The sequence below is a fragment of the Scomber scombrus genome, chromosome 12 (genome assembly GCF_963691925.1).
Source record: "Scomber scombrus chromosome 12, fScoSco1.1, whole genome shotgun sequence".
Taxonomy (NCBI): domain Eukaryota; kingdom Metazoa; phylum Chordata; class Actinopteri; order Scombriformes; family Scombridae; genus Scomber; species Scomber scombrus.
In genome coordinates, this window is record NC_084981.1 from 633,957 (window position 1) to 706,045 (window position 72,089).

General features: G+C 39.2%; 1 protein-coding gene across 1 annotated transcript; it reads left to right on the forward strand.

Moving 5' to 3' along the window:
• Positions 1-12,035: 12,035 nt before the first annotated feature.
• On the forward strand, positions 12,036-48,395 carry slc2a15a (solute carrier family 2 member 15a). The gene is made up of 12 exons (XM_062430249.1): positions 12,036-12,080; positions 14,688-14,786; positions 18,823-18,983; positions 21,063-21,187; positions 21,985-22,130; positions 23,773-23,905; positions 24,323-24,510; positions 40,849-40,959; positions 41,133-41,234; positions 42,396-42,471; positions 45,458-45,585; positions 47,052-48,395. Exons 1-12 carry the CDS (start codon positions 12,036-12,038, stop codon positions 47,304-47,306), a joined length of 1,569 nt encoding a protein of 522 aa, XP_062286233.1. The 3' UTR covers positions 47,307-48,395.
• Positions 48,396-72,089: the final 23,694 nt, after the last annotated feature.

Below are 72,089 nucleotides of genomic sequence, written 5' to 3' on the forward strand. Positions count from 1 at the left end.
GTGTCTACCACCATCAGTATAATATCACTTATTCATCACTGCATCATCATATCCACTCTATCAGTGGCGCGCCAGATCTGACTGCAAAAGCTTGCATATGCTACAGAGAACAAATTTAAGGATAATCCAACATAAAGTGTATTAGTATGGTTTTAGGCCATCATGTGCCACCAGAAACGTGGCATTGATTCTACAAGTCTCTGGAACTCTACTGAAGGGATCAACACTATCCTTCCTAAATATATTCCTTCCTTTGGTGTGAAGGAAAAACTTGACGATGCTGGCAAAGAGTGCTGTCTTGCACATCGGTCCAAAATCTCCCATAGGTGTTCAATTGGGTTGAATGGTATTCACTGTCACCTGGTGACAGTGAATACCATAGTATATGATTCACAATTTTCATACTCAGACACCCCTCGTGCCCTGTGAATGGAGCTATTGTCATCCTGGAAGAGACCACTCCTATCAGGATAGATATGTTTCATTAAAAGATAAAGGTGATCATTCAGAGCAACTTTGTATAGATTTGCAACCCTTCTTTTTAAAAGGACAAGCAGACCCAAATCCGGCCAGCAAAATGCCACCCACAGCATAACAGAGCCACAGCATTCCCTCACTGTAGGGGTCAAGCATTCAGGCCTGTACTGTTCTCTTACCCTCACCTACTGGAGGATAAGGTGAAGGGTGACTCATCTGGTGACCACATCTCTATAGACCAGTGCCTGTGTTTTTTTTTTTTACCAGTGAACTCTTAAATGTACATTCATCTTTGTAATGAGGGGTTGATGCACTGCAACTCTATTATAATATCCCTCTTTATGTAACTGTTGACAGACTGTTGTTGCTGACACATTCTGATCACGTCCTGCACTGACATTCTCGTTCCCCTAATGAAGAGTTGATCCACTGTTTTTCCTTACATATAGCCCTAATGCACAAGCATCGCAGTCATCAAATGTGCCTTGCTGAATACAATTTCTGACCCTATTTACTGATGTCTTTCCCATAGATCTAAATGCAGATCACTTCAGTCACTGTTACTATTGATACACCAGCTAGTTGAGTCTGTGTGACTGAAGTTCCAGTCATCCATGCCCCAACCATCAACCCTCTTTCAAAGTCACTTAGCATTTTGTTCTTCATCTTCATACAGAATCAACTGTGCCTGCTCAGCATTTTTATAAATGATTTCATGTTAATTGCTTGACTGTACCATGCAGTGCACCTGTGTGGAGGCATCTACAGTTGTTGTTTCTCCACACATTTATGAAAGAAGAAACTATTTCAGCAACCTAACAAAAACTAGGCAGACTGATGAAATACATGTGTCAGCATTTGTCAAGTGTCCTGTGTTCTGTGTGAAGAATCCTCACACACGTCTTTTTGTAAAGCTTCTACAAACTCTGTCCTGCAGGAGTAATGAGATGCTATATCACTGCACTGAGAGGGCTGATTAAGCTGTGTGTGCTGCACATACACACACACAGGCTGTCTCCCAGCATAACTAATGGCAATGTTTCACGGTGGTGATAGCAAGCAGCGTGTGTGTCTGCCTGTGCATTATGGCTGATAATAATGAGAACAAATGAGTGACATCCATTTCCTGCCTGCCTGCTGATTGGCCCTGATGGCCAATATGGCACTGGGTAATCCATCTTTGTGGCCCTCCCCCTAATGATCATCCTCATAATGGGGGGGGGCATTGAAATGGCAGTACTGAGGCTGAGGATGGGGAAAGTTTGGGATGATGGCACAATATGATGAGTGTGCCTAGACACAACACTGACATGAGCTTATCATAATACAAACTACTACAACTACTACTAATGTTACTACCGTTCCTACTGTTACAACAACAACAACAACAACAACAGTATCTACTACTCATAATACAACTTGTTCAGGTATTGTACTCTTATCATTACTACTATCACTACTACTCAGCTACAACTTGTACAATTACTCCTGCTCCTACTACTGTTACTACCACAACTATGTGTTATGCTACTATTGATACAACTACTACCATTTTTACTTCAGCTACTACACATCTATAACTACTGCTACAATTGCTGCTACTACTATTGCTAGTTCTACCACCATTAACATTACTGCCACTACAGCCTGTTTTACTCCTTCTGAGGGGGAAGAGTGTTGGGCTACAGAACAAAGAGCCAGACCTGCATGTTCACACAAAAGCCTGACCCCCAGGCCTTTATGGTATTGTCACTGACTAAGACCGATGAAAAGAGTGCCAAAATCTGGCTTGCTTGAACTCTGGTCTCTGATTAGACTGGACCGGCGGTTCCCAACCTTTTTCTTTTTACCATTGTAAACTTTGGTGACTGGATGCAGAAATCAAAACATATATTGGATATACTGCCTATTTTTAAATCCCATTTTATGTGGTTTATAAATACATTTTAGTTGAGTAGGCTAAATATTATATTATATATCTGTGACAGAATTAAACATAAAAGGAACAGCATTATAAGAGAGTGACAGCCATTTGATAGTTACTGAACTTAGCAGTTTTCTCAGTTACTGGTGCTTGTGTTTCAACAGCAGCTCTGGAGATCAGTGGCCATTCTCATTTTTCTGATATATCGTACATTTTGTTGTTGCACAATCACACTCTTTACCGCAATAATTTTTGTCACTATGAGTTTGCCCATATTTTGCGCAGATTGCACTGATATATTAATAAATGACTCTTCTTTGCTTTTTACTCACAAAGCTATTATTACAGCAACGTAACGAGTTTACTTTACTTTGTCTGTCTCTGCTGTGCTGCACACACAAGGAGGACTGCTCACACACAAGGAGTGTTCTCCCTGACACTTCCCATTTCTCCATCAGCTCCCTGTTTACGTTATTAGCTAACCTCATATACTGCAGGAGGGATGTTCACGTTACACACGCCCTTATCCTCGCGATATATTTAACACATTAAAATTATTACACCCCTTAAAATGAAGAGGGCTTCGTGTGGATCTTTGACGACCCCCTCAGTTGGGAATCACTGGACTAGACCCACCAGTAAACTGCAAAGGGTCACATAACATCACCAAGGATAAAAAGTTGGGAGCTGAGCAGAAATGAATGCTTTCGATGTGGCTTGCATTCAGAGACAAAGCATGCACATATTGTTATTCTTGTCAAGGTCTAGTCTTTCCACACTGGTCGAGCTTGAGATTACTTTGTGTTCATCAACATAATTCCCAGATCTGAAGAAAGACCATTGTGCAACCTAGAAATCTTATCCTTCCTGCAGAAGAAATATGAAAGATAAAACCCTGTGCCCGCTCGGCTTCAAGTGAGTCAACTTGCTGTTTTCGCCACTCACCCACTGAGAGGACCAGCTACCGCAACCCTCCAACAACGCAAGGTCACCGACCTACATCCAGCATCCAGTAAAAGAACTTAGTTTGAACCTATCGGATTACACACTCACCTATTCATTACCCTAAATGTTCCAAGTAAGAGGTTACTTTGGGGGCAGTAATAGGCTATTAATAGTGTTATTTTAAGCTTGATTGCTTATTGTTAATGGTACCATGGATCATGCATCTGACAGTACTTCTGTGAATGTTTTCAGAAGTATTATTGCTGCTCCTAAATGAGTCCCTACAAGAGTGAGACAAAACGAGTAGAGGAAGAAGAGAGGAGAGTGGCATGCTACTCTTTAGTTCAAATTGTGATGGACAATGAATGATAACCCATATTTTGGTTTAGTTTTTATCTATTTGTAAACCTTGCAAGTGCATGGCTGGCAACACGAGACAAGAGATGAGGTGCTGCAGTATGGCGAGTGGAGAGGCTGCAGAAAGCAAGTTATGCTCTGCTCATCAGGTAAGGCCTGGTGCTTGAACTGTGTCCTCTTGCACAAGTCTTATTTAGCACTGCGATTGATGTGTGGATAGTCTCTGCAGCCCTGTCTGTCTTCAGCCATCACAGCTGTCTTAATAAAGGTCTTCCATTTCACAGAGGACACAGCCTCCCACAGGACAATAACATGGCCACCAGAGGGCCTCCATGATTCAACGGTAGCTTTCTTGTCATACTGCAAGCGTGTGTGTGTGAGAAGCGAGGGGAGATTACTGTATGACAGAGGGTTATTCTACATATCTATGATAAAACCATACAGGCACTCCATAACACTCATCGGGATAAGTACGATGAGATAAGATACAATAGAAGCAGTTTAAATTAGCAGTATGAAACAGATCAAAAGCAGCAGTTCAAATATATAGGGAAAAAAGAAAAGAATCAATGAAATAACTGCACCATTCCAGAATTGGAGGACAATTTAGGCATCATTATTAGTGAAAAATGGACCATTTATTTTAGTATTTTCTGTTGTCTTCATGATTCATGAAAAACAGGTTGTAAACCATCAAATAATTTGATTCGTCCAGCTCAGACATCAAAGGGGCACTTTTTATTAGATGTTTTATTTGTTGTGTGCTGTGTTTGGCGCAACCCTGTTACGGATACTCAGGCACCTGAAAAACATATATTTTAAAATATTGTTTAATAAATACTTTGCCATTACATAAAGAAAGTTACATCCAGATTGAATACTAATTTAATTTCAGGTAAGACTTGATTTATATTAATTTAAGGAACTTTGGAAATCTATCTTGCCCCTTTTTTATCAATTGTCAAACTTTTTTTTTTTTAAATTACATTATTTATTTTTATGTATTTGCTCAAATACATCATTCATATAACTATTTAAACTATTAAAATGACAATAGATTAAACCATTGTGAGCAGATAAAATCATTTAAGATTATTTTGATGAAAATTAGGCCTACATGGTAACAGCGTTGAAGTATAGAGTAACAGGGTTGAAGGGACACGTTGCTTTTGACTGTAGATAATGACATGAATGTGGCTGTGTGAATAAATGAATAAATACTTAAAATTACAGAGAAGAAAAAGGCTTTATATATTCTGACAAAATGTTAGTACATTTAAAACATGATTATGCTACATTGTACATTCAAATTTAATTTTATTATAGAGAATATAATGTCTTTTCTGAAAGAGATACAACCCTGTTACTCTAATTACAGTAACAGGGTTGCAAATTAATGCTAATGTTCAATCTGTTTCTCAAGAGTAGGTGCAGCTGTGCCAGCTGCTATGGTAGCTGCTAAGGACAAACTTAGCTATATAAATAAAAGAGAAAATGTTTGAAATCTATGTGTCTTATTCTGATAATATGAGTAACAGGGTTGCAATGGTTAGAGTGACACACTCAATTAAGGCTGAGAATATCAAAAAAATATGAAAAATAGAAGATAGGACTCAACTTTTTTTATACCCATGGTGTTAGCACATGGCTTGATGATGTCATTTCTTATGAGTCACAAAGCTCACAGTTTTTGCTCTTCTTTTGGAAGGCTAAAAAAGCTTTGGTAAAAGGGTTGCGCGCATCTTGAGGGACACAACTTCAGAGCATAATTACTATTATTTAAAATATGTTTATGATTAAATAAACAGTTTGAACATTTACAAGATACATACATCAACAAAATCATACCACAAAAAGTAGATTTAAAATGTGTTTGAACTGTTATATTTGATATGTAAGTTGGTCATTAAGAGGGACAAGAGAAAAAAATCCATCTTAGGGGGTGCTCGAGAGCTATTAGGTATTTTAAATAATATTTTGAAACAACTTTTACCTCAGCTATATTTACATTTTGTCTCAAGACAACTATAATTTACATCACAAGTGCATGTTATAGTATTTTGTGCATGGATTATTTGAAATTTCATGGGGGGGACAGCAAATGTCCTCCAATACTGGAATGACCCTTGTACTTGAAGGATATTTTTTTGTACTTGAAGAAATATGTTATTTGTTTCTGAAGCATGGTGTATTTGTTTGATAGGTACGTTTCTTATTTGCAAAACAAAATGCATTAGTTTGTGAATGATGTTTTGTATTTGCAAACCACACTGAGTTTGTTTGTGAATCGTTGGGCGTGAGTAAAACATGTTTTGTGTGTTTGTGGAGTTTTGGCAGTAGTTTAACTCCATACAAATCGACCATTTTGACATAAAGAAGACATTTTGCCACCATTTTTCCCCCATTTCCCCACCTCGTACTTTAACTTACTCTTCCTAGAGATTTGACTCCACAGACTTCAAATTTAGTCATTATCATGCTAAGACCTTGAAGATAAAAAGTTGTATAAATCTTTCGCCCGCTTTATACACAGCATATAAATAGTTGTATAAAAACCGAAAAGTTCATTATACTAAAACTGGTTAAAATATGTACCGGAAAAATGCATAAATATCATATGTACAGTTTTAAAAGTTGTGCTATTTATAGTTTAAAAAGTTAAATAAATAGTTGTAAAAAGACGTGTGTTCTCTTTAAAAATCTGTTATTCCGGAGAAAAAGGAGTTTGTTTGATCTGAAGCCTTTGTAATCAGCCCTGCAACCTAACCTGTTACCAGTTTAATGTCAGTCAATCTGTTTCTGTATTGTCATTTGGGTTTTAACAAACTAACAGCCAATCCAAGCCATTCCCTTGGTAAGGGGCGGGACAAGTGGCGCAGGTCAGGGTAGCGTTGGGTTTTCGCTAGGAGAAAAAGAGACGTACTGTTGTCCGGAGAAAAGAGACACGAGGCAGCGTGTTGCTGAGAGTTTTTCAAGTTTATCTGTAAGGTCGACTACTCGTGATCCTGATAATAATTTGTTTATAATCCGAAAAAAGGTAAATAAGTGTGTGCCATCTTTTCTGTGCTGTAACTAACTGTTGTAGTGATAAGACATGATGTGTGATGTTAGTTAGCGACTTGCTAGTTAGCTTAGCATACCATGAAAATGTGCCTTGGTATCATACTGTTACTGTAGCATTGTAATGATTCCCAGTTAAAACAGACTTCACGTTAATTCTTTATGAAATAAGGTATTGGTTTGGTATTGTAGCTCAACTGAGTTAATATGCTTAAAGGAGATGTGGAGAGAGAGAGAGAGAGAGAGAGGTCGGAGCGGTTTTCCCGGTCTTCCCAGTAGATGGACTCTGCTGTTTTCTTCCTGTGATTCTTCTATCCTGTGTACTAACTGCTCAACTGTGACTGCCATTGCCCCTGTGCCCGCTATCCCCACTAACCACTCGTTTGGGATTCGTGAGTACTAATTGAACTAACTGAACTGGTATGCACATGATTTTTTGTTTCTGCTCATGTCAGAGTGAAGCAGCCATTAAAGTTTTTAGGCCTCACCCCAGCTTCAAATCAGTCCTGCACAGGGTTAAATCTCATGATTAAAGTGAATGTGTGTGTGTGGGCCCACAGGTATACATTGAGTGATTTTGGATTATTTGTATGTGATATTGAAACTGTTTTGTTAAAAGGTATTTATTTTGTATAAAAGCTATTTAAAAGGTACTTATTATACTTAAAAGAAAGTTAAAAGGTATTTTGGTTTGAACTTGAAGGTACAAAAGGGTATTCTTTACTGAACATAAAGGTATAAAAGTATTTTGAAACTAAAAGGAAAAGGTTTAAAAACTAAGGAAACCTGATATTTCATTTTGTATACTTTTATTAACAAGTTTTTTTATATTTTATTACAAGAATAGAGATACCAGATTTTATCTTATTTTGTAAATAAATATCTGTAAAAGGATTATTGCATTTAAAGTATAGTTGTGTGGTGTCCTTATTAATTTGGTTGATGAAGTTTGAAATCAAAATTGTGGTAACAATCAAGAGGTAAATTAAAGGGTAATATAACACATAACAGTTCAATAACGAACTCAGGCCCTGTCCCATTGTACTACACACTCAAGACAAATATAACATTAGCTACATGGGACCTGGGTTACAACAATACCCAGGAATTCATTTTGTCAAATTTTTGTCAAAAGGTCTGACTCCAACACTGTTAACCCACTTCTAAAGTGCTTACACGACCTTAAAGCATGGATGTCTTTAAATTTTCTGAATTTTAATGAAAAAAAGACAGAAGTCATGGTCTTTGGTGGCATTTCTGTGACCCCCCTAGTTGATCTGGGTTCTTTGGCACAGTATCGCAAGCCAATTGTGAACAATCTGGGGGTAAAAGTGGACACAGACCTTAAATTTGACAGCCAGATTAAAGCTGTGGTGAAGTCTAGCTTCTTCCAGTTAAGGCAGCTGGCAAAAACCAAACCAGTCCTTCAGAGACAGCACTTTGAGACAGTAATCCATGCCTTTGTGACCACTCTGCTGGATTACTGCAATGCACTTCATATGGGGGTTAGTGGGTCCTCCATTGCTCGTCTTCAACTGGTACAAAATGCTGCTGCACGTCTTTTTAACTGGCACAAGCAAGTATGAGCACATTTAGCCTATTTTAGCTTCACTCCACTGGCTGCCTGTCCATTTTAGGATTCATTTTTAAATTATTTTATTTGCTTTTAAAGTCTTGAATGGCCTTGCCCCATCTTACCTCTCTGAGCTGCTGCACCCCTACACTCCTAGCCAATCTCTCAGGTCAGCTGACCAGCTGCTCCTGACAGTGCACAAAGCTAGGCTTAAACTGAGCATTGAGCATTTGCCATCGCAGCTCCAAAACTTTGGAACGAATTGTCGCTGCACATTAGACAGGCCTCCTCACTGTCTCATTTTAAAACTCTTCTTAAAACCCACCTCTTTTCTTTGGCTTTTGACACCATGTAGAGTGTTGATTATATGTGTATACATGCATATTTTTATTTTGTGTGGGTAGTGCATTTTATTTATTTTATTGTATTTTATTGCTTTTATCTTTCTATTGTGTACTTAATCTTTTATTGTGCTTCTATTGTGTTATCTATTTATTGTGTTTTATCTTGTTGTGCAGCACTTTGGAAACCTTGTGTTTGTTAAATTCGTGCTATATAAATAAAGTGGATTGGATTGTCCATTTTCATCTTTTACGATACCATGTGGGAAGTTAACAGACTCACCAAATGTGGCACGTAGGTTCAAACTAAGGAGTACTTTAATTTGATACCACACTTTTCCCTGGGTGTGGCGCAACAGCTCAGCAGCGCCCCCTAATGCCTTTTCCCATTTTGTATGTACTGTCGATCTCCTACAAACGCCAAATTTCGCACAGTCATGAAGAGTCACGAATATCGACTTCTGATATGGGTCTGGGCCTTTTAAGTGACAAGATGGCTCCACAGCTCCCCCTGGAAGATTTCAAGGTTGAAGCCCTGCCTTCCACATTGACATAGAGAAATGAAATCAATAAGGCCTATTAATCCTGTCCAGACGCACAAAAAAGCCTCTTGGAGACATACCCTAACTCCAACAGGAAGTTGACAATCTAGGAAAAAATGCTCAATTTTGATGTTATTTTGGCCATTTCCAGACCTCATATTTTAAGACGGCCGTCTCCAAATTAAGTCAGTGTCATCTCAAGACCTTTGTGATGATAAGTTATTACAATCTAAATTCTGCATCAAATGCCCTTACGGAACCCATGCCATACTGATGATTCGCCATGAATCAGGAAGCTCATTTGCTGAGCTGCAATCATTATAGTTCTGTGTGTGCGTAGATGCATCAAAGTAAGTTTGTTTGTAACCCTGAAGAAATATATGACGTACATTTGTGTTTCCAAATTTGACTATGTTTACTTCTATACCTATTTCTGTGTCATCTGGATAAATAGTTTGCTATAACATGTAACAGTTTTAAAGGATTGCATTAGATTATTAAGTAAAGCAGTCATCCAGATTCATTTGCAGTCTTAGTGTGCCATCTAGTGGAGAAAACATGTATAGATTCAGGATACCTCATAAGGAAAAGGTGCCTCAAGCCCAATTTCCACCGGGTCCGTCAGCGGTGTGTTACGGCTGCGCCACGGTCACCGGAGCTGATAGGTGCCACGTTAATCAATGAGAGTGTTTCCACCAGGAGCGTGTCAGCAACGTCCCTGCAGCGGCTCTCTGCGCTGCTGGGACGCAGCGCTATCAATCCGCAGCATTTCTATTTTTGACGGAGCCGTTTCTAACTCGCGTCCCACCGTCCCAAGCATCAATAGCCTCATCCCCAGCCCAGACTTTTCCATGCAGTACGCCACAATCGACCACGCAATTTCATTGATCTGGCTCGCAGGTCAAGGTGCGTGGCTGTCCAAAGCAGACATTACTAGAGCATTCAAAGTCCTCCCCATCCACCCCGACTACTGGCATCTCTTTGGTGTTTCCTGGAAGGGTGCTTATTATTTTGCAGTCCGCCTGACTTTCGGGTGTAAAAGCAGCCCAAAAATGTTCGACTCCTTGTCCGAGGCTCTGTGCTGGATCCTGATTAATAATTGCAAACTCCCGTACGTCGTTCATCTACTTGACGACTTCCTCACCGTCACACCTCCGTTATCTCCCCCCGCCCAAGGCCTCACTACCCTGACTGCAGCATTCTGCGACCTCGGGGTCCCTCTCTGAATGTCATAGACAGTGGTGGTTGGTGAAAAGATTGTAAATAAAAGGACCTTGAACATAATTGCAATGAATGAACACAAAGTCAGATGGAGGTTAACAGTTAATGAATGGTCAGGCTTTACAACTCAGCTGATATAATCAACTGTTCTGTTGCTACAGTTAACACCACTCATCTACATTGCTTTCTTTAACATTACCTGCAACATTACAGTAAAAACAACATTTAGGTCAGAGCACTTGTTCAATGTTAAGGAAATGTTTTACATTTAGGTAAATACATGTTTTTGCTTTCTTGCAGAGAGTTTGATGAGAAGACTGATACCAATATCATGTCTGTACATTAAATAGGAAGCTACAGCCAGCATCTGGTTAGCTTAGCTTCCAAAAAGACTGTAAACGAGGGAAAAGTTAGCCTTGCTATGTCCAAATGTAAGAAAATCCACCTACAAACACTCCTTACTGATTAACATGGTTTATTATCTGGACCAGTTGGAAAAAACAAACAAACAGAAAAAAACAGAATCTAATGACCTGACAATGTTTGTGACAAACAGCATTGCAGGTCTCAGACCAGCTGGTGGAATTCACTCGTTTTATAATTTATTTCTTGTTTTATAATAAAAACTGAGGGTAATGTTATTTTTCAAACAAAACAGCCTTTCATGCAGCAGCAGAGGTAAAGTCATAGGATTAAGAAATGTGTAATGCGAAGCGGCTGATTGTTACCCAATGAGCAGTAACAGAAAACACTGCCCTGCTTCTTTTAAATGCAACAAAATTATTAGCACATGATAGTTATGTGATTTCTGGAGGAGTGTTTGATTCTGGGAGTCTGTGTGCACTGCTGCATTTGACAATTAAAAATCAGTATAGTGATCCTTCAGTAAAACATGTAAAGAAGTCCTGCATTCAAAAGTTTACTGACAGGACCTATAGTTTTGAATGTTCCATCCCATATACTACACATCACATATACTTTACATCACAGATAACTGCTGTTGTGTATAACATGATTTATTCTTCTTGACATCCATTTCTTTTTGTTTATCTGTACATAATACAAACTCTTTACTCCCCTTGTTCTCTACATAATTCCACTCTAATCTCCTTCACTCTCCTCCTTTCCTTTTTATTCTTCTTTTTCCCCTCTGTTCTTCCTATTTATTTATTTCTGGTTACTTTGCCTCTCTTCTCCTTTCCTCTCCTGTGGTGTCCCCCTCACCTCACCTCATCTCCTCTCTTTTCAGTTTCCTTTTCTCTTTCCTCTTCGTCCTCCTTCTCTTTCTTTGTATCTCCTCTACTCTCCTCCGTCTCTTTGTAAATTAACTTAGACATAATTGCTTCCAGCAGGCTTCTCAGTCCGTCACGCTGCTCTCCGTCATGTGATGACACTGTGTGGGCTTGTTAACAGGGGCCTGTGTATGGCTGCTGGGTGGAAGAGAGGCTTGACCTAGTGCTCATGAACCAGCCTGGTCACTTTAACCTGCTGCTGCCTAAACCTGTGACCACGCCTGCAACTACAGACATGACATCTCCTGCAGTTTAGAAAGAAACCCTTCTGCTGTTGCTGTTTGGAACTGACAGATTTCTTAAATGGCTGAGGAGGTTTTAATTCCATCATCGGGGAAAACCACATCGGTAAGTTCAGACTCACTGCATAAATTGGGTGCCAGAACCGTCAGGTGACTGATCCCCTATTGTTTTAGACACTACTAAAACTTTCTGCAGCTAATAGCTTTTACTACCAACTTTCAAACTTGTAGATCAGTGGCTCACCATTAATACGATTTTATGAGTTATTGGATGTAGGTAATCAAACTTTAATATGATATGAAAAACTAGTCTAAATTGATTATTCATATTCACTTCGATAATCATTATTTACTTTGATAATCAAAACCAGGATAATTAAAGATGGACTTTTTCTAGCTCAGGTTTCTTATGCTGTTATGAGTGTTACAACCAGCACATTCAGTATTATGTTTTGCAGTCATGTAACAGTCTCATTGCTTTAGATTTCTTCAGGTCCATTGCTTTTTCACATCGAAATCATCCTACTGCCCTGATCCTTCCAATAGTACCCCTTTCAAATCTGTGTTTTTACTTTTTTACTTCTTCAGCCACAGAAGTAAAATCTACTTTATAATCACCTGTCCAATAGCAAAGTCTCTTATCAGATAACACGTTAAAGCTGACAGCCTTAGTAAATATATTTAATTAAAAAAATGTAACTACTTCAACAGAAAATCTCCTCTCCTACTTTAATGTTAAGTACATTTCCAAATGTGTGTACTGAAGGCTTGAAGTTTACACATCACACTTGTGTAAATTGTCACAAATGTTGCTAAAAGGTTCCAAATAATTTTTAAAAGTAACTAAACTTGTTGATAGGTGCTTTTTTTTAAAAGTTGTCAGGGTATTCTGAAAAGTTGCTAAACCTAGTATCAGTAGGCATCAGTGACAACAGACATAGATGCGAAGCATCATGTAGGTGGGTTGGAACTGGGTTTTCTACACAGACTCCATCTCCATCACTGCATGCTTATTGAGCTTTACCATGTGATAGCGCAGTTGGTTATGCAGGGTTTGGAGGTGTAATTAACTATATTGTTTTAATTACAGCATCATGGATACACATTGATTTGATTTATTTATTGTAATGTGCGATGAAAAAAAAACTCCCACAAGGTTGTACTGCTGCCTGCTTCTGGTAAAATTAAGTATTTTTGTACTCATATTTTACACAGTCCCAAGTAATTGTTACCTGTTGGAGAGTCACAAAGCAATGTGTTGAGCAAAAATAGAGATAGCTATGTGATTGTAAGTCTGTCTTGTCTGGTTCAGTGTAAAAAAGCCTGCGTAATGAAGGGTTTTCTTTATGGCAGTATTGCAGGCTGTTTAAAACGGGAAGAGCAATGGTTGTATAATAGCTACAGCTAGTGGAGGATTCCATGTTTATCTGCATTTCAGACCCTTTTCTATTACACCTCTATACTATCAACTATCTAATGAAGTAAACATGCAAAAAAGAAAGAAAAGGAAAGTAGCATTAGGAAACCAGTCACTGGAAAATGGGGTGAAACAAGAACAGACATTTTGAATAAAAAATGCGATTAATTAAAACTCTAAATTATTTCACAATTTCTTTTTCAAATGGTAGCATGAAGAGGACTGCTAGCATACTGTATTCTGAAGATAGCATTGCTGTCAATCAGCACTTTTAGTCTCTCTGATCATATATCTTGTGCTTCTTTGTAGTAGATTTCCAAACTATCTTCTCTGATATTTTATTTCATTACATCATTATCATCTTACACTGGTACTGAACATCCCTGATTCAAGTTCAAATTGATCTGACTTCAATTAGACTACTTTTGTGACTTGTTTCACATTGTTCACTTTGTACATTACAAACAGTATTTTATACCTCCTTTCACATTATAGCATTGCATACTCTATCTTTCTCTCAAAACACTGCACCAAAACACACTCAATTTTTTCCCAGTGCAGTTATTTGCCCCACAGTTTATACCTTGAAATTTAAAAGTTTAGCTGGATTTTTTTGCACCAGATGCTGGTCCCACTGTGGGAGCAAAGTTTCTGTATTTGCCCTTCAACTTCCTCTAGACTGGCAGCTAGCCATACCCTTTAGTTTGGTTACTGTGAGGAATGTGAACAATGCCAACAAGACATTTTAGAGGGACAAATTAAGAGCTACATAAAAAAGGTAATAATTGTCTATGTGATATGTACCAGATGTGACTTAGACAAGTGAAAATAAAGTTTTTATGTCCATGTTTGCATACCTGCTTGGATGTTATTAGACATGCAGGTGTGCATTAGTCAATGATTATGAAGCTTTTTATTAGAAACAGCTAATGTTTCTGTCAGTTAATACATATGCACCCTCAAGCCACTGCCTGAACTAATTTAATGCTCCATCAAAAAAGTAAATGTGAAGAGCAAACTCTAATCTCCTACATGAAAGGGGAACATGCCACATGTCCATCTGCCAACTCAACTTTCATACCCTTAGCTTCTACATAAGAGACACACTACGTCATACAGTGTTACAGAATGTTGACCATGAGTATCACTTGTGAGGTGTTGAATTATCAATAGTGTACATATTCCTAGGGATACTGGGCTGCTTCACGGTTCCATTTCTTTGAGCTATAACAAGGGTAGATGAAACCTACATTCAGTGTTCTGCACCTCCTGACAATGACATCTCTCTGTCTGCAGCACCTGACCGGCTCTCTTTTGGCAGTGGCATTCCTCACCTCCTTCGGGAGCTCTATGCTTTATGGCTACAATCTGGCTGTGGTCAACTCCCCTGCTGTGGTAAGACACACACACACACACACACACACACACACACACACACACACACACACACACACACACACACACACACACACACACACACACACACACACACACCAAAATGTATTCTAGAAAGCCAATATGAGCTAGATCATTATGAATTTAAAATCAAATATCTGATTTTTGCCTCACTATTCGCCATGTTATCAGTGTTATCAGTGTTATCAGTCTTACACTTGATCCACAGTGAGATGTGTAAACTAGTTCTACTGATTAGTAGGGCTGTAACGCTTAAGACAGCTCACAGTTTGATTTGATGCAATTCATGATACAAGGCACAATACACTCACAAGGATATGTGGTTATTGGTTGTTGCGTCTGGCAGAGGGACAATGTGTTTGCTTGACACAGACAGAGTGAGAGAGTAGTTGAGAAGGGCTGCTTGTTGTGAGGAATGTGAACTGCATGACATACTGGACTTTATTAGAAGGAATGTAGCTTGGCCCAGTGAGGATGAGTGTACAGTGGATCCTACTTTGTCCAACAGCACAACAACAGCACAGAGAGAACTAAAATATTCCTCTCAAATTTAAATACTGATACTGAGCATTTGCTTAAGCATCTCAAACAGAATTAAGCAGTACTATTAAACCAGGGCAAAAGGACAGAATGATATTAGTGACCATAATGCTGATTTTCCTTTTGATCTAGAGCTTAAACGGTAAAGAGAATGCTTATTTCCACTATCCAGTAGTGAGCTTAAGTCATGACATCACTAGCCTGTGTTCCACTAGCTTCCCGAACTATAACCTTTCATTGAGGGTTTCTGTCATCAGTCTTTATGAAAAAGTGAAGCAGGGTTCTGGAGTACTATTCAGAGCTTGTTCTTTTTGGAGCAATTTCAGCCTTTATTTGGATATCATGAATTGATAGAGAAAAAGGAAACACAGGGAAAGAAGAGCGGATGTCATGTGACAAATGTCCCTTGTTGGAACAAAAGCTGGAACATCACAGCCACATTGTATGTGTCTCAACCACTGGACGCTCCAGCTGTACATATTCTAAGATTAATACCAGGTTAATCAAAAGGTATTTAAGAAAAATTAAATACAATTTTTTACTATAATATGGTGTAGTAAACAGTATAACATGTTAAACTGTTTGTTTCAGTCTAATTTATGATATCCACACCTGCTCTCTTTAATTTGTATCAGACTTGTTAGTTGTAATCATAGTTGATCTGTTCTGTACATTGCACCAATTAATCCTTAACAATTAACAGAACTAGAGGTACCAAAAATATGGTGTTGTGAAAATGTTTGCTGCGCTTGCCTATGAGTGTGGGGTCACAATCTGTGTATTTGGTGTCTGTTGTGAAAAAACAGCAGCTCATCATGCTGTCAGCTCCTGTACTGATCCAGGGACAGCCCTCCATATGCATTCTGCCAGTGACAGAGAGCTCATAGTCTCCTAAGCCTGACATTATTATAGACATACCTAAACTAGCAGCCAATAGCTTCTTCTGTCAAACCATTGACATTTAACCTGAAAAGGTCTTGGGCTTATGGGAAATGGTGCGCCTTAAAGGCAATACAAACTGAAATAATAGTTGAACAATAATATTAAATAATTTTTAAATAATTTACCATCCATATTGTGACATATATGAATGACATAATGTAAAAAGGGATTAAATTAGAAAAGCTAGCAACAACCAGGCTGTAAAAACCAATAATACTGAAGTTGGATGATATTTTGTCTGATGCTAATCATGTATAGCTGTACATCTGACAGCAACTTATTGTTACATGTAGTTTACTCCTATACATCACACACCTCTTGAATAATTACGTACTTAGACATTTTGACAAACATTTTGTACTGCTGCTTTAGGAAGCAGAATACCAATTCACTTCAATTCACTCTCCTTTTTCATGACAGCTATACATCATCATCAACATTTATTATCAGAGCTGTACTGGAACTAAAATATACTTCATGATATTTATATATTTATAAAAACATTAAAACTGTCAAAGCTCCGTTTTCCAACTTAGAGCTATTTGTCATTACAGTTGGGTTTTGAACTGAGATACTAAGAGTTACTAGTTGAGTAAAAGCATGTGCCTGCCTGCCTGCAGTTGGAGAACTGACACTGATCCACCAACTCGTGCCATCACATGGTAAATTGATTAGGAGGCTGAGGTCAAAAAAAGACTTTGGGATTTGATTAGAGAGATAGTTGAAAATGCCAGAGTGAAAAAAGAAGAGATAAAGAAAGTGTGTATCATATTGGTCTCGTGGAACTTGGACATATTGACCACATGATGCACCAAGACAAGGATTCCTCCCTAATTAGAAAGGAGTGCTTTCTGATTGGCTCAAAGAGGCGGGATTGACCAATTGCTCTTTATTATAGTCCATTGCAGCTGATCTTATCTGTGAGGACATTGTAACTTCACTAGAATTGGGAATGAGGTGACCAGTGTTGGCTACATACATGTTCAGTATATTAAACTGCTTTCAGGTACAACACAAAGCAAAATTGCATCACAGTTGATTTGCACCAATTTAACTGGTGCTGTGTTTTGTTTTGTTTTTAGCCATAAACAGTTGACATGTTCCACTGTGAAACATTCTTGACACTGTCCACCTAAGAAAAATGACAACATCTCTTGTTAATTATTCATATGCTTAAATACAACCTATGTCTATGTGACAAGACCTGCAAATTAAATGACAAAATGTTGGGCAGTGCACTGCAGTATAACACACAGAAGTATATTTTCTGCTCTATCAGTAGTTACCAGCAGGACAACATCATTTTTCTGTGCCTTCTAAAATCGTTACAACTCACTATTGAAAACTTAAAAACCAAAAATGTTTGATTTGACATGCAGCCTTGTTTTCTAGTGTGCACATGTGGAAACTGTCAATGTCCACAGACCCTGACATGGACACTGAGGTGACATTAGGCAGTTGAAAAATAAACTGGAATTATCATTGTAACTGTTTTCAATTATTATATTTATACAATTATTTCTAGTGTTTAATAATAATAATCCGCCTATTATTACCAGTTCTGAATGAGTGGTCGTTAATGTGATGATCAGACATTTTCTGAGCGGATTAACTCTGAAAAGGCACTACCAAACTACCAGCATCATTTCTCCAGTAATAATGTGTTTCCAATGTACGGACTGTAACTGAAATATGAGTCGCAAATATATTAACCATTGTATTTAGAGAAATATATTTACCATTACACCATACATCAGTGGAGTCACAGTGCTCTATGTAGTGACAACTGTAATAAAATAGCACAAGCACCTCTCTTTATATCGGCCATTAGAAACTTTGATACCAGTTTACCTGCAATTAGCTTAATCAGGCAAATCAAATCTTCCAGATGAATGTGCTGAGAAAAAAGTCATCTATGAAGGTAAATATGTTACAACATGTGAGAGCTTGGAGACTTGATGACTTGTAAAGTATGAGGTGAGAATTTTAAAAATGTGTTCATATGTATAAAATATTCGCAAAGGTGAGATAAGTTTGAAGTCAAAGACAAAAATAGAAAAACACATGAGAGCTTGCAACACCTTCACAGTCATACCCTTACTTCACGCTATCTACAGCAAACTGCACCTTTACCCTTTAATTCACACCTTCCTGTCAAATCTGTATGCCTTGTGGCCCTGCTTTGCCTTATAGTTGAATACACTTTTGGCATGTTTTCTGATGTAATCAATGTTCAACATCTGATAATAGTTCTGCTGTTGTCCATAAAAAAGCCCTATCTCATCAAAACCTTTGCTGAGGAGGAAACCTCTCCATCCTGTTTAGACTATTTTCTTCTTCTCCTCCTCGTATTTGCTCACGTGGGAATGTTGGGGTTCTTTAAATTAATTTAAAGTACGGTCTAGACCTGACCATGTAAAACGTGCCTTGAGATAACATTTGTTGTGATTGGGCACCATATAATTAAAACTGAATTGAAATTGAATTGAATTATCTCCTTCTAACCTATTCTTCTCCCTCCTCCTTGTCTCAGTATATAAAAGACTTCTACAATAAGACAGTTGTGAATCGTAATGGAACAGGGCTAAGTGAGGAGACCCTGACCCTCATGTACTCTCTCACTGTGTCTGTCTTCGCTATTGGAGGATTGCTTGGCTCCGTCATAGTGGGCATGCTGGTCACTCGCTTTGGCAGGTAAGACTTCTCTACATCTATAAAATACACAGAAATGCAAAGGTACACATATAACTCTGAGGAGGAAAAAAAAAAAGTTGATATATAGATGGACAAACCAGATCCAGACAGTGAAGTAACATTTAAAAAGTCAGAGTGGACAGAATTATCAGTGAGGTGTCTTAGCATTGTCAGTTGTACTTTGTAAATGATTGTTCACATGAAGGTTTAAGAATAAAGTATATATAATAAAGAATAGAATCAAGTTTTTTTTTTTTTTTTTTTTTTTAGAATGTTCAATGGTTCTTGCTGTAGGTTTGAACTGTAAGGAGAATGGTCTCAAACAAAGGTAAAAAAAAATCGGTTATTTAGACTCTAATGAGATTGAAAATTGTGTGTACCCACAAATCTGTGTTTAAACTGTGTGTATGAACATTGTGAGCACAAATCTAGATTACATTAATATAAAACCATGCATATGTACAAATCATAAACATCCCAGTGTTAGAAAAATGATATAGTAAGCTCCATAGAACCACAATTATTAAAAAATGTGATTGTGCTTAATTAAAAAACTAATAGCTAAGACATTGTAATCCATAAATCATCATCATAAATGTAATTACATTATTAATATATTAAAATTGTCCTGTTCCCACTTGTAGATGACAATAACTTATTGGAATTTCCATATTTGAATATCAAAGCAATAATTTCATGAAGAACAAAACTGGTCAGTGTGAGTGTGCCATGAACTTGATGGTATTTTTTTTCAACATGCAATTATTTTGTATATTTATATATGCACATATTGGTGAATGAGACCCATCTTGTTTCTCTTGACTATTTCTATGATCTTGCTTCATTAAGAGTTGAGTATTACAGTACAGTATACAGATACTGTATGATAGATATTATATACCACCTTAAACTTGCTGAAACTGCTATGTGAGCTACAAAGCAGGTGTTTGTCCTTAAACATGGAATATTAGACATCAGTTGCCCTCAGAGTTGTATTTGGACATTGGTTCTGCTCTGTCCTAACACTGTACCCAGAAACCCCCCTAGACTGCCCAACTGTGAGGGTGGATGGTGGCCAGTTGGCAATACAATTAGACTCTCTGCAGCACCTGGTGCTGCCATCAACCAGGCTGGAAAACACACCGATAGTCACCAAACAGCATACTATGTAATACTTTCATTAAAATTTCGACAATACACATACAAGAGTAAAAATTTATGGATTAACACAGTAAGGCATCTGTACACAGAAACATACACACACATGCGCACGCAAGCGTGAACACACGTTGTGGTTGTTCCTGGAGACTTACCCTAACCCTAAACATAACCACTGACCTACAATCAGCTTTCTCCTTAATTGGGAACATGGCTTTTGTTCCCAATTGGACAAGTTGTCCCCTATTAACTGGTCTTTAGTCTGAAAATTGTCCACAAAAGTACCCTATGACACACACACACACACACACACACACACACACACACACACACACACACACACACACACACACACACACACACACTTTTACATTGGCACAAAGAGCACTAGATCTGGCCCTTCTATCAATCAGGCCTCTGACCGCTGTATTCAGAGCTGCTGATAACCTCTCCCCCCTCCCTGGTGCCCTGTTGTCCTTCTAAGTGCACCAGCATCATGTCGTCCCCTCTGCCCTTCAGAAGTGTGCTTGTCCTGAAAGTGCAGAGGGAAGTTCTTTTACTTCATTCACTCAACTATTACATAGAACATTAGTGGACATTTAAATGCAAATGAAATGCAGACGATTTATAATCCCATTAACTGGCTTATCAGTTTTTTTTTTACACAACAGTGTTTTATGGCTAAACACAGTTTATACCCACCTTTGTGAGCTGTGTTAGCGTTTTATAGCTAATCAGGACTTATACAGGCATACATGTCCATCATTATGACTTTGTGTATATCAGGGGAGGGGGTTCCTGCTGTTGGCCTCCAGACCAATATACTGCCCCTGTCCTTGCTGTTTCATAAACCTTTGGGTCATATGTTTTTATGTATGTTCATAATGTCTGCCTATTCCTTTTTTGTTTACGTATTTTCAGGAAAGGCACAGTGGTAAATACAACAATCCTGGTGTTTATTGCTAGCTCACTCATGGGCTTCAGCAGGATTTGTGGTTCTCCTGAGATGGTCATCTTTGGACGCTTCATCACAGGAATTCACTCAGGTTCACACACTTCTACACACACCTCTGCATGAATTCTACACTGATTTGCACCTGTTTGAAGTTAGGCTATGTACAGGGTACATGCGCTATGTCGCCAAATTAATGTGGATTTCCCTGTCAACATATGTGGATTCTGGGTGGGCCATGTTCAGTTCCTCCAGTGCAGAGTTGTTCTCAGTTGTGACCATCATGCCTGTCTTGACTGAAACCAAAGAACCTGCTGCTTGACACCAGCTGTGAAGGAAGCCATGAAGCTGTAGAGGAGGAGTTCTTTGGGCTTGGTTGGTCAAGGGGAATTCTGGAGCAGCAGACATTTATCAGGTTGCTTAAATGACTGCAGCCTCTGTGGTTGCAGAAGCAAAACCTCAGTTATGGCTTTGGGGAGGCCAAAGAGAGGGATATTTGGTTGGCTTCAAAGAAGTTCTGGCAATTCAGCAGACGACTCAGAAGGGGGAGGCAGGGCTTACCCCAGGTTCTTTTCCCAGGAGGGAAAACTGCTAGCCTGGACTGAGAATATTTGTAGACAGTAAAAGGAACACTTTGAAAACTCCTGAATCCAACTACCTTCTACACATGTTCAGTTTTTTAGCTGAACCTTTTAATGGGTATCATGTTTGGAAGACCATATAATTTGTTCACGTGTCCACATACTTTTGGTCATCTGGTGTAACTCTCTCCATTGACTCCTTACTTAGATATTTACAGAATTATTGAATCGTTATGAAGTCATGATCCATTTTTATCAAAGTAAATCAGAGCATTATTAAATAGATATCCTTCTCTGTTTTTAACTGCAGGGATTTCTCTAAGTGTAGTACCGATGTACCTGGGTGAGATTGCTCCTAAGAACCTCCGAGGCTTCCTGGGTCTTGTGCCAAGTATCTTTATTGGCACTGGAGTCTTCGCTGCCCAGATCCTTGGTCTACATGAGCTGCTAGGAAAGGTAGACAAACACTGCTTTATAACAACACCTAATGTGTGGAGGGGATTCGGCTTTGCTAAACAAATTTTGCAGCAAATTTCAGGTAACCATATTGTTATGGCTATAGGACCAGATGCTTGTAATAAGTTATTCAGTTTCAGAAGTCATTAATAAACTTCAACTTCTAATTTTTTTCCCTCAAGGGTCAATTCTTGTACTTCTTGTACAAATACTATATTTCACTGTCTCCTGATAACTTAACCATTTTAGATTCAATGTTCAACAGCTTGAAAAACATCAATTTGTGATTCATGAAACATCCTGCAGTGAGGAAAAAGACTGATTTTTATGTGTTGAGTGCAATGCCACAAAGGTGGAGGGTCTGTACTAATTTGGGATCCAAATCTCTTAGGACTACAAAACCAGACAAAAACCTAGGAGTTGTTATTCATGCTGACCTAAATTACAGCATTACCATGTCTTTTCTCTATTTATAATATTTAAAAAGAGTTAGAATTCGAAACACTTCTTCGTGTCTCTGTTACCAGCAGACTGAATGACTGTAATGTTCTTTTTACTGGTCTCCCATTCAGCCATTTGATGGCTTCAAATTTTTAGAAATGCTGCTGTCTTTTTCTCAGCTTGGAATATTAAATTCAATTACATCACTTTGATTCTCAAACATCTTCACTGCCTGTTCTCTTCAGCACCAAAATGACTTTCTTGTGTTACCCCAGATTATACTGTATTTCTAACATTCGTCCAGTTTATTAATCCAGTATGTTCCTTAGGTTACAGATCAGCTGTTTCCTAAACATTTAAGATTAGTTTTGTTTTTATGTTTTATTTATAGTTAGGGTGTGTGTATGCATGTATGTATGTATGTATGTATGTATGTATGTATGTATGTATGTATGTATGTATGTATGTATGTGTGTGTGTGTGTGTGTGTGTGTGTGTGTGTGTATGTGTGTGTCAATACCTTTTTAAAAAAAAAAAAGGTTAAGATTAAGGAAAGACAGGGAAGGAAAGGTTGTTTTTGCATAAGAAAAAATAAGTGTAGAAAAAGTTAATACCAACAACAAAGTTTGTTTGTCAAATCATCATCAAAGATGAATTTCCCAGAATGGAGACGCATGGAAATTGGTGATAACACTAGTAGAATTTGTGGGACCAATCTGTTGTACTTTCACTAGGCTGTAGAAAATCTTTGGTCATTCAGCATTTGACATAGACAGGACTAAGGATGATGCATTTCACTCAGTGCTAATATGAAATACAGCAGTGTGTCATCAGCATAGCAATGATAAGTGATGTTGAGATGTGTGTTTGTGGAAAAACCCCACTGGAAGCCTATACTGTATAGTGCCAAATAATATGGCCCAAAATGGAACCTTGGTGTACATGACAAGAGAAGAAAAGAGCAGCAGTGGACAAAAAAATGAATTCATTAGGAAAAATTGATTAATGCAAACTACAAAGCACTCTATCAAGCAAAAGAACCTAATGTGTCCTTTTATATTACTGACAGAATTTTCTTTTCTAGTCTTTTCTTCTCTCAATTTTTAACAAAATGCCTGTATTGTCACAACATCATGGACAAGCAGTGTTGCCCTGTTAGGACTGGAATTGTGTGCAACTACTCGTGTTGAAATGGTTACAGGAGGAAAACTGGCCCCTGTTTCTCTCTGTGGTGGTGGTACCCACCTTCATCCAGTTGATGCTGTTGCCGTGGTTCCCAGAAAGCCCCAGGTACCTGCTGATTGAGAAGCACAATGTCCACGCCACCATCACAGGTCAGTGTGTTGGCTCTGTTACATATCAACAAAGAGATGCAGAGAACTGTAGAGAGTGGTTGCATAAAGGAAAGCATATGGAGAGTCCAAAATGGAAAGGGTTCATCCTCTGGATAGCATGAATATGCTCCGCAAATTTCAGGGCAGTCTGTCCTGATTTATTAGTTTTTGATGTTTCTTGTGTACAAATGCACAGTGGAAGTTTTGTCCTGATAGAGATGCACGAGGAAACATGAGGCAGCCACTGAAATATTTTGATTTATTCTCTGATTATATTGGCAATAGAATTATAATCTTATCACAGTAATTATTGAGATACAGTGTCTTGCTCTGGAGAAAACAAAAGAGAAAAATCTATATGTGGTATCATTCCATGATGCACTGTAAACATGCTGCTTCCGGTCCCCTGTCTTTTAGCTCTGAAGTGGTACAGGACCAAGTGTAACATCCAGGCTGAGATTGAGGAGATGCAGGAAGAGCAGCGCTCCCTGTCATCCATGGAGACGCTGTCAGTATGGAAACTGCTGCTAGATGACACAGTCCGCTGGCAGGTGCTCAGCGTGGTGGTCATCAACATCGGCATGCAACTGTCTGGCATCGATGCTGTGAGTATGGTTTATAAACTGAGTGATTTACCTAAAACAAAAAGGAGGTGCCATGATATACTACCTATGATGTGCACTTCTTAATACTACTAGTAGCAGTAGCCAAAGTCAGAAATTTTGAATTTTCAGAAATTCACTACAGTTTAGTTAGTTTCTTCCCCAAGAAAAAAATCCCCAAAGGTTTCAGTAGTCCAAGCTGAAATGAAGCATTTGCATCATGCAGCAGGGTTTCAGTCCCAAGAATGTCAGCATAGCTGAAATGTTGCTATGATTTAAAAAAAAAAATCTAGACTACTCAACTCATGGTCTGTTTACTGTTTAGCTGCCACGGGCCAAACAGATGCTAGAAAAATGTCGGCATCTTTTGAGAACTGTGCCTGAGCCACTCATTGATTGTCCAAGTAGTCTCCTATCCTAGATTCACACAGAACTGAATTTGAAGGCAGGATCCCCGTTCTACACAAAATTGAAGAAGATGAGAGGCTTCTGGACTCTCTTGCTTGCTCCAACGCCTGTATGGGCGCGGAAGGTATGGCATTATTTTTGTGACACATTAGTGAGTGCGCAGTGGGACTTTTCTGAGCATACAGTGGAACTCTCGCAAGCACATACTTTAAAGTTTGAACAGTAAATCTGACTGAAAACAAAAATTTGACATGTGCATACTCAACTCTGCATACATGCTCAATCTCTGCTCTGTGCGATGGCAGGCATTGGGCAGGCTGAAGAATGTTCTTCAGCTACTAAATCTAAGTGTTTATGTTATTGTTTTCGCTCATGTTGTTTGAAAATCTTTCTTTCTTGATCAATCTTTTTCAAAATCCCTCACTGCTGGATCCTTGGCTGGTGTTGCTCTAGGCGGAATTGCAGGGTTTCATTGCCGCAAGCTCCTCTGGGGAGCTCCTGTCTCGCTCACTCAGAGTAAATCACACTCAACAACAAATTTCAGGTTGCCTGGGTTTCATTTTGAAAATAATTGACTTGCTTTACCTGCAAATTGCAAATTACAACCGCTAACTAAATGAAATTCACTTGGATTAGCTACACACCTGGCTGAAAGGATACTGCTGCTCCCGGAGTCTAGCCTTTGTGGATAACTTTGCAGAAATACACCACCCAAATAAATTCCTACTTTGCCCTTGATACCCACTATTCTCAACATGTCTCTGTTCTCTGGTCTCTGTACCTACTTATTCAACCCCTTCTGAAAAAAACAAAAACTGATCTGGATTCTGCTTAATATCCGAACTACAGACCTATTTAAAAATTACATTTTTTCCCCAAAATCCAAAAAAAAGTAGCTTTTAGAATTTGTTGAGGTTAAAACATTATTTGATCAATTGCAGAATATATTATATATTTTCCTTTTGCCAATCATAGAGAAAGTTCTATCTTTGTAGGACTATAAAACTGCATAATGATTGTCTGAGAAAGTGGGCTGGGATAACTGGTACAAGGACTTGAATGGTTCCATTCCTATTTATCAAATCATAAGCTCTTTGTTTCCATCAGTGATACAATATCACAGTGTTCCCCTTACCTGTGAAGTTCCACAAGGGTGTATTCCTGCAGCTAAATTACAACAAAACTGAAGTCATCATTGGCCACAATCAAATCACTGAAATCTCACTTCAGCACTCAGTTTCCTTTTCCACCAACTCAACTCCAGAAACCTCGGGGTAATTTTGGACCCTCTGTTGAACTTTGAGAGACACATTAAGTCAGTCATTCAGTCCTATTTTTTCAGGTAAGAACCAATGCCAAACTACACCAAGTACAGTAATTTTGAGTCATTCACTCTTTGGCGGTGGCTTAATAATTATGGAGGGTTCTGGTTATTAGGTTAGACAGAGAAGTACTGCAAAAACTGGTAAACAAGTCGCACCAGTGTATAAGACGCAGTCTATTTTGGAGGGTGTCATACTGGGGAAAATGCTTTTCTATTAAAAACTGGTTTACTTGTAACTATTCATTTATAAACACATACGTTTATACAGGGGCGGATAGGGGCACTAAAAGCCACCGGGAGAATTCTGACCGGCCCAGCCCACCACCGGCCCACCACCAGCCCTCCACCATCTGCCCCCATGACCATGAAAGCTTTGTAACGCCTGATTAATTAATTAAATTAAGATAGGCTACACAAAAATTAGTAGATTGATGGGAGAGATCAGAGTGTGCAGGGTAACCATGAATGAGATATAGAGAGTAAGCAAGTGGTATAAATGTTGGTTGGACGTTTTCTTTATTAAATAGTATAGCCTTGGAGATTTTCGTGGAGGGTAGAGCCTTGAAGTAAAATAATGATGTATAATGCATAGGGCTTACACACGTCTGGCGGCCGCTCACATTAAATGTGGGCTGGTCCACCTGACCTCGGTGGCTGACCGGCCGACCGGGAAAACTCCCGATCGTCCCGAAGGCCACTCCGCCACTGCGTTTATATAAGTTACTCCAACATTTTTCCGATCTACTTTTATTTGAAACACAATCAAAACACACATATAACACCTGAAACAGTGTGTCAGGTTAATGGTCCAACAATAATTTCCGTAACTGAACTGGACCAGTATATTAACTCTTAAAGTCTTTGTAAAGTCAATTCATTGATTTACACATGTTGGAAAATGGTTACAGAAAACATGTGAAAAGGTTGATAACTATGCAGTTCTGAATTGTGGAGATAGAGCTTTAAACTATTTCTCATTTTTCCTAATTTTCTGAGCCTGCAATAAACTAGTACCCCTTGACGTAGTGGCGTGCCTGCGTGACCTTGGCCCCTCCCCTACTGTTGTAACTGTGTAATTGACATAATATGTAGATGTCTGCCAGTCCACTAGGTGGCGTTGGCTAGAGTTGTTACCTGTTGGGGAGTCCGACAGAGGATAGAAGAAGTAGTTTATACTGAAGACTGTGAAGTAATGTGGTGACTGAGAGAGATTAAAATGTGTTCGTCAAGGATAAAATAAACCCCCATTGTTCAGCAAGAAGCCTCCCGTTGAGTTACTACATAAATGGCGACGAGGATAAAGTTTCAGCGGATGCCTCGCGGGAATCAAGACGAATGAGTAAGACTCCCTGCTAAGTTGCTAAGTTAGCATACCACCCGGACTTTGTAACCAAGAAAAAAAGTTTAAAAAAAAAAAAAAGAAAAGAAAAGAAAAATCATGGCGGCGGCTATGGTAGGAAGCACCGCTCCTTTTGATTGCCAAACCCAGTAATGGGAGGATTATTTTGAAGTGCTCCACCATTTTTTTGAAGCTAATGAGATCGACGATGCAAGTCGACAGAAAGCTATATTACTTAGTTCAGTGGGCAGTCAGACGTACAGCCTCATGAGGAACTTAGTCAGTCCCGCCAAGCCAGGAGACAAGACATTTGATGAACTGGTCAAGTTATTAAAGGAACACTTCAACCCTAAACCCAGCGAGATTGTGCAGCGTTTCAAGTTTAATTCCAGAAACAGGAAGAATGGAGAAACAGTCATGGAATATGTTGCTGTGCTAAGGAAATTATCGCAAGACTGCAACTACGGAGACAAGTTGTCTGAGATGATAAAGGACAGACTGGTCTGCGGTATAGGAGATGACCGCATACAGCGCCGACTGTTGTCAGAGCCGGATTTGACATTCGACAAGGCACTGAAGCTGGCACAGGCAATTGAGACAGCCAGCAAAGATGTGAAGGACTTACAATCTCTGGAGTTTGCACCGCCACACTTGAGGGCACCTCAAACAGTGCACAAAATGTCAGCAAAGCAGACCCCCAGTAGGCAGCAGCACCAGCATAAGGTTTGCTACAGGTGTGGAGGGGAGCAGCACAGGGCTGGGGACTGTAGGTTCATTAAAGAAACCTGTCACAAGTGTGGTAAAGTTGGCCATATTCAGAAAGTGTGTAGGTTCAAAGGCCCAGCCAGTAATTCAAAGGCTAGAGGGGGTGGAGTTCACTCAGGAAAGCAGGGGAGAACACAGGGAGCAAATTATGTCAGACAGGGGAAAGATGAAAAAGATGGCGTTGATACAGATGAAGTCATGTTCACACTGTACAAAATAGATGAACTTGATGTACCAGCAGAAGAGCCATTTGTAGAGACATTGTCAGTTAATGAGACAGACACACAGTTTGAGATGGACTCAGGGTGTGGGGTAACAGTAATAAACCACTTGGTGTTCAAAACCTTAGGGGGGAAGGAGGCACCAAAGTTACGCCCATGTCGAGTGAGACTCAGAACATACACAGGCCATAGAGTAAAAGTCTTGGGAGCAGCTGTGGTTAAGGTGCAGCACAAAGGGCTAGTACAAGACTTACCTGTGGTAGTTGTAGCGGGTTCAGGCCCCAGTCTGGTAGGCAGGTACTGGATTAGGAGGCTAGGTTTACAGTGGAGATCAGCACCCCAGGTCCATCACATCCAGGAAGAGACCTCAGAGGAGGTACAGGGGAGACCAGAATCCCAAATCCACCATCTGGGAAAAGTGACATTGGAGGAGGTACTGGGGGAGTATGGGGAGGTTTTCAAAGATGAACTCGGGAGATTCAAAGGCCCCCCAGCCAAAATATATGTGGACAAAGAAGCAGCCCCCAGGTTTTTTAAAGCCCGGCCCGTTCCATATGCTATGAGAGGAAGAGTTGAGGAGGAGCTCAACCGTCTCCTCACCCAAGGGATCATTGAACCTGTTAAACATGCTGAGTGGGCAGCGCCTGTGGTCCCAGTGCTGAAACCCGATGACACCGCAAGACTGTGCGGAGATTACAAACTGACGGTAAATCAGATCTCAAAGCTTGAACAGTACCCGATTCCCAGAATTGAGGACTTGTTTGCCACGCTTTCAGGTGGACAGAAATTCACAAAATTAGATCTGAGTCACGCTTATCACCAGATTCCCTTGGAAGAGGAAGCAAAGAAGTACGTGACCATAAATACCCATAAAGGTTTGTTCACATACAGAGTGCTACCTTTTGGAGTTTCATCAAGCCCAGCGATATTCCAACGGACCATGGAGGGACTGCTGCAGGGCATTCCTCGTGTGACCATCTTCCTGGATGACATCCTCCTCACAGGGAAAGACGACCAAGAGCACCTGCAGACTCTGGCCATGGTGCTGAAACGGCTACAGGAAGCCGGTCTCAGACTAAAGAGGGCCAAGTGCTTATTCATGAATGAGGAAGTGATGTTTCTGGGTCATAAAGTGGATGCAACAGGGCTGCACCCAGTCCATGAGAAGGTGCGAGCAATCAAAGAGGCACCCACACCTTCAAATGTAACAGAGTTGAAGGCATACTTAGGACTGTTAAACTATTATAACAAGTTTCTGCCAAATCTGTCAACTGTCCTCGCCCCAGTGCACAAACTGTTACAAAAAGAGACAAAATGGCAGTGGGGAGAGGCACAACAAGCTGCTTTTGAAAGATCAAAAGAAATGATGCAGTCTGCTGAAGTGCTTGTTCATTACGACCCAGAGAAAGACATTGTGCTGTCATGTGACGCATCACCCTATGGAGTAGGTGCCGTACTGTCCCATCACATGCCAGATGGAACGGAGAGACCCATAGGATTCACCTCACGAACATTGAACGCAGCTGAGAAGAACTATTCACAACTAGATAAGGAAGGACTAGCAGTGATGTTTGGAATAAAACGTTTCCATAAGTACATTTATGGACGGAAATTCACAATAGTGACAGATCACAAGCCCTTGTTGTCACTTTTCAGTGACATGCGAGCCGTACCACAGATGGCCTCACCCAGAATCCAACGATGGGCGGTAACCTTGAGAGCCTATGAATATACAATAGTGTATAAAGAAGGGAAGTATCACTGCAATGCAGATGCCCTGAGCCGCCTTCCTTTACCGGAGGAACCGGAAGTTGAGAGGCTGGAAGAGAGGGTTCTCATGCTGGAGAGCTCTGACATCACGCTGGTGACAGCTGATCAAGTAAAAGCATGGACAGACAAAGATCCAGTACTCCTGAGGGTGCGGGAGATGGTACAAAATGGCTGGTCAGCAAAATTAAAAGGGGAGGAGTTTGCCCCATATGAGGTGAGGAAACATGAACTCAGTATCCAGAATGGATGTGTGTTATGGGGCTGGAGAGTGATTGTGCCAAAACCAGGCCAAGAAAACATTATGAGACAGCTTCATCAGTGCCACCCAGGAGTGTCCAGAATGAAAGCACTGGCTAGGAGTTATGTGTGGTGGCCAAAGTTGGACAAGGAGTTGGAGGATATGGTCAAGGGCTGTACAACATGTCAAGAGCACCGTAATATCCCTGCACCAGCTCCATTACACCCCTGGGAGTGGCCGGACAAACCGTGGAGCCGTCTCCATGTAGATTATGCCGGACCGTTTATGGAAAAAATGTTTTTTGTGCTCATTGATGCACATTCAAAATGGATGGACGTGTATCCAGTGAACTCTGCCACTTCAGCCACTACAATTGAGTGTCTGCGTACCAGTTTCAGTAATCATGGACTGCCTGAGTTGTTGGTGTCTGATAATGGCACTTGTTTCACCAGCACAGAGTTCAAAGACTTTCTGAGTAAAAATGGTATCCGTCATGTGACCTCTGCACCCTACCACGCTGCCAGTAACGGGTTAGCAGAGAGAGGGGTACAAACATTCAAGAGAATGATGAAAAAATGTCCAGAGGGCACACTCACAGCTAAGGTAGCCAGAGTGTTATTTAGCTACAGAGTTACTCCTCACACCACTACAGGCCTATCCCCAGCAGAGTTGCTTCTAGGAAGGAAGCTACGTTGCACACTCAATTCAATCCATCCAGACCTGAGCAGGAAAGTGAAGGAAAGACAAGAAAGACAGATAAATGATCACAACAAAAGGGCGAAAGAACGCTGGTTCAAAACAGGAGACTCAGTGCTGACCCAGAACTTCAGTCTAGGGCCCAAGTGGATCCCGGGAATTATTGAGTCGGTGACAGGACCGGTGTCCTATAAAGTGATGCTGGGGGATGGGAGAGTAGTGAGGAGACATGTGGATCAGATTCACACTCGCCACCAGAGACCACAAGAATGTAACAACAACCAACAAGCTGCTGCTATTCAGCTAAGTCAGGCCAACGAAAAAAAAGGAAGCATGGCTGGAAGCTGAGCAGGTGGTACTCAGGGGTGACAAGTTGGAGGAGCCAGCACCTACAGAAGCTGTTGAAAGCTCAGAGACTGAACAGAAAACTCTTACAAATACAACTCCAGTAAGGAGACAGTCAAGAAGGGAAACTAAGTTGCCCAGTTACCTTAAAGACTTTCAGTTGCATTAAGAGAGACTGATTACCACTGTTGTGGGCAATTGGACAGAGTTAAATAGTTATAATGTTCCGGTGATATGTATAGAAAATGCTTAAGGGGGAAGGGATGTTGTAACTGTGTAATTGACATAATATGTAGATGTCTGCCAGTCCACTAGGTGGCGTTGGCTAGAGTTGTTACCTGTTGGGGAGTCCGACAGAGGATAGAAGAAGTAGTTTATACTGAAGACTGTGAAGTAATGTGGTGACTGAGAGAGATTAAAATGTGTTCGTCAAGGATAAAATAAACCCCCATTGTTCAGCAAGAAGCCTCCCGTTGAGTTACTACACCTACTATATCACACCGAGAGGCCGCTCTCCTCAGTGGTTAACCTGCCTAGTGGCCAGTTATTGTTACTACATCTAACACTACTACAGTCTACAGTTAGCCAGGTAGCTGAGTTAGCCGCAGAGTTAGCAGCTGAGCTAGTGGCAGAAAGCTCTCAGACGTAAAGTCCATGTTTCGGGGTGACTTTGATTGACAGGTGACACTTGGTAGGGGGCGGGATTTCAGCGAACTCGGCTGGCACGCCCACAGTGTTTGGGAGTAGAGAAAGAAGGTTTGAAGCCTAATTTCATATATTTGGCAATTTTTTTAATCATTCAAATTTGGCAGTGTGGTTAACAACACACTTTTCTATGGTATGTAAAACTCAGAAAACATATTTATTCTTACTTTACACAGACTTTAACAGTTTCGGGTTAGGCTGAGTTTCAATTAAAGCTTTAAAAAGAACACAGTAGCTTTACATATTTAATACAGTGTGCAGCTGTATGCTTACTCAAGACTCAAAAACTCTTCATCAGAGCTGTCGCTGTGTGCAAAATATTGTAACTGAGTGACTACAAGGCTCACCAACCAGTCCTCAGTCTCTGTGTCAGAGTCAAACAAAGCATCATCCAAACAAAGTTAGTGAATCTTTAAGGCTTCAGATCTCTGTTCATACTGTGTGTCCCTGCCAGTGTGCAATAAAAGCTGCTCATTGTGCCCTGTTGTCTATAAATACTGAAACATCACAGCAATTAGTGTCCCGAGATACTTCTGAACAACACACTGAATCAGCACCCGCCTGTGAACCCTTCTGTTTTTCTTTTTAATTTTCTGTACAACATACAGCGGTAGCGTCACTGCTTTATAGGACGTTATAGTTTATAAGTGTGGGTGCTCACATCATTATTATAGTTATTGTTATTGTTATCGCTGTTAGTGTGGACGGCCCCTTTACAGACCTATAATCATGTCCACATCCACATCTCTCTGCAAAAAAAGTAATGTCAAAAGTGGGTCTTAAACACCAGTTTTTAGATCTGTAGATGTGTGTATCATCAGCATAACAGTGATATGACATCTCTTGAAAACGGCTGAACAAATGACCCAGAGAAAACGTAACGTGTACAATGAGAACAGGATTGGCTCAAGGACAGAACCTGTGGGACTCTTTAAATATCTATTTGTTAAATATGAATGAAACCAATTTATGTGTCATACAGCTCTGTCATATGCTTGCATTTGCACTTTGTAACCCTGGTTTTGAAAAGTGCTGTTCAAATAAAGATACTTCTTTTCTTTTTTCTTTTCTCCACCTTTCCCTTTGCACAATGCAAATGCTGCTGATGCCTGATGAATTGATTCACAAAATATATCAAGTCATTGCAAGTCAAAAAGCTGAAGTCACTTGTATTGCATTGCAAGTCTTTTACTGATTTTGTCAATCATGTCTAAGTCATCCCATTCACGACTTAAGTCTGACTCGAGTCTAAGTCGTGTGACTTGAGTCCACACCTCTACCAATGCAACATTTCATTATATTAGGATTCTTTTAAAACAGGTCCAAAATACACCAGTTGTATATACTGTTATTGTCCAGAGGGTATTCTGAGATTTGGAAGGTGTTTGCTTCATAACAGTATAACATTTTATCCATCACCTGTGTGTGCTTGCTTACCATCAGGTGTTGGCTGCCAAATGGCGTCTGGTAAATAGAGTCTTTAGGCTAGAGAGACGAGTAGCACAAACTGGCAGAAACTCCTGATGAAACAACATCAGATGTTTTAGTCAGTTCTGGCTCTTATCTCTTTGAGCAACATTTAATTTCACATCATTCTCCTTTTGCCTTTTCACCCTCTTTCTCTACCTCGCCCATTCTGCCTGTTTCTATAGCTCACTCATCTGATTGATCAAGCTTATTTAAACAAAGACACTGAGATGAAAACAGGCCTAAATTATCCCCTATTGTTTTATAAGTCTTTCACATCAAGCCAAACATTGCTGTCATCATTTTTCCACTGATATGATTAGTCAGATTCCCTCTCTGAATCATGCCCTGGGGATTCATTAATTATTCAAATGATTACCAGGGCGCCCTGGCCAGAAAGTGCAAACTGTAAGCACTGGACCTGATCTCATTAGCACGCCCTTCTCCATGCTGTATTTTTAGCTGCTAATTAGCTCTGCCTACTCAACAGTGGAGCAATGCTGAAAGATGTTCACACTCAAAACAGTACTGAGGATAAGATGAGTTATGGTGACATTGGCAGATATTTTTGAATGAAAACAGGATTACTGTAATGAGAAGGACAAGGATATTATAGTACAATTAAATTAATTTGCATAAATATTCATCAGTGAGTATCAGCAGTGATGGTAATGATGGCAGAGATGATATTGGTAAATCATGAAAGTAATAATGATAAGGTAATATATATTGGTGATGAAGATTACAGTGACAACAAAGAGGGTGGTGGTGAAAATGATGATGATGATGATGATGATTACTATAGTGCTTACTAGGGTAAAATAATTAGAATAATATTGATGATGATTAGCATAGGGATGATGATTACATTGATACTGTTGGTGATGGTGACGATGATGGTGGTTAAGAAAACAGCAATACTGAGAATGACGATGATATTTGTCAGTGGTGATGTTGATGATAATGATGATGATAATGACGATAAAGGTGATTTTGGTGACCATGATGATAAAGTTGACAGTGAGATAGTGATGACAGTAAAGATAAATATTGTAATTGACAACAATCATGATCAGCAATGATAAGACTTAGAACAGTAATGAGGATGCTGCTGATGAAAGTGATTTTGTTGACAGTAATGTAGATTTTGGTGAACATAAGATGATAGTAATAATAGAGCAATAGAGAATACAACAAGAACAATTATGATGATAATTAGTAATAATTGCAATGATGATGAAGATGGCAGTAATTGAGGTGGTAGTTATACTTGATAAAGATGCTGACAAGGATGATCACAGTCATTCTGAGGTTGAAGATTTTGGTGAGGATGAAACAACACTTGTGATTATGTTAACAGTGTTCTTGACTACATTGATGTGATGATGATGACAGTAATGGTGATTGCAATGTGGCAGATGCTTAAGATGATCTTTAGTCCTACAGTATGTGTATGTGACAGTTGGTAAGCCTTGGCACAGTTCCTGGAACACTTCAGGACTATGTGTGTGTATGTAGCAGTTTATGCCAGCCATGTGTTGGCGTACTCATCTACCTGTCACCGTCTGCTGTCTCCAGTTAATACACCTCCTGCCCTGTCCTGCCTCCCCTCAAGCCTCAAATTGAATATGAGCAAATGACTGCTGTCTCTCCGTGGCAATGTTGCACCACCTTTGCAGCCCTCAAGTCCTAAATGTTTCCCTCATTTAGATTTTTACACCATTTACGTTTTTTTCCACTTTAGGCATATGTCAGAGAGTGATGTTTTACATTTGCTTCTCAGCCATCATTAAAACAATTCGAAGAAAACAAGCAGCTAGCTATCTTAGGTGTAATTGTAGTAACAGAACATGCAGTGTGTCACTGTTGGGGGCCTCAATACCCTTGTGCTTTAGTGAACCAAAGCACATGGCTTCCCTTTTGTCTGCTCAAAGACAAAGGCCCGGCCTTGCAGGAAGAATCAAAGCCTGATGTGGGTTACCTGAACACCCCCCCTTCCTGCCCATAAAAGCCAGCTGCACACAGAAAACAATGCGTTTTCAATAGTTATCCTGCCAGGAGAGACTTTTGTCTCTCCGTCGACGCGGGAGACTTAAAGAGGGCAAGAACACGTGTTTCTCAGAGCTATTCTGGATCCCTAAGAGCCGCTGAGAGCCGCTAATATTCCTGCAGAAGAGAACGCTGGATTAATCCCGTTCCTAGGCCATGGATGATTTCCGCCTCGAAGAGCTCGTGGATGTTTTTCCCATGAATAGCTAACTGATTTCTGCCAGAGAGCCTAAAATCAACGCCCGTTAGCTGATGGATGGTCTGACACTGTGAGGACAGCTGAACTTCCTCCTAACGGATGAAACGCACCACTCACCACCAAAGGACAGGAAGGGGTTTTGTCTGGGCAGAGTTTATTAATGTGTGTGTATAATACTAGCTGAGTATTATTGTGTATTGCTGTTGTTTAGGCTTGCCATCTACGCCCACGCGTCCTCACCGGCTGTGCTTTGTTTACAGTTGTTGTCATAGCGACATGCTAAACTGTTTCTTTTAGTCCGCCAGGACTTCGTGTTACTGTGCTTTTGTAAAGGACATAAGTGGCCCTGCCGTGTGGAAACAGCATATTAAGCCGCCATATGCCCGCTGTGGCTGGTTAATATCTGTGGGCAGACCAGCTGTTGTATTTCCTTCACAATCATGTTCTACACCCGTTAGCAAGTTAGCTTGCTCGTGGGTTAGCGCCATCTTTAGCGAGAGAAACAACAAGCTTAGTCGCCAGTATCAGGTGATACGCGTCCATAGCCTACAAGCTGTGCGTGTTTATCTGTGTACCAAGCTTTGCTACTTTCTCTCTCTCTTGATTGTCGTTTCTTTCTTTCTCTCTTCCTCTTACTAACCACTCACACACGTACACATGTTCATGTCCCACACCACTCAGCATAGGATACAAGCTAGGCTACATCCTAGCCTCATTCATTCCCCACGTGGGTGCTGTTGAGCCGGTGTGTTTTGGAGCTTTGACCACGAGTGGGCGTCCTCGCGCCACTTTGTCCAGTGGAAACGGTCCCCCGGATCTGCTTCCTGTTCTTGTGTGACGAGACTGCCGAGTCTGTCAGCCTGACCAGGAGTGTAGCACCAAATTCTGGGCCCCCATACATAAGCCTCCTGAAGGGCCCCCCACTCCACCCTAGACCCATCCCCGCCGCCTTCCAAACAGACACACTGTAGTCTACCCTTAAGTTGTTTTACTGTGGTTTGTGAATTGTGTTGTTTTCAGTTTGAGCTCACAGTATTGGAGATCGCAAGGCCTATTAATGACCCCCAAAGTAGACTATAACACACCTGTTATAATTTACTTCCTAGGTTACTTCAAAAAATTGCTAAGACTCACCAGTCAGTCAGATTTTACTTTTAAAAGAAATGTAAACAGGTTTCCATGATGCCACACATGGCTTAACATTGCTGTGATGTGATGATGTTAAACTCTGGATCCTTAATAAACAATAAACAGCAGAAAAATTCTACATCCAAAAACAAAACATGACTCAATAGTCATTATGGCCTTCACTCAAGTCTGCAGTAGAGGAGAATGGAGTAGCTGATCCACTTTCTGCCACTGCTTCTGAAAGAGACTTTTGATTGAAAAGGTCAGATTTAGATTTGCTAACGGGTAATGGACATTTGCTGTATTATGTGCTAGGTTACTTATGCCATTAACTAGATTTTTTAAATTATTATCAGCATCAATATCATCAATAATAACTGCTAAGCATGTTTTAAAATGAGTAGGCTGCTACTATAGGTACAAATAACATTTTATAATAACTGTTATTAGTCTATTTAGCCTTCACCAAAGAGGGATATTGATTTTGGTGAGCTTGGATGTGTTAATGGATTGACTCCATTCAAAGCAGTCTCACGCATTTCAAGCAGTTCACACACTCTCACGCCAAACTTGGGAGAGCCGTTTAAAACCTGGTATTTCATCTATCATAATGTGCTTAACATTTGGGCTGAACTAACCTTTCCTTGAAAAAAACTTAAGCATCTGGTTGCCTAGTCTTTGCTTCTTTCTTTCTCCTCTCTCTCCTTTCTCTTCTGGCAGCCTGATTTACTCTTTGAGAGAGACATGTTACTGCATAGAGCACTGTGTAGGAATGAGTCACTTAACAACCATAGACTGTATATAAAAAGTTAACAACCGTTAGCGAGTCCTACCTGGCGGAATTAACCATTTTGCATTTTTGCAAGGGGGTGCAGTTAATCTCAGACAGTCTTAATTTGATTAAAGCAACCTTATTATTGAACTTTCATAGCAACTTTGATTTTATTTTAATATTTATGACGTCGTTTTTTATAACTGATATATTTAAACAAAAGCCCAGGGCCCCCCCATGCTTGGGGCCCTGGTACACCATTCCAATTTCTCCCCCCACTTCGACGCCCGTGAGCCTGAACCCCCCACGCTCCTGAACACTTCCCTCACACACACACACACACACACACACACACACACACACACACACACACACACACACACACACACACACACACACACACACACACATACAAACCCCCTTTCTCTCCCTGTGCCCACACGCACATAGACACACAAGCACCCCTCTTCTCTCCTACACACACACACACACACACACACACACACACACACACACACACACACACACACACACACACACACACACACACACACCTGTTTATTTGTACAGTCATACACATCTGTTGTTGTTTGTCTATTAGTTATACTGGTAGTACAATTTATAACTTTCAATGATTAACTTGATGATTAATAATTTGTTAATAAATTGTTATAGCTTTAAAGAGAAACATTTTTGTGATCATTGTGCATATGTTATTGTGATAAGTGGCTGATCAAAATAGACAGCTCGGAGTTTCACACCTTCACCTTTTCTACTTTTATGACTGATTGAGGCAAATCAGACAGTTTGGTTATTTCCGGTTTTCTCGGTGGTGCCCTATATTAATCATTAGAAGTGATTATTCTTTAATTTGTTGTTAACAATTAATAATAATATTTTGTTTATTTTTTTTTAATAATGTTTTTATTTATTTTCAACACAGTACAGACTATATCAAATCTGCCAGCGTTCTTATACAATGTATACCTCTAACATATAACACTTCACATTCCCTTAAATAAAATATGTATTCTTCCTATCAGAGATATAGGCAGTGAAATCCATCTTTCTAGAGATTTGACCATCACAGGTTTATCATTTATGCACACAGAATCCCTCACTTGCAGCCTTATTGGATGCAAAACAGCCAATCAGAGATGCCTCCTTCCAGTCTGTGATTGGCGGGTTTTGTGGTTCATTTACATACGAAGGAAGGGTAGAGAGCGCACAGGACAAATGTTTGTTTGCTCAGATTAATATTTTCTGTTCAAAATATAAAGTGTGTGCTTGTGAAAGTCCCACTGAGGCTCAGATAAGTGTCACTGCACGATCACTATTGTGGCACAAAAATAACTAAATACATTTCCATTATGTTCAGTGATTTGTCCAGTCAAGGCAGATGGCCACCCACTTAGAGCTCGGTTCTGCTTGAGGTTTCTTCTGTTGAAAGGAAATGTTTCTTTGCTGCTGTCATCAAGTGCTGGTCAAAGGGAAATGTTGGGTCTCTGTAAAATAGGAAAGTACAGTCAATGAAAACTGCCCTGAGATAACTTCTGTTATGATTTGGCACTATATAAATAAAATGTAAATGAATTGATTCACAAGACACAGATTTAAAAAGAGAGGTAAAAATTGAAACCACAGATATTGAGATATCTTGACTTTTAGTCCTATCATATTTACAGGTCAAGGGTACATATATTGCAGAAAGTGAGAATTTAAAAAAATGGTTGGACATAATCTGGGTTTTCCAATGTTTTTAGTTTGAGGAAGATTTTTTTTTTTTTCTTCAAAAGATTAACTTTCAGGTTAAAAACAATAAATAAATTCCTAACCCTAACGTTTACCGTTGGGCAGAGCTCAGTCTTGCCCTTAGTTTCTTGAAAACATATTTTGATTAAGATCTATTTTGCCAGTATGTCAACTTTGTAAGTTGAATTTGTCCTGTTGTCACATACTTTCGCCACACTTTCAGATTTGGCTTCATCTCAATCATTTTGTTTTGCAGTACTTCCTTATTCTGTTGTTTGTCTTTTTGTACATCAGATGGCGTGAATGTCCTTCAAACGCAATTTGACATTAAAGGTCCTGCATTGCTGCCCCTCAGTGGTGCTATCAAAAAAGAGACTGTTTGGCAGACAGCAATGCATGCTGCTTGGACTTCTCGATGTTTGGGGTGCCCAACATTTATAGAAAGCAGTATGATTAAGATGAAAATGATCAAACTTTGTTATCATTTTTAATTGTTTTATTGATAGTACCAGTTGAGTACAATTTAAAAAAAAATGAATCATGTTATTTTCTCCAGTGTAAGTCTCATTTAACAGTCTATTAATTAGACATAAGAAATAATTCATATCATTTATTACGGTGTGCAAACAACATTACAAAGTGTTGAAACAAATTTACATTTTGGAAAACATTTTTACATATCATACAAACAACAAAATGACATGAGAAAAACACTTTTACCAAGGACAAAACACATTTACATTTTAGAACACTAATTTACAAGTGGCAAAACACTTTACCAGTCCCCAAACACATTTGGGGAGACATACCGGAGGACTATTGCCACTAACTTGATCACTTCCGTGTCAATGCCGGTATTTGGTATATTCCCTTTCCGTGAAGATGATGTCATTGTACATTTGTTTGGGGACTTACACTAGAAAAAATAACATGATTCATTAATTTTGTAAAAATGTTTTCCAAAATGTAAATTAGTGTTTCACAATTTGTGTATTGTGTAATGTTGTTTTGCACTTCCTGGCCACTGTTGTTTATTAATATTAAATCAGACCGAATCAAACTGGTGTTTCAAACAAAGGTATAGTAACTACAGGGAGAGTTAATGCTCTCTCTGGAGGTGGTTATGGCTCACTAATCTTTAAATACCTGTTTTTCTACCACAGATCTGGTTCTACACCAATGACATATTTAATAATGCAGGAATCCCTGCACCAGAGATCCAATACACCACAGCAGGCACAGGAATAATAGAAATCATCGCTGGACTCATTGGGGTAAACTTACAGATTAGAGAGGTGTTAATGTATTGTACATGTTGTCCAATCTTTTTACTGGAATGGTTTTCCAGAATGTATTTTATATTAAATGTTCCTGTGTGTGAATTTCCCCTGAATAAATAAAGGTTAAAAAAAAAAATCCTTTTATGAGCTATGACTGTGTCTTGCAGTGTTTCACCATAGAGAAGCTGGGCAGGAGGCCTCTCATGATTGGGGGTTTCGCTATGATGGGTATCTGCAGTGGTGGAATCACATTATCCCTAATTTTACAGGTGCGTGTGTGTGTTAGTGTGTGTGTGTGTGTGTGTGTACATGGTATTCCATATTGTGGGGTTTTAACCCTAACTTGGGGATATGGTATCAACTACAGTTTGAAGACACAACATGTTTGTGATGTGGGTGAGAAGCAAATGAAAATGGAAACATCTTATCTCAGCAGCTATTAGTGTGCACTTGAACATCAGCTGAGCCCACAGTGGTTAAAACGTCCCTTTAGTGACATCATGACAAACCAATGCATTGGAGACAAGACAACCTAAGGTCCATGGTTGTATTCTATCGCACATATAGCTCTTTATGATGACAAAATTGGCACATTTTCAATGGACTCTTGCCACTGCTGTTATTTAAATGCCTTTCTAATTAGCATAAGCAGTATACGAATATTTAATAAATTGTTTATAACAATGCAACTGTGTCCCACCTTAAGCCTTTATTTATGTACAGTATTTGTCAGAAATTCTAACTTTTGACTTTATTGCCATTCATTATCTGTTATAGTTGTTAACTAATACAATAATAAACACTACATTTATTAACTGTATATAGACTGATTATTAATGATAAACCTGAAGTAAACTGTTACCCTACTTATAAACAGTTATCACTTCCACTGAAGGAATGAACTGACATGTAGGACAGAATGAGTGTGTCCCACACAAGTGTATTTGGTGTTTCTTTCAACTGAAATATTGGTTCTAGTAGCTATAAGTTGACTATGATGGGAAATATAAAATCCTGACAAAGGCACATGGTTGTCATTTGCATGTGGCAATATGCACCTTTGTGATCCATCTTTTTGATGGAAATTTCTATTTCGCTGTGACAGTTTACTTCACTTTCCTCCTTTCCTTTCGTCACTTGATAGGAGACAAGTGGAAGGTGAGGGAGGGAAGGAAACAAGCAGAAGGAAAGGCAAATGGAGCAGACCCCTGTTAAACTGATGTTAAACAGTGTGGGATGAGTGTGGGATGAACAGCTGTGCCAGTTTCTCTCTCAGTTGGCAGACATCACTGTATTCCTACTTTACCCTGTGGGCCAGTAATTTGGGCAGAGGTGTGAGACAGTGTTGGAGAAGAATGAAGTCAACTTTCTCATTAGAGATAATAACTAAATGTTGTCAGACTGACTCATGCTGTTTCTTTTCCCTGCAGGCTCACCTATCATTTATGCGCTACATCAGTGTCTGCTGTGTGGTCGGCATCATCGCTGGCTTCTGCATTGGTCCAGGCAAGTTGATCTACAGTCACACCTACTCAGCCCTCGTGAGGATATAGATATTGTTAATGCTCTTTAGAAGAAACACATTTGCTATTGGAAAGTCCTGTATTGTTATGCACTACTGATATTCTTCAACACTGTAAATGGGTAACCACAGAGAGTGTACCTGTTGACCTGTTCACCTCAATGGCCTGTTCACCTCACGCCTGGCATCAAACTGCTCAATGGTATAACTTTGTTCTGGTTACTCTTCATATTACATGGCAGCAGAGCTATGAATGGGAACAGTGTTTCTACTGTTAAAAAGTTAGAAAAAGACTGGAGAGAAGTGCAGGTGTTCATGCTGCTCTATTCACTGGGAAAACAGCGTTAACACGTTGTGAGGACATTTCAAAGACAAGGGAAGCTGCTTTTATATTTAAAAGAAAACTTTGCCAATTTTAAACCAGCATTGTGTCATTATGACATAGGTAGTACATGCAAATGACCAACGTTTAACTTCTCTCCTTGTTGCCTGCACCCAGTGCTCCCCACTCATTTACCAGCAAAAGTCCAGAAAAAGTGCAGACTTTGGAGATTTGCCTTTCCTCTGTAGTGGTGCCTTCAAAGACTGAAAAATGTGGGTCTTCCAAAACACTTCACCAATCACGTTACTCCAGCATTAATGAAAAGCATACACTAAAATATACAATTAAATTCATATCAGCATATTTTGAAGAAATAGTTTCATGATATGAGGCCGAATATCGCGCTGTAGAATCAAATAACAGTGTGGAGGAGGAGGCAACCACCACGGGGGCTACGATATAGTGGCAACCAAAAGACAAGTGATGTAGTCAGGGTATGTTTTTCTGCATGGTGAGGATGGTTAGAGAGAATGGAGACACCCTGAAAACCCTGAGCTCTGATTCAGTCAGTCTGAAAGGGAAAATCAGGCCTTTCTCAAAGCGAGCCCTTCTACACCTTAATGCCCTGTACCAGCACCCAGAGGGCATTCGGATACGGTGGTGATTGAGTGAGTGTGTGTCCTGTGCTATTGAAGTTGCAATGTGTGCAATGGCTTAATTGTTAAGTTCTGTGATGTTTGGTGTGGGGAGACCCCTTATCCTGGCAGCAGAATAATGCTCTGGTAGGACAATAGGAGAATATGGGGGGCAACTTATAGTCTTTTAAGCTTATATTCAAAGTAGTGAAAGTTTCTACTTAATGTTTAGCTACACACATTGATCATTTTCATCATCACTTCATTTAATATCTTCTGTATCTAATCTATCATTTAGTTCATAAAATGTCACTAATTTAAAATATTTAGTTGTACTAATTTAATAGTTGTCTTACTCAAATGTTATTCTAAATCATTTGAGTAAAGCTACCCTTACATTTCAATTGTATCTGACTGTAACTGTAAAGAGATTTTAAGATGATTTAGTTCCTTATATTCCACACCTTGTGTTGGACTCCACTCTTCTGGTGATATTATAAAGCTGACTCAGCAGTAGCCCAGGGTGCTTTGTGTTATGAAATGGCGCCCCCTGGCCATTATACCTAAGAAATTCTTAAAAGGATCCTTAATTTAAAGATCTTTAATTTAATGTAATTTACTGTTATTTCTGGGGTAATCTCATTTTAATTTTTACATATCAAATCTGTGAACTAATGATATTTACAAGTATTAATAGTCACAGGAATGCCATAATGTAAATGTGTAAAAAGTGATGTTGCCCTACTTTTTATGTAACACTATTTTTCAACACATCTTACACTTGGTGATAAATATGGTCATTTATTTTTCTGTATGCAATTATGAAACCAAACTGACAAACCCATGTAATCTGTCTCCATGCTCCATGTAAGAGAGACAAACTATGTTGTTTAATGATAGAATATAGTAATATAATGTTGTACTTGATATATGACTCTCCCATCCACATACTGGCCTGGCCCTCACCTGATTGGCTGATTCTATTTATCTCTAATTAGCCTTTCATAAACCTTATTGGTGTGAAAGATGATGAATGAACATGAATAATCAAATCATGGACATGAATAATATGATTCACACACATATCACATACCTATCATTAAACAAATTGGTATTCTTCATTGAAAATACAAGCAGTATGCTGCCTTTGTTTGAATTGTAGTCTTATTAGAAGTAGAAAACCTAATTTGTAAACACATTCATACCTCACTTTTTTGAAGTTCTTGATTTGACATACAGTTTCAAAACAAATGTGCACTCCTTTTTTTATAAAAGACAAGCTGCTAACATTATAGAGAAACAAATGTTCCTCTATAATCATCTCCATGTTGCTTTTTCTTCTTTCCTCTCCCATTAATCATCTCATGATCCCTCAGATTTATATGATGAGACCTTTGGTCAGGTTAGGTTGGGAACCACTGGACTAAACTAGCTAACTGTATATAAAGTAGTGTAAACTAGCTCCACCTCCAGCAGCTACAACAGTAACATGCTGCTCTAACACTGATGCTTCACTATTAATAATCTAATAATCTCTCAATTTGACTGTAGTAATACATTTTCATGCAATGCTTTTTACTTATAATGGAATACTTTTATGATGCTGTATTGGTACTTTTACTAAAGTAAAGGATCTGAATATCTCCTCCCCCTCTGTCAAAGACATATCCTCATATGAAGTAATTGCTAAATAGTATGGTTTCAGTGTGTGTAGATTTTTCTGTAGTTCTGATGGAATCAAACTTCAGCTTTACAGAAACTGTCAGAAAGGGTGCAATGAGAAACCCTTTTGAGGTGCATTGTGGGAAATATAGGACTCTGTTTTTGGAGTTTGACCCATACCAGGGACGAAAAATGAGGATATCTCAATGTCTGTTACTTCAATTTGAACAATTCTTTTCAAGTATCTTTCTCTTGTGAGTCACTTTATTTCAATGGCTGGGGTTCACCACAGCAACATTAAACAAGAATGTGTAGTTTTCGTTGATTTATTTCTGCTTTGTTCCTGTTTAGCGGGTGTTCCCTTCCTGATCACAGCGGAGCTGTTCAAACAGTCCCACCGCCCAGCAGCCTACATCGTAGGAGGATCACTCAACTGGCTGTCCAATTTCACAGTGGGCTTCGTCTTCCCCTTCTTACAGGTAAAAGGCTTTGCTTTGCCTTAAGATGCATTTATACTTGCATGGGGTTAAAGGTCAAGTCACTTCGTTTAGATAGTGCCAAATCACAACAGATGTTACCTCAGGGCACTTTTCACATAGAGCAAGTCTAATTTACAAAATTGCTCACAGTGGGCAGGGTCACAATACCTGTGGCTGCTAGGGCTTTTTTTTCACTTGAATGCAAGGACAGGACATTTTACAGCATGTGCTGAAACAACTGTCATTTTTATTGGGAGAATAGTCTCAGTGTATCATACATGATCAGACTGTATCATGCTGGAGTTATATTCTCCACATGCAGTCTTTCATTTACTTTGTGATACAAGCAATGGTTGGAAGGTAAATCTTGTTTCATTACTGAAAATGATCATACGTTTAGTCATTTACTGTTTGATAGAGGAGAGAGTGGAGTCTAACACACCACATTGCTTGAAGTCACCCACTTTTCCTTTCCTTTCCTTTGTAATCGTAATTCTTCTACATTCTTATAAACTACTGCCTGGTTATTCTATATACTGTCAAATTCAGTGCCTGTGCCCTCCCCTGGATGCCTTTAAATGTCAAATGAATCTGCCATTACTGCTAACTGACAGTAATGGTGTGTTCTGACATACAGATTCAAAGAGGCTGTATGTGTATGTTGCTTTGAGCACATGATTTACCTACTCTGTTCTGACTGGACAGTTGTTTTCTGACATAGCTGGTGTACTAGTGAAGCAACAATGTTGGCGATTCGGTACCATGTCGGCCTGTAGGGCAGTCCCACACTTGTTACATCTGGAGCCTGTTTGCACCGTCTGTTTTGATGTTGCAGTAAGATAACTGGATCAGGTGTGCTGTAAGACAACACAATGACAGTCGGATACAAGAGTCTGTCATGTCTCACAAGCCTGAAGCATGTAGGCATGATTGTGTAACAGTAAGCTATATAAAATAGAGGCAACGTGAGAGGCTGATCTGAGTTGACTATTTGAATTACCCGCAAATGTCTAGTTGATAGCAGGAACACAGAGAGCATCCCACATGATCTGTTGGTGCTCAACAGGAACTGCCTCAGACTCTACTACTAGACTCTACTTTAGTAGAGATGAATCATGAAGGATCAGGCAGTGAAAACGCTCCCCCTGTTTACTCATTTGCCTCAACTACATTATAAGTTGTAATGACTATAAATCAGCACCTGATCAAATGGATCACTCTCAGTGTAAACAGTCTAACCACACCTAGCATCGTGTGTGCTTTGCATTAATCTGTGACAGCATGAATTTCCCTCCTTTTGCTTTAGCTTTGGTCTGTTTTGAGTTTGATCAAAAGTAAACTCTCTCCTCTTTAGATTGCTTCTTTCATGCACTGAGATCTAAGAAACAAACAATGTTAATCCATTCTCAGACTCTTGGTCTAAAACTCAGTTTTCTGTCCCCATCGCTCAATATGCCAACCATCAGAAGTCAGCTGGGTCATACTGCTACTTAGTGTTTGGCAGCATTTGTCTGTCTGTGGCCGTCTATGTCTACATTGTCATCCCTGAAACCAAAAACAAGACCTTCATGGAGATCAGCCGGATCTTCTCTAAGAAGGAGGCCATTCTAGAGACCCAGGGCCTGATCCACGTTGACCAGCTGAAGCTAAAGAAGATCAACGGCTATGGCGGCCTGGAACACACTTCACTGGAGTTCGACAGTTCTTCTTCTGTTCCTTAATGAAGGTTCAGGTTCTCGCTGGGACTGCAGATCCAGATTTTACACATGAACCAAACACTTATTCTGGTCGGGTAAAGCTGGACATTTCACTTAGATCATACTCAGGTTCAAAACATTGCTGAATAAACAGCACAGTATGTGGTTCTTATATGTGCAACTTCTTATCAATTTCATATTTTAGTCAGCCTAAGCTATTGAAGCAAAGCTTGGAACTTTGGAGCTGTCCTTTATGTCAGTAATAAAAATGCTGTATTCTCCAAGGTAATTGTTGAGATCTGGGAACATGGGAACATCACTGTAAAAAAGTTCACTGGGTCAAGAAACCAGAGCAGTCAGTTGATCAGACTTATAAACATCCAGCTTAGTCCAACATATTTAAAAGAGAAAACACTTAATTTGCAGTTGACAGACCCTGGAATGAGGGCTGTAACTAATGATTACTTTATTTTCTAAATGTATCAATTTATTGTTTGGTCTATAAATTGTAGTAAAAGAAAGTGGTGAAAAATACCCATTACAGATTCCTAAAGCCTGTGGTGATTATTTCAAATGTCTTGCTTTGTTTTATCAAGTGTCCAAAACTTAAACACATTCATTTTACTATCACATAAGACAAAGAAAAGTGGTAAATAATCACAATTAAGATGCTCAATAAGTGCAATCCCCAGCTCCTCCAGTCTACATGTCCATGTGTCCAAGATACTTAACCCCAGATTTCTCCTGATGGCTGCACCAACGGTGTGTAAATGTGTGTGAATGGGTAAATATGACATTTAGTGTAAATGCGCTTTGAGTGGTCAACATTTTTTTTTTTTTTAAAGTGCTATATAAGTATAAAGCATTTACCATTTTTTACTTGACAAATTGCTTAAACATTTAGTTGATTTAAGTTAGCATAATATTTGACTAATCAATGACTTGTTTCAGCTCTAAACACTTTCAGGCTGACCTCTCAGTGGTTTACATCATTTGTTTCCCACCTGTCTGATCATATAATTGGTCATGTTTTTCTTGACCAGTCAGACTTGTTTTAGTGATGTCATCATGTTCCCAGATTTCAATGATTAAGTGCACCATATATCTGGCACAGAGCAGAGCTATGCACGATTTAAGTTTTAATCCTGGGCACTTATCACAATGGGCTAGTATTACTGGGGGGGGGGGTTTATACATTTGTGCGTAGTTTATACACACAAATGTATTAGTGCGTGTGGAAAATGAGGTGTGAATGTGTGACATGAATTAACCTTTTTAAAAACGTTCTCAATTTTTCCCAGTAGAAATACTGCTATATCTTGTACAATATTTAGTCATTTTACAAACTGTATTAGAGCTCTGTGCTCTCTGAGCTGTACAGTAAATACGCTATAATGTGTTTTGTACAAACTATAGAAACCCAGTCTTTTGAATACATGGAAATATTCAAAAGCATTTTTGAATTGTGTTCAAAGATAACTACACAAATAAAATAATATTGCAACATTATCTTTTTTTGACAGTTATTCTCAAACACATTTACCATATTAGTGTGATACTCAGCTCTTGTTTATTCTGTACATTAATAGGAAACTAGCAACTGTGCAGCTCTTATTCTAAAATATGTTTTATATTAAAAAAAAATACTAACTCCGCAGCTTGGTGTGGGATGTTAAAATTCGTAATATTCAGCCTGAATCCAACATGTTACAAACTTCAGCTTCTTCATGTCTGCTGATTATTGTTGGTCCTGATCCTGACCACAGTACCAACAATGCATCTGGACAATGCCCATGCTCTGGTCAGATGATCTCTGACCCTCTATTATTAAGTCTACTGTAAAGGTCAGTGCTCAGGCCTCAACTCCAGAACTAACACACATGCAGGTTTATTCTATCCATCACAGATGCAGGAGTACAACATGTTTTGGCACTTCTGCTATTGCACAGCTGAATACTATGTACTGTATATGTTCATGGTTATATAATTATATCTGGGGATATATGAAGGTACATTGAATAATACGTTTATCATTTTTCTACTGTGTCTCAGTTCATCAGTCAGGTGTTCATATGACCAGTAAATAGGGTTTCCTCTCTGTAATCATTCCTCCTGTTCATACTGACCAAAATATCTCCTTTAAATGTGTTTTCAATGGAAATGATGGAGGACAAAATCCACAGTGTGTCCACACAGTCATTTAAATGTAGATGTGAAGCTTCTATGAGTCTTCATCAGTCTGAGTTAGTCATATCAAGTAGATATCTGACTAATTTACAGTCTTTTTAGCATCAAATTCCCTCTTTGTGTTTGACTTGATTTGACTTATTTAGACAGCTGAAGCTTCATATTAGCTTCAACTTATAAGATCAACTTTTAAATAAATGTTTACACAGAAAGAGGACTGTGGATTTTTTGCACATCATTATGAAGGGATCTTCTAATGGTCAGTATAAACAGGAGGAATGATTACAGCAAGAAAGCTGTCATTCAGTGTACATCTATACATGTGTCTGTATTGTTTTTCATGTGAGACGTGAATATGAAGGCTTCAAAATCAATCTCCACCCCTAAAGTTAAGCTGAGAGTGCAGGTGCATACATGCTACCATGCTTAGGCATGTGGCCATCTGAGCAGGGACAATGTAGGCAGTATTTCCCTTTTCTACCACTGCATCTCTCTAGTTGCCATTTGAGGCCAGAATTCATTGTAAAACCAGTCTCATTTAATGACTGATTCATGGAAAAACACTGAACTACTCATTTTTATTTATGAACCAGGCAGGGTGGATACTGACATCACTGCAGGACCTCAATACTGCATCATTAACTTAAATGCCCAATACATTATCATAAACAATATGTGTCCTCCCTACACACACTTGAGTATAAGATCAATATTTATACTGAACTGTCTAGGTAATAAAATGATGTTAATCTAAATTTCTTCATGATATTGTTGTATGACTTGCCTAAGGAAGTTATAATCTGTGTGCAATGAAGCATAATGCTCTTCATTCATCAATACGTCTGTGTTCCCATATCTCTTTCTCTTACTCACGTGCTCACTCTCTCACACACACACACACACACACACACACACACACACACACACACACACACACACACACACACACACACACACACACACACACACACACACACACACACACACACACAAACACACACACACACACATACACACACACCACCTCAACATCCCAGCATTGTAATTAATGGCACTACCTTTGTCCCTAATAAGCTTCCTGGTAATCTTTATCGAATCATGTTCCCCTCTGGTCATACAAACCTGTATGCGTGTGTATGTGTATGTGTGAGTATGTGTATATGTGTGTATGTCTCTTGCCAAGTGGTTGTCACTGGTGCTAATGGCATTACAGCATGAAAGCCAAGGACAGTGACAAATGTCTGTTATCATGGAACAAGGCCGCTGACAAAGTGAAAACAACATCACTGAGTAATAAAACTAGATGGATGATTCAGCAGATAAAGCTCCACTACAGCCACTCTGCTTCTGTAATTAAACCAAAGAAGAAGAACAGAGGGGGGTAAGAGAGAGCTACAATAATGATAGGAACAAATCAATCTGCAGTACCAAAACACTACAACAAGTATGCACAAAATAACCAGGCAATCAGAAATGAATTGTTTTATGATTGAAAATTGATTTAAATTGATACTGACAGAATCATACAGGTTAATGACAACAGCTGCTTGCTTTAACTGCCACACACAGCTGACCATGTTTACACCATTGTGTTCTAAAAGCTCAGAGAAAAAGAAGTATGTTCACATGTATTTTGCTTAGTGTGAATGTAGTCTGAGCTATGATCAGCTCATTTAGCAAATTAATGGAAAAGACATAAAAATGCTATTTTCAACCTCAACTGTATAATTCTATAGATTGACTCATATTCAAATGACACCTCACATCAGAATGAATCAGTGTAGTTCCTCTGTCTCTCAGAAATGTTGATGGTGGGTGTGTTAATGCTCTGGCAGATAGTTGATGAATGTGGCACTTCTGTGCTACAGGCTGTAAGCGTTTTGTGACAGAGTGTCTTACGACTGGGCTGGCCTATCCTTTATGCCTTAGCACCGTCCTGCCAAACAGACAGCTCTGTGGCCACACATACTCTATGTCTCTCTGTCACATAAATATGTCAGGAGAATGGACTCAAGGGGTTTGATCATCTTTTACATGTCACTTCATATTCATATTTATATTCTCATGTGTATGTTAGTCATTTTGAATGCAGCTACTGGTGAATGCTGTGACTGTGCCTGCTAAAACGGCATCAATGACACAATACAGGTTTTGACACCGATGTAATATAACACTTAGATCAGTGTTCACAAACTAGGGGTGGGGAACCCTAAGAGGTCACAAGGTAAATCTGATGGGTTGAAAGATGATTCATAACAAAGGAGTGAAGAAGAAAAAACATTTCTGCTACATATATTACGATTAATATTATTTTAACTATCTGATTATTTTAATCACTTGTTGGTTGAAGACTTGGCATGACCTAGCTTAAATTTGACCTAAATTGCTGGGAACCCGTGACTTCTCAACATTACAGGATCCCTGCTGACATGCCTAAGGGACCCCCTCCCTGACTGAACCCCCAGCTGCACATATGTGACATCATATGTAAAAGAAAGAAAAAAAGCACTTCACAGCCTAAAAGCAATGTAAGATTGAACATTTTTGTTTCGGCCATGTTTTTCAGTCCCCTTTCTCTCGTGCATCTGGTGGAACACATGATTTTATTTTCATCACTACAGCTCTCTACACCATCAATGGATCTTGCATAACTGTAACCCAAAGGCCTTTTTTAGGATCAATGACCACCTCTATTTTCTTTACATTTAAGAGTGTTACTGTGTGTAATCTTGTGCAGTGAATGAACACGTCCAGCTGCTGCTCTCTACTGTCCAGTCTTAGCACCAGACTTTGTGTATCTTGAGGAATGAAAGTTACACACAGATATTTTTTCTGTAATCTAATAATGCAGGGGAATAATGACTTCTTATTTTTTTTAAACACAATTTATGTGAACAAAATGTAACAAAATTGTAACTTCTTTAGCAAATAAACTTTTTCTGAAATGTATTAATAATCTGGATAATCTGTATGTTTTAAGCAAGTGAAGTTTATGACATGAAATAAAATATTCAAATCCTAGACAACATGATTATTATTGCATGTTCTCATAAAATCAGCTGCTGTTTTTGTGTCTTTTGGATGTTCACTATAATTTAGAATAACGAGGGAAACAGTAGTGGGGCAGTTCTTGGCCTGCTTTAAATGTTAATCACCACTGCCTTGCCCCGGGGCCACAGACATGGCCACTGATGCTAGTATGCTAATGTTGCTGGCCAATAAGCATCTGTGCTGTTTCCAAAGCTCAACTGGTTTCTTCTGACTGCTCCACTACTCAAGTGTTTATTCTCCCACATCATTAAAGTCAGTCATATGTTGATTGCAGTCTTTCATTCCTTTATGTGTATGTATTAGGGCATATTTCCACCTGGCTATAATGTTGATGAGCATTATGTGTATGGGGTGAAAGTAATGGAGTAATGGAGGTCTATTGTCAGGGTCAAAGGTTAATTAATAACCATTCAAGTGTCCTAACTAAACTAAGTCTGTGCACATTTAAGAACACTTTGCTGTAACCTGGTTGATTTGCGCAAATTCAATAGCACTCTGCTGACATTTAAATATTCCCTGATTTAAATTAACAATGGAAATGTATATTATTTTTGGTTAGTGGATGTGGGGGTGGTTGGTTAAGGGATTATTTTTGTTTCTTTTTTTCTTCTTATTATTCTGACATGATACTCAGAGGCTTCAATGATGTAGGCCAGGAACTAATCTCACTTACATTTGTAACCTCTGGTGGTGATCCGCTCTTTTTGTGCTTATTAATAGACCTGAATCATCATCATTATTATTATTATTATTATTATTATTATTATTATTATTATTATATTCATTATTATTATTATTATTATTATTATTATTATCATTATTATCATTATTATTATTATATTCATTATTATTATTGTATTCATTATTATTATTATTATTATTATTATTATTATTATTATTGACTATTTACAGATTATCTTTATTTGTCACTACTTGCTATGTTCCATTTAATGAAAGAAAGTGGCAGAAAATGTTAGGATCCAATTAAATGAAGGGTTTTGTTTGGTTAAATTCAAACATCTTCACCCACATGGATACATAAAAACAAACACATTTGTAGTGTACTGTATGAATATGTAAACATTACTGACGTAGATGTACTGATATAATGATGCTGACATCAGTGATAGTTGAGCTGATTTATCCTTGTCTGCACTGACCAGAAAGTGCCACTAGAGGACACAAGCGATGCATTTCAAACTGCTTGTTGCTTTATGATAGAAAACTTGAGGTCAACAGGTGGAAGTGGGACAGATGTGGTGATATCAGCTCAGATAACCCTTACATTCAGCTAGCCCAGACCCTCAGACTGGGCCAGGATTCCATGCAGCATCTTTTTCGGTTTGATTACAACATTATTGCTCTGCAGGGTCACAACAACATCATCCCGGCCCTCCTCCATTCACTCTCCTTTCACTGGCAAACATGGCACAGACATGTTATTACTCTGTTCATTTACAACTCTCTAAACCCCGAAAACAACAAATCACCAATACACAGCTCAATACACAAGATGGCCGTCAGTGTCTGTGACTTGACGGGCCCAAGCCCTTCTTTTGTGCAGAGGGAGTTTACCTTGAAACCTATTTGAAGTCATTGTACCCTACAACAGTTCATTGTGTACTAGGCCCTCATCTCAACAAGAAGCGACAGTTCGCAACTACCTGTAATAGTGGATCCCCCAACAGCACTCAAAAGAGAAACCTGAGTATCTGCCTCTGCGAATAACAATACAACCATTTCCCAGTTGTGGCCCCTGTGTTTGGTCCCTCTGATCCTACAGTGGGTCTTCTGGGCCCTATGAAGGGTTTTTACGGTCACTAATACACAAAACAAAACAATAGCAGCTTCCAAATGCTACAATGATTGGTTAAGCTGTGACTTGAGCCAGGGTGTAAAAATACATCAGGTCTTTGGGTTTTATAGAGCTGCATTTTTTAGCGAACCTTCAAAAATGGACTAACTTTTAACTATGCTTTGTTGATTAGATGCTTTGGTTTGGTAGTTGAGATTCATTTAGGGTGTGTTTAGCATCACTCTCTGAATGAAAAGATTTGAGAAGAAAAAGTTCCCCTGGCAAATCACCTTTAAAACCAGCTACTGCTGTCACTGCTTCCACTTTACATAGACATATAATACACACGCTGTCTCACGCATATATTGTTGTTTAATTTATTAAAACTAATGTTAAGCACTGCAGTAGATACTCATTTATCTATATTTAGTAAATATAAACAGCAAAGCATAGGACAGACGTGTTGTGCTTTGAGGCAGGATACAGGTCCACAGTTAAGTATGGCATCACCAATAGAAACACATAGACCAATCAAAATAGTGTTGGCACGAAATCAGAGTTACCATTCAATTCAACTTGCAAGGTTTTAAAGGACAATCTCTGGTTTAAAGGAGTTAAATATGGAGTCCTAGAGCTTGTGCATGGATTGATGTTTCACAGAAGCCTTTGGTCTGTGCAGGAGCACAGCCAAGGTGATAACGCATAGGTTTGACAATGCTTGGCTGGTTAGGGGACCTGTGGTCAGAGGTGTGTCCACCCAGCAGGGTTTGATACACCCAAGAGCTAAGTCCACGTAGAGCCCAGCAGAAAGTGACCATATATAACCTGTGATTTCAGCAGCAGCCACATTCTTGAGCTGGAAGATACGTCTCTGACCTGTGAGACTGACCCAGGTCAACTCTTAGGCCTGGAGTCAGTCATCAAATGTGTTGCACTCTGTCTGAGTTCCTATTCAACAATGTAGCCTGTAGGTGTAGTCAAGTGAAAACTGCAAGTATCATTGGTAGGATCATCCAACTGACTGGTCAAGTCAGTATGCACCTGCTGAAGTCTAGTGTATTCAGAACTAGTATGACAGAACAAGTCTTGTCATAGAAAAAAAAACATAGAGGTGTTGAGAGCAGACATGGAGATATTTCATCAATTAACATTCCCATGCTAATACTGGGATGCATTTTGCTCCTTCAAATCAACCAAACCACCTTTGGTTCACTATGAGATATTCTGAGCATTTCTCAGAACTTGTAATTATAGTATATACAATATTAAACCAGAACTTATTAAGGTTGGTATGTTAGCCAAGCTGACCTTTAAAATGTCATCCAGCCACGCAGTTGTTGAGATTATCTGATTTGCTAGCCTGCTAAATGTGAAAGACCATAACTATAAATTATTTTTTGACAGTTTTCCACCTACCTAACAAGGACTTGGAAATGATGATTGTTTGGCTCTGCCCATAGAAGCTTAGCATGTTTAACTAAATGTGTATAAAACTGTAACCTGCAATTAAGGTGACAGTATTTTTATACATGTTTTTGAAGTCTCAATTCAGCAGCAGTAACAATGCATTTGATGCCTTTTATCTGTTCTACATCAACCACAAAAACTTACATTTAAAAAGACATCACATTCTCCATTTTTCTTTTACAAAGAGACAGTTTCACTTATCTCTCTAGTCCACGTTCTTTTTTCGTGATCCAGCTCCATGTGTCCCAACCAGTGTTTTTCACCCTTGGAGAAGCGAAAACATCTCATCGCAATTTGTCCAAATCACAGCACAGTCCTCGTGTAATGAGCGAGCCACCACAGCTATGATGATTACAGAGTTGGCAGAGGCTAAAAGACCACAATAATAACTGGTGGGAGCTGGCAGGAAGGATAGGAAGAGAATGAGAGCAGGAGAGAGTTTGAATGGAAGGATGAAGTGAATAGAGGGAGAGACAAATATGCTGTTATAGCTGTATTTATCATGTTTTACTGTTGTAACAGTTTCCAAATACAATACAACCTGTGATATTTCTACACAATGTCTATTGTGCATATTTGAAATGCTACATGTGCAAATTCATATATTTCTCTTATGTTTTCAAATGTGTTATATTCACAATGTATTATAGGGGTACACATTTTACACCTAAACCTTAGCTTGTGGTTAGTTCTCTTTTGCCTGTAAAAACAGTTTTATAATGTCTTCTGTGGCTCTGGAGGAACTTTAAGAAGATAACCCTGATGATGTCATGCTGAAGCTAACAGGTTACCTTGCCTTAGACATATATTACAACTATGTATATTTCAGAGAGACATTGTTATAAAATGAGTTTGAAAGATGCAGGCATTATCAGACAGCTGTTGTCTCGCAAAAATATATTGGTTGCATTATGGGAAATGTAGGATGTTTTTGGAGCTTGACCCCTACTATGACTGGAAGTCAGGATGTTTCGGCTTCTGCTGCACACATTTGGACTATTCTCACCTTGCATCAATCCCCCAATTTTATGAAAATGTTATACTAAATTTCTGAATTAAACCAGCAGCAGACTATTCTAACTACAGCTGAAAAGACTCTGAGAGGGCAACCCTATCTCCATTTGCAACTATTCTAATGATGTAAAGTCATATACATATATGATCATACAGAGCAGTGTAAAGCCAGGGTGTGGTGGTAATAGGTGTAGGCTTATTACTATTATTATGTTAGCCTTCAACAGTACTGTACCATGTACAGTCCAATATGTAGTCATTGTGGATTGTTCATTGCTCAATATGAAAGTTATGATTGATACATAATGTAAATCAGACAGCCATTAATTCCTCAAATATTTGTGATGAGGCACAATGGTTTCAATAAAAATACATAGAACCCATGACAGGACATGGAGATGTGAAAAGAAAAGAAGAGATTTGATTTCTCAAGAGACATGGAACGAGACAAGGTTGAGCCAGGATAGAAATGAAGAGTGGAGAGATTTCTATATTGTTATTCTTCATCACTCATATATATTGAAATGTATCCTCTGCATTTGACACAGCTGCACTGCGGGCCATATAGATACAGGGAGAACAAGCTGGAGTTCTAACCCAGGACCTTCTTGCTGTGAGGCAACAGTGCTAATCACTGAGCCACCAGATGGTGCAGTGAAAGAATCCACCCAGACAAGGAAGAAGGACAATCCACAGAGGCTGGCAGGACTCCACAGAGTCAACACAAACACATGACCACACACACACAAACACACATTTAAGCAGTGTTTCTGACACATCACAAACAAGTCAACATAAGCTATTTCAACTATGTATGCTATGCTGCATTTCTCCTCCCTCACATTTTCTCATTTACTTTTTTACATGCTCTCTCTCTCTCTCTCTCTCTCTCTCTCTCTCTCTCTCTCTCTCTCTCTCTCTCTCTCTCTCTCTCTCTCTCTCTCTCTCTCTCTCTCTCTCTCTCTCTCTCTCTCTCTGTGACTCTGGCATAAGCACACACAGACACTTGTACACCTATTTACAATTCCACTATGCTTATACACTGAGGTCATGCTGCTGCATAGGAACAGAACAGTTATTTAAAGTTATTCATGGACAGTTACAATATTACTTGAATATTTTGAAATTATACTTGTCAACTGAGATTGAAGGTTCATTTTTAGAACCATTGTACATTAGTACCACAGTAGTTTGTCTACTATGAATCTTAACTCAAAGTCCACTTGCTGCATTGATACACTGCTGGTGCAGCTGCATTCTATCTTTATTCATCTGTCTTTAGTGGACGGAGTTTCTTCGGTTATTGTGAATATGGTTCAGTTGCCATGACTTTGCTCCACTGTTTGTCTTATGCTTCTCACATAAACTGAAGGAATAAGAAACCACAGTAGACGCTGTTGACAAGGACAGCTAGATCATGAATGAACTTACGAAAAAATGAGATGACCAAACCTAAACTGCAGTATCACAAATGGGTTACACCTAAGTTACACCTTAAAAGAAAATGAAATCATACATGCTACTGGGCTCTTATTAGGGGATATAACAAGGATATTAAAGGATGGGTTGACATTGTTTTCAAGTCTGCCTTAAAACAACAGTCAAATGCCCAAATGAACCTTAAAATTAGTTTTGACACAATTATTACCAAAGTTCCTCTTTTTGTTACTATACTTCCAGCACAGCTCAACAGGGAAACACTAAGAGGGAAAATGATGCTAAAGAGACTGTAAATGTGTCAGATATCACTTGATATGACTAACTCAGACTGCTGAAGCTCAATAGAAGCTTCACATCAAATTTGAAATGCCTCTTCTAAAAACCTCTTTCATTTGGGCACCTGACTGACCGACTTGAAAAATTGTGAACTCATCCTTTCAGTAAAGAAAGCCCCCAAAATCAGACATGTCACAGACAGAATAGAGAGCTCTGATGGAACTCAACAACTGAACAAGTTTTGTCACTAAAGAAGGTCATATGATATGGCAGTAAGCTCCAGTATACAGACATTGAGTTAAGAATATGTGTCAAACTATTTGTTAACTATTTTCTCCATCCAAAAATATGCTGATACCACTGATGTTAAATGGTTCATTCAACCAAATTACAAAACTATATATTTTTTTCTCCTCATTCTAATAGATTAGGTTGTATTTGTTCAGGTTTTGAGATATGTCTTCTTGTGATTTAGATGTGATTTTTAATAAACTGCAGATATTAGTATGAAATATTGTAACATTGGAGCGCCCTGGTGGTCGAGTGGTTAGAGTGCATGCCATGAAATCGTAGCATCCCTGGTTTGAATCTGGCCAGGGACCTATGCTGCAGGTCATTCCCCTCTGTCTCTCCTTGTTTGCTGTCAGCCTCTCTGCCAGTTACTGTATAAATAAAGGCAAAAAAGCAAACCAAAACAAATCATTAAAAAATGATGTAACATTACCTCAGACATCATGAAGTATGTTTATCAGCTTAAGTATAGCTTGCCTTGTTGTGATCATTCCTTACAAGCCCTTTGTCTTGTGCAAACAGCCTGTCAGTAGTGTGTGTGTATGTGTGTGTGTGTGTGTGTGTGTGTGTGTGTGTGTGTGTGTGTGTGTGTGTGTGTGTGTGTGTGTGTGTGTGTGTGTGTGTGTGTGTGTGTGTGTGTGTGTGCGTGACTCCTTATTAGCATACAGCTTCAGCTAGAGATGGATTGTTCTTCTGTTGGTCTCATCCTACAGGTGATTGATCTGTTAACAACTATTTCCCTTACAGACATTTGATTGAGTGCTGCTTGTCTTCGCCTGAAAGGTTCAGTGTGTGTGTGTGTGTGTGTACGTGTGTGTGTGTGTGTGTGTGTGTGTGTGTGCATGTGTGTGCGTGTGTGTGTGTGTGTGTGTGCGTGTGTGTGTGTGGTTAGAGGCCGGCCCAGAGCAGCCTCAGCTGGGGGTCTTTCAGCTCTCTATTTATGAGCTCTTCTTTTACATATTCATTCTGCTACTGTTAAACAAAAGCCACAGTTTGCCTTTCTCCCTCTGTGACTTTAGTGCAGTGTGTGTGTGTGTGTGTGTGTGTGTGTGTGTGTGTGTGTGTGTGTGTGTGTGTGTGTGTGTGTGTGTGTGTGTGTTTATGAGAGAAAGAATGAAAGAAAATAGGAAACAGACCGTACTGCTGTAACATATCTGTTTTTCCATCATTCATTTGTTGGTCAACCAGATACAGTCAGGATTTAAATTGTTGATATTTGGGACCATTAATTAAATATTTAACAAATGAATACTTTCAGAGGGCATATATGGAGGCAACACTTTGACAGCATAATTCTGGTTTAAGCTTGGAACATACTCAATGTAAATGCATGAATACAAACACTGCAAAAAATACAGAACTGCTGAACACAGTTTCAAGTTTGAAATGGACTGTGTAGCACAACGCCTTCACATTTGCATACAATAGTTGAGATCTGGGAAACAGAGACACTGTTGAAAGGAAATCTGATAGGTCAAGAAACACAAGCTGTCATCAGACAATCAGACAAGTTAGACACACATCTTCAGGGTAGACAGACTAATTGGGAGGAGAAAACAAAGTAAGAGTGAACAGTACAATTATTACCCAAATCAGGGGCATCCTGGCAGTAGAGCTCTTAAGACTTGTATTCCCCTTTTTTCTGTTTGCCACTGTAGTGCTATGAGACAACTGACTACTCTCGCTATAGTTATGCACCCAGATTTCTTGTGCAATGAAGGATTATAAGCAATATTGCGGGTGTTCACTTTCAGCTTGACCTCTAAATAAAGTGGTTCACAACATCTGGATAAACAGTTGGTTTGTTTCCAACCTGTCTGATCATCTGCCTGCTCGTGTTTCTTGACCACTTGAAATATTTTTAATGGTTTTGCTGAATGCCCATATCTTAGCATAATTGATAGAACCAATGGTCAGGGGTACAAAAATAAAGTTCAACTTGTAATAACTGGCATCTTCCCTAATTAGTAACACCTTGCAAATTTGGGGAATCTGAAAATCCTCTCATAACTCTGGTACATGTACTCTTGATAAGCAGAGGAAACATGAACGACAAAAAGGATACAAAGAATACAAGCTATACTGTGACCAATGGCAGATGATGTTGGATATATCAACTGTTTCTGCTAGTGAGCCAGTGCAACGTGTGGTAAACAGGCCCAGACTCAAGGAAAGAGAGAAAGAGAGCTGTGTAGATAACAGGGCATGTCGTTGCCATGGTGAGGGGATTTGATTGGCGGGGTTTGATTGATAAGGACCCCCCTGCTATTCCAGTGACAGCTCCTGTCAGAGAGCCAGCTCGTCTCACATCAGATGTATCAACTAGTACAGCAGCCTGCTCCCACCCCCAACACACACAAACACACACACACACACACAAACACACACACACACACACACACACGCACACACACACACACACACACACACACACACACACACACACACACACACACACACACACACACACACGCACGCACGCACGCACACACACACACACACACACACACACACACAAACGATAACTACTGGGACAACTACTGAAGGGTTCTGATGTGTCCATAGTCCATACTTTGCTGCTTCAACAAAGGACATCAACACCATAAATGCTTCACTTCATCTCCCTACTCTGACCAATCAACATCTGTGAGTAACTTTCATCAGAGGTAGTAACCCAAGTTTCCTTCCAAAGATCCTTCCAAATCCAATCACACATTTCTACAGAGTTAGATAGTCCTTCATTTTCATTCATTTTGTGAGAGTGAATGTGAAAACCTGAGCTGTTATGCAAATGCACATAATCATTATTCATCATATTTTTAAAAGACCTAGCTTAAAGCTTTTTTAGGCTCATAAAAGCATCTTAATGTGGTCAACAGTGAAACACCAGGTCTCATCAGGTCAGGTCCAGTCTAGATGCAGCCAGTGTTTTAAGAGACTATCTCTGTTGTTGTTTTTCTTTTTAGTGTATTTAAAATGCAAAAAAAAAAAAAGATGCCTCACCATGAAGACATTTGAAGGTTATGTATGCCTTAGATACCCGCTGTACATATTCAAATATACAGTATGTTTAAATAATTGTGAGTCCGTAGTAAATTGCTAATCACTAAGAAATGTAAGTATGAAGTATATTGAAAAATATGGCATGACACAAGCATCACACAACTTTGACTGGTGTGGGGTTCAAGTGCTTTTATAATGTATTACAAATGCAGCTGAATCATTTTGTTAATAGATGATCATTACCTTTAAAAGAATTTCTATTTTCTCCCAATCTTGTTCTCATCAGGGTGAGATGATAATGGAATGGAACACTAACACACTTATAACTAGTTACTTACACTATTGTAATTATATTGGAGTTCCCAGCTGTTTAAAAGCAGGTGAGGGAAATATTATACAATGTTGCTTTTAAATAAATGTTTTTATCAAATTAGTATTGAACAATTCAGTGTTGAAGAAATGACTGATTAAGGATACCATCCATTAAACATAATGCTTTTAAGGTTTCAATCAGTTATATCAGAGGTGGATGACAGTGACTGACCAATATCCAATATTCAATTAAAAAGTACAATTTCCTAAAACATCAGCAAATCAAACTCTTAGTGTGGGGTCAGACAGGCCAGGTGTCAGGCTGAGCTCCTTGTTAACCCTGGTAGCTATTTCAGTCTGCTGATAAGCAGAAACACAGAGAGTCTGACAGAAATGTTCTGAGAAGATGAAGAGAGTTCAGTGTCCAAATTAGAACAAACAGTCTGGGTGAAGACAGACGCTTTAACACCTGCAGATCGGTTCATTTGGACTGAGCAAGGGAAAAAATCATACATTGCCACCTTTTTGTTCTGGTCTGGTTCAAGTTCACCCCCTTCACTTTTTGCAAATGAACAAAGAGCTGCAAACATAAAGTTAGACAGCCTTTTTTTGACAGACAGACTTTTGCTGTTGAACGTAACTGCTGTGAAACAATCAGAAAATAACGTTTTATTGATCTAATCTAGTCTTTCTTACTGTCAGCTCTCTCTCTCTCTTCATTCACTCTCTAGCTCGCTCGACCACAGCTAACACAACAGAGTCCTGTATCCCTTTACTGATGGAGCAACTCTGTCCCCCCATTCAGTGTCCGGATCTTTTATACAGAACAGCTAGGAGGAATAAAGTAGCAGCAGAACAGACTCTCTGAGAGGAGAGAAGTGACAGCAAACTATACTAGAGGCTAATGTTAGCTGATCCTCTCCTCTGCAGGGGCAGAGCTGAACCCTCCATGCAACAGAGTCAGAGACAGCGTTTTGGGTTTTTTTGGTACCGAAATCCACTGTAGTCTACTGTTGCCCATCATCACCAGATAAGTGGATTTGATTGGTCTGGGCATCCTGCAACTGATTCTTACTCACTATATTGTTGCTGGTGAAGTTGACTGTTCAAGTCAGGCCAGAACGACTATCAGGCCACCGGGAATTGTCCCGGTGCTCCTGATGTGCAGTCCGCCAGTGGATGTAATGTTTATATATAAGATATGTCTTCTATTCCTGCTCTTTTATGTGTACTTCACTGAAATATTTGTTGCTTTTAAGATGTTTATAACCCTGGGTGGGTTTGATGGATAACCACACCTGTCAAAATAGAGCTTGTCAACCTATTGGCGTGCATGGATGTATTTATTTGGTTGTGTTTTCCATTTTTACAAACATTCTTATCTGATGAAGATCCAAGAAGGATTGAAAAGTTGTCCACATAAAATTGTGTGGCTTGGAGTAAGTGTGCAAATATTACCTTTTTCATTTGGTGACATATTATTATCAAAGCTACATGGTCCCACATTCAAGTAACTGACAGCAAGTCGTGCAGCACTATAATATGTGAGTCCTGATACATCATGGAGTCAGTCTGTGATTACATGAAGAGATGGAAGCAGATGAGATACCGAAACCCACAGAACTGTGGCAACTTGACAACAAAATGCAGGAACAACCAACCTGCCCGAAAAACTGTTTGCACTGAGGAGAACTGCTGCTCAATGCAAAGTTGCTCACACCAAATATTGATTTCATTTAAACCCTTACCTTTGTTACATTTTTACACATTTTTTTATTCAGGTTAAAATGCTATTAATAAGGTAATGTTAGAGAGATCCACCAGGCATAGAAACTAATTATTATTCCATTCTCATAATATTCTGTGAATACTCTGACCAATCATATCATTCGGTCCGAATGATATGGGAAGGGAGTGCGGGGGTGGGACATAGGAGGGAGGAGGGGTTGTTGCTGTGTGAAATGCAAGAAAGGTAAGAGTCGCTTTAAGTTTCTGCTGGTTTACTCACATTTGTGTAAAGTTGATTTATAAATAAAAACAATTGATGTCATTATTTTTTTAAAGCATCCTCACTTCACTGAAAAGGGTCAAGACAGAGGCATAAATGATTGGACCAGTCCATGCCAGTCAGCTCATCCATGGGTGTTTACTTCCATGTAGTACTGTAGACCAACCCTTCATTTTCTAACAACTTAACTTGCATTCTGTCCAATCACAAATAAGAATGTTTTTTGTTTGTAAAATGTTATGTTTTCAGTTCTGTAAATGGCTTTTCTTATAATGTGTTAATCTGTAATGTTATGTTTTCTAGGATGGTTCCGTGTTTTTCAGCCCCTTTACAGTCTGATGGCCCACAGGCCGTTAAGTACACAACTATGCCATGTACACAACTGCTGTGTTTAAGTGGGTACTCATGCAACACATGTTTGCTAAGATTCTTCTGATTCTATTGATGCAGACCATTTCAAGATACAATCACAACAGCAGGTACAATCAACACCTCTGTTAGACCACCAACAAACACACAAACACACCTATGAAGCTTCATACTACTACACGGAACAATAAAACTCAGACAAAAATGGTCTTGTTAAATGTACTATAGTACTTTTGTAGTCCTCCGACCACTCAAAGCCCTTTTACATCACAAGTAACATTCACTTATTCACACACACAATCATATGCAGATGACAGGAGCTACCACGCAGGGTGCCAACCTGCTCATCAGAGTGAAACTAACATTGATACACTGTTGGTGCATTGATGACCTGCTCTACCTCCTGAGCCACAGCCACCCCCTTACATTGGCAAAGGTCCAGTCGATCCAGTCTAGTAACATTTTTAATCCAAAACATTTCTAATTAGCCGGCAGATGTCCTAATCTTCAATATATTTTAGTTAGCATGTAAACATTAGCCACATCTTGTTACCAAAATGGCAACTGCACTCTGACATACCGATTCACACCTAACTTGACCCAATAGGAGCCTCATGTCCTGTCCACTGCCTACAATAATCAATGAGAGTCTGAGTTGAAAGGAAATGTCTGCCCCTCTTCTGAGCCAAATGGAACAGACAGTGACTAGCAGTTTGTAAAATGGTCAATGGACTTTACTTATACTCTTCATCATTTAAGTTAGAGGTCTCAGTCATTAATCCGTGACTAACCTTTGTTCGCAGTATGTTTATGCTAGTGCTCAAAACGACTTTAGAGATGTGTTTTAGTTACCAGAGTCTACATGAATCTGGATAAAGACAAAGACGCACTCCAATGCCAACTGTCCCCGAAAAGACAATGTCTTCTTTACTTATTGATACACATGGTAAATAAACAAGATACAACATGTAAATCAAACTGATTTGTAGTTGTTGTTTTAACTTCTCTCTATACTGGACATAGATATGAAGCTCATGTCAATCTTTTGGTCTTACTCTGAAAAAGACAGCAAAAAATCATATTCATCTGTGATAATGATAGCATCCTTTCCATCCAGTTAGGCTTTGTTCAGACCAAGTACTGCATCAGTAGCTCGCTCATTTATTTCACAGAAACCAATGTGTTGGCACAGGTTTCAGCTACAAGCAAACTCTTTGAACCTGGCTCAACCTGTGTCACAAAGCAACCTGGTGTAATCACACAATGCTTTCAAACAGTTCAGTGCTGACACAGGAAGGACTGCGTCCTTTATGTAGTGAATGGAAAAAGGTGTGGAGGTTGGACATAGGCTATGTAGCACATTTGAGTTTCATGTGGAGGACTTGAGTTGTTCTCAAAATATTAAATATCTGCACAACACACTTGTCTAATAGTTTGAACCATAAGCCAGACTTCCATTCAGTCTGAGTGTCTCCACGTCTAGAGGAAGAGAAAGATGAGAAGGTGTTTGTGGAGGAGTAAATGTGCTGTCAGTCCTTCTAGCTGGACAGTGAGGGTCTCTGCTTTGCAGGTCTTTAGGGTTATCAGCCTTTTTCAGATATGAGCGACCGCCTCTGTCGCCACCCAGGGGTGATAGGCTCACCAACAGGGCGGAGCAGAGATAATGCTTCTGATTGACAGCCTCGTCTTCCCTGGGTAAACTGTAGTCCCCCTCACCCCACCCCGCAAATCTCCCACACCCTCCAGGCATCTCTGTCCTGCTACAGAGCATTCCTTCGTGGCTCTAGTGCTGGCTAAATAAGGGCTGGTGACCCATTAGAGGATCAGAAGACAACAGTGGAAGATGATTGAAAATATGACTCATCTGTTTGATGGAAGCAGACAGGTCATTCTGATAGAATTAGTACCAAAATTACACCTCAGCTACCTGTGGGTCACACCACCATACAAGGCTTGAAGGTCAAGGTTGTCCATGTCAGGTGTCATCCATTACACCATATATCATCATGTATCTTTTATTATATATAATTATATTTAGTTTGTTTTTGTCAAAACAAAACATTTAAAAAATAACATAAAAACATCTCAGATCAAATTCACAGTAATAACAAACAATGTATGCAGAAAACTAGATTAAGAAATGCAAGGCAGGGAACATCACAGTACACCAAATGAAGGTTAATAATTGAAACATTTAAATAACCTTTAAGACCAACTGAAAAAAAAAACATTTTTACTAATACATCAGCATATATATCCTTGGTTTTGGTTTTGACTGTACTTTTTTGGTTAAAATTATAGTGACCAAAAGAATTAATTTATGGTAACACTATATTTTTCAGGTCCTTTAATTGTAAACTAAATTCCTGGAAGTTAGCGTAAAAAATGGAATTAGCATGAAATTTAAGACATTTTTACAGAGACCATGGTACATTTTAGTCCAAATTATGAGAAACTTTCCACTAAGTTGATTAAGTTGGTAACTTTCTTAAACTGACAAAAAATACTCAGTTTTCACATATCAGCATATTACATTGTTTCTTAAACACTGCCATATTACATGACATAACCCTTTCAAAGAACTGTGCTGGAATTATCTGTTACACTGTAGCTACTTAAACAAATATTTTAAAAAGACTTAATATGCTAATGTTAGCACACAAAGTAAAGACTATAAACCATGTATATTATGTCAGTTAAAAAGTCTAATTTATTAAAAATTCTGAAAAATACATATAAATCTATGTATGAACCCAAGAAGCCTATAATGATTGTGTATTCAACACTTTTTAAAGGCTTTTCTTATCATTTGTGCCAAATGTCCTAACAAAATAATTCTTCACAGCTTGAAATCTGTATAAAACACATAACCCAAGCTCTTATGTGTTGATCCCTTCTACACGGTCGCCCATTAAGGTGGAATCATTTAGTTTTCAGACACATTCCTCTTTTTATGTTCTATTTATACACATCAGCCTTTGACCAGGTGCAATGATATTGATCAATACAATTTTGAGAATATATACACTTTATCTATCAAGAATAAATCACACTGTCACAATCATTTCATGAGAAGATGTAAAAAACATTTTATTCCAACTTTATGGCCGACCGTGTATATGGGATAATACCAATATAAAGTACAGAAACATAATCTCATGTATAGACATAATCATTAGCATTTGAAATTTGGTTTAACAACATTTTGCTTGTAAAACAGCTATTTAACTTTGGTAACCATATGAAGATTTTGTAAAGAAATATAGTATTCCTGTCTCCCAAAGTGACCATCTGGCATTCTATGCTCATCACATTGTTTATCACATATATTCCTAACAATGACAAATGCTCTCTTTTCATGTGTTTATTCAGTGTGTACATCTGACAATATTTTGGGCTGATTTTCAGTTGGATCTTAAAATATATTTTGGCAAGGAATTTTTACAAACGTGATTTGTTATTAATAGTCAACAATCCTAATTTCTCCAGCAATGAATAATATGTTATTAATATGTCATTATAGCCACATTTTACATTCATAAACTGAAATTCTTGAAGAAGTTACCATCCTATATTACATTCAAACAAACTGATCTAAGCATATATCTTCAGACATTTCATACACAGTCCAGACATGTATTAGGTTCATCTTGTTTAAACACACACTTAGTCCAGTCATCAGCTAGCAGTCTGTCAGCATGCTGAACGTTTGCAGGTTCACCTGGAGTGCCACAGTGAAGCTGCCTATTGAGCCTTGTCCCGGCCGTCATGAGCCCCGCTCCCTGCAGCTCCAGTCCTGCAGGTACTGTGCAGTGCTGTGATCCAGCTCTAACCCCCAGAGCAGCGTATGGTAAAGCCATCAGGGCCAGTGTCCCTTTGAAGAGGGGGACCGAGAGAAACACAACAGCTCTGAACACGATGCCGTCTCCCTTTTCAACCAGCCCTTTTTTTTCCTCTTTGCAAAAATTCCTGCAAGACCCCGTACTACCCTCTGCTTTTTCAATTTATTTCCCCTCTTGCTCACCACCTGATCTCCCAGACTTTCACTCATTCCATTTAACCCTAAACTCTCTCTTGATTTTGTGCTCACTTTCTCTCAGTTTCTCTCTACATTCACACTGGAACTCAAAGTATCCCAATTCTGACTATTTCCCTCACCATGGACATAGATTATCTGTTTTCTGACTGCAATACTCTGCATGGAGTCAAACTTTTTCACTGCCCATTTGGGCCACAATCACATGTGCTACAAAATCACACAGCATCACCATGGAACAGTTTACATTTGAAGTTTCTCCTGCTTGTACAAAGTGGAACTGGAATGAAGCTAGTGACAGTAACTGTTTACTGCCAAATTTCAGCTACTTTCATTCCCAAACGAACACATTTCAAGTGATGTGTGTCACCTCAGAAGCATTTAGACAAGTAGTTGCCAACATTTTCCACCTGTGACAAAGTTTGGAAATGAGTTGTCTTCAACCAAGGTTTGTATTTTCTCCTTCTCTGATCATTTCATTTTAAGGGTTTTTGGCATCCAAAAGAGGCATTGTGTGTGTGTGTGTGTGTGTGTGTGTGTGTGTGTGTGTGTGTGTGTGTGTGTGTGTGTGTGTGTGTGTGTGTGTGTGTGTGTGTGTGTGTGTCTGTCTGTCTGTCTGTCTGTCTGTCACACATGCTGCTCCATTCAGCATCAGACCCATTTGGTGGTCGTCCTCTCTGGAATGCGAAGACTGCAGTCATGTGATGTCCTGTGTGTTCACTCTAATGTCACTGTCATGGCGTGCTGCCATATTAGGTTACACATGTGTCAATAAATAGAAAATAATGAGCAGTCAATATCACTGCTGAAGATTAAGCTGATATCTTGTTTTTTGTGCTGATAATCATATTGTTAGGTTTTCTCAACCCAAATAGTTAAATTAAAAAAACACAAATGAGATGCTTCAATTAAAAATAAATATTTTATTTTTATTTCTTATATTAGTGACACTAACATTTTTTCTATCAAGAAATAATATACCTGGGAAACTTGTTTTAAATTGATGTGAGCAGTATTAACTTATTCCATTAATCTCCATTGTATAGAAGGAGAGGCAGGAATCTCAAAGTATTTCATAAAATGGACAAATAAAAGCCAAACTATCAGAACATGAAACTCAGACATCACAGTGATACGTGTGGTATGGCTATGCTGTCAGATTTCAATCCAAGCCATAATAGCTTTTTATGGAGCAAGATAAGTACTGTAAGTGATTCAAAATATGTAGTTATAATGTTTCTAAAGAAAAACATCTGTTTGTTTTCTATACGTATATATTTAAACTTCTTCATTGATATCACTACATTTCACCAGCTAATTAGAACATACTTCAAGCACTTCTGTCAGATAATGCACCACTTCTCCCAGAAAATCATTGCAATTACAAATGTTTTAGTATTAACATGTTTGCATTGGAACAACACAAAAAAACAGAGAAAAAAAGTCACGCTTGATAAAAAAGTGTTTTTTTGGTCTGTTTTGGGTCATTGTCAAGACCCATGACCTCTGACCTCAGGTAGACACGCTGCTTTCTGACACTGGGCACTACGTTGTGCCCCAAAATTCTTTGGTAGTCATCAGATTTCATTCACACAGTCAAGGCATCCAGTGCCAGGAGCAGCAAAACAACCCCAAAACATCTGCGAACGTCCACCATGTTTGACCGAAGGGACCGTGTTCTTTTCTTTGAAGGTCTCATTTGGTTTTCTGTAAACTTCACCAAAAAGCTCTATTTTGGTCTCATCTGTCCACAGTACGTTCTCCCAGAAGGATTTTGGCTTGGTCACATAAGTTTTTGGCAAACTCCAGTCTGGCTTTTTTATGCCTTTGTGTCAGCAGTGGTGTCCTCCTGGGTCTCCTACCATAGTGTCCCTTTTCATTCAGATGGCGACGGATAGTGCGAGCTGACACTGTTGCCCCCTGGGTCTGCAGGTCTGCAGGTCAGCATGAATTTGTTTGGAAGTTGATCAAGGTTCTTTATCCGCCATTCTAACAATCCTTCATTGTAATTTTTCATCAATTTTTCTCCTCCGTCTTAGTCCAGGGAGGTTAGCTACAGTGCCATGGGCTGTAGACTTCTTGATGACATTGCACACAGTGGACACAGGAACATTCAGATCTCTGGAGATGGACTTTAAGCCTTGAGATTGGCCATATTTTTCCACAGTTTTGGCTCTCAAATCGTCAGACAACTCTTTTCTCTTCTTTCTTTTCTCCATGCTCAGTGTGGTACACACAGACACACAACACAAGGTTGAGTCAACTTTTCTCCATTTTAACTGGTTGTAAGTGTGATTTCTACAGTATATTGCCCACACCTCATACTTGCCACAGGTGAGTTTAATACAATTTACAGGAGCATCACATGCTTGAAATGCAATTATTTCTTACAATCTTGACAAGATTTTCTTGAGTTCTGTGTAAAATGTTATCAAGTTTGACTTTTTTTCTCTGTTTTTTTGTGTTGTTCCAATGCAAACAAAATAAATAAACATATGAATACCAAAACATTTGTAATTGCAACGATTTTCTGGGAGAGGTGGTGTATTTTCTGGCGCGGATATTTTTGGCCATGACTGTATATACTGGTAGTGTATGTTTCCTGTACATTGTGGTCTTCATATGTACACAGTCAGTGATGTTAAACACATACAGGTGCTATGATACTATCATGACTGATAACCTCAGATGAACCCTGGTCTCCAGGACAGGACACACCCTTTACTTCACTAATCTGATTTTATACACAGAGATCAAGCTGTGAGATGTTGAGCTGCAGTTGACAAAAGTTATCTGAAATTCAATTATCAGTGTTCTGCTGGTACGTACAAAGACTCACCAAATTGATTTGACATACACAGCTCTTTTAAATCCCAGTCGGCATTCAAATCAATTGGGTAGACATCATCTCTTTCTCTCTCTCTCTCTCTCTCTCTGTCTCTCTCTCTTTCACACACGCACACAAGCGCACACATGGACACACACACACACACACACACACACACACACACACACACACACACACACACACACACACACACACACACACACACACACACACGCACACACACTCCTCACACCATGAGTCCAACAATGTGAACAGAGCAGCTTCCGCCTGTAACCCACGCTGCTCTACTTGCCAACTGTGGGAACAGTTTCCCACAATGGTTAACACTCGTCTACCTCACCGCCTCGCCCACAGCTGCACATGTGTGTAGGTGTGTTTAGTACAATGTGTGTGTACATGTATGTTTTGTAGTTCTATATTTAATGTTAATGTCTGTGTGTTTAAACTGGATATCTGTGCACATATTCATGTATTAAATGACTATGGTGTTTTTGTGTATTTATTATCATGTGCATTTTAGTCTGTGTATGACTGTGGATGTATATGTGTATATGTGTACATGTGATGTTGTGTGCCCACAGTCTGGTTGCTGCAGCGCTCTCAGCAGACATTCACTCACTTCAGCTAGTTCTCAGCAGCGGCAGGTTGCCAGGCTTTTTTACTGCCTCTGTGTGTGTGTGTGTGTGTGTGTGTGTGTGTGTGTGTGTGTG

Coding starts and splice junctions, on each gene's coding strand:
- slc2a15a (XM_062430249.1), top strand. CDS start 12,036: ATGGCTGAGGAGGTTTTAATTCCATCATCGGGGAAAACCACATCG. Junction 18,984..21,062: donor CTGGTCACTCGCTTTGGCAG/GTAAGACTTCTC, acceptor ACGTATTTTCAG/GAAAGGCACAGTGGTAAATA. Junction 23,906..24,322: donor TGTCCACGCCACCATCACAG/GTCAGTGTGTTG, acceptor CCTGTCTTTTAG/CTCTGAAGTGGTACAGGACC.